The 72,089-nt window shown below is 38.8% G+C and overlaps 2 protein-coding genes and 1 pseudogene across 7 annotated transcripts; 1 reads left to right on the top strand and 2 right to left on the bottom strand.

The window, feature by feature from the left end:
* Nucleotides 1-486, bottom strand: part of LOC131235673 (monoterepene synthase TPS1, chloropastic-like) — a 10,525-nt pseudogene extending 10,039 nt beyond the window's left edge.
* An 11,682-nt stretch (nucleotides 487-12,168) lies between these two features.
* On the bottom strand, nucleotides 12,169-62,027 carry LOC131235053 (monoterepene synthase TPS1, chloropastic-like). Of its 5 annotated transcripts, none has more exons than XM_058232148.1 (7): nucleotides 20,142-20,364; nucleotides 19,614-19,875; nucleotides 18,646-19,015; nucleotides 16,030-16,248; nucleotides 15,709-15,847; nucleotides 13,396-13,644; nucleotides 12,169-12,599 (listed from the first exon to the last, which is right to left on the bottom strand). In XM_058232148.1, the coding sequence occupies exons 1-7, from the start codon at nucleotides 20,361-20,363 to the stop codon at nucleotides 12,306-12,308; spliced, it is 1,755 nt and encodes a 584-aa protein (XP_058088131.1). In that variant the 5' UTR covers nucleotide 20,364; the 3' UTR covers nucleotides 12,169-12,305. The 5 variants fall into 5 exon arrangements, with proteins under 5 accessions (XP_058088131.1, XP_058088133.1, XP_058088130.1 ...); XM_058232147.1 differs by lacking the exons at nucleotides 19,614-19,875; nucleotides 20,142-20,364 and adding exons at nucleotides 27,234-27,495; nucleotides 29,085-29,318 and having other exon boundaries at nucleotides 12,171-12,599; XM_058232146.1 differs by lacking the exons at nucleotides 19,614-19,875; nucleotides 20,142-20,364 and adding exons at nucleotides 27,234-27,495; nucleotides 61,761-62,027 and having other exon boundaries at nucleotides 12,176-12,599.
* Nucleotides 62,028-69,280: 7,253 nt separating this feature from the next.
* Nucleotides 69,281-70,716, top strand: LOC131235081 (uncharacterized). Of its 2 annotated transcripts, XM_058232191.1 has the most exons (3): nucleotides 69,281-70,021; nucleotides 70,351-70,428; nucleotides 70,527-70,716. In XM_058232191.1, the coding sequence occupies exons 1-3, from the start codon at nucleotides 69,293-69,295 to the stop codon at nucleotides 70,530-70,532; spliced, it is 813 nt and encodes a 270-aa protein (XP_058088174.1). In that variant the 5' UTR covers nucleotides 69,281-69,292; the 3' UTR covers nucleotides 70,533-70,716. The 2 variants fall into 2 exon arrangements, with proteins under 2 accessions (XP_058088174.1, XP_058088173.1); XM_058232190.1 differs by lacking the exon at nucleotides 70,527-70,716 and having other exon boundaries at nucleotides 70,351-70,517.
* The last annotated feature ends 1,373 nt before the right edge of the window (nucleotides 70,717-72,089 follow it).

The raw sequence follows: 72,089 nt of genomic DNA, 5'->3' as shown, positions 1-72,089 counted from the left end.
ACCATTCATACGTACATGTCTTTCTCAATTAGGCAATCCATGCATCTTAAATCTGGACCATTGATTTCGTTCCTCTAAGTGTCTATTTCTTTGTACATGTGTGGCCCACTTGATAAATGAATATATACAGAAACATTCAAGTGGGAAATAGGAATTTCATGGACAGGCTTGGATAATCAGATCTAGCCTGGGCCCAGAATGTTCAAAAGCTTGAAATTTCTGAGCCCAAGCCCAGGCCATTTGGCCCACCTATCAAGCGGCTTGGATTTCAAAGCACTTTTGCCATGTTGTAACAGGTGGGCCACGAGAGAGTTGCAGCTCCCACCAGCATGGCTCTACCGATTGTAATTTGATCACCTTGTAATCGCTCTTTAACAATTGTATGAAGTCGTTATTCCATATGCTCGGATGGAAATTCCCCGATCGTCTTGAAGTGACCGGCTCGCAAGTTTGAGTGATGGCTGGCCGTCTGATCTGCCTGACCATATTCCCATGGGCCAGTGCCTGCTGGGATAACAGGAGTAGTTGGTGAACGTGCAAGAGGGGAAATAGGCCACTGGGAGAGGAGATTAAGAGCCATCTTAATCAGCTATGATTGTCGAGAGTCTTAGGACTAACCACCTTATCTACCATCTATATATATATATATAAAATCAGAAGCCCCTGGCTGCAAGCGGATTGGCTGGTTACCACACACCACCATCTGGCTGGTGTGTTGACGTCACCAATTTCTGTGGGTCCCATCATGATGTAAGTGTTATATCCAAACCGTCCTTCCATTTGGCGATTTCGTCGCAAGGCTTGAGCTGAAACATAAGACATATCCAAAGATCAAGTGGACCACACTGAAAAAAGTAGTGGGGAATGAACATCTACCATTGAAACGTTTTTGGGGTCACGGAAGTTTGGGATCAATAGATATTTATTTTTGCTCTTCATCAAGGTCTGTGTGACCTTGTGAACAGATTGGATGGAAAATAAATGTTATCGTGGCCCTACGAATGTTTTAATGGTGAAAATCATTGTCCCACTGCTATTTGTGGTGTGGTCCACTCGAGCTTTGGATATGACTCATTTTTGGGATTATGCTCTAAAATAATCTCTTCAAATGGATGAATGGGGTGGATGTAATAAATACGTCATTGTGGGCCCATGTAACTTTGATCTCCTTTGAACCGTTCATACAACTCGGAACTCGAGGAGCGTCAGCGCTCATCTTCGCACGACACGTACCCACATCAGCCATGTCGGTGGTGTGTGGTACACCAGTCAATCCGCTTCCCTTTGTGTGAGCTCCATCTTTGACCATGAAATATGTCCTAATCAAATTCCGTCCGGTCAGAACACCACCGACCTACGTGGTGGCAGGGTCACCACGAAATCGATCCGCATCCGTTGTAGATGCGCCGCCGCATACCCTGATTCGGATCTTTATATCTTGCACAACCGCGCGGAATAGGTGACGCAGGAGAAACAGTTTAATGGGTGAGGCCCTGATCGTGGGGCCCACCTTGATGCATGTGTTGTATATCCATGCTATCCATCTGTTTTTACAATATTATTTCAGGGCATAGTTCCAAAATAAACATTACAGTGGGCCTTAGGAAGTTTTTAATTGTTGGCATTCAATTATCACTGTTTTCCTGTGGTGTGGTCCACCGGAAATTTGGATCTGCTTTATTTTTAGAACCATGCACTGAAATGATCTAGTAAAACGGATGGACGGCACAGATATATAAAAGATATATTGAGGTGGCCCCACAATCAAGGCCTCATCCACTGTGTTGTGAACCCTGCCTTGCCAATTCGCGCCCCCTTGCCCCACGGACGCCGATTGTGTCTTAACCCTGCCTGTATGACTCGGTCCTGCCAAGGGGCTCTGTGCGGCCCACTATGGTGTACGTATTTTATCCACGTCGTTTATCCATTTGAACAGATCATTTTAATTTATGAGTCCAAAAAGGAGTTAGATAGAAGGCTTAAGTGGGCACACCACAGGAAGCATGGTCGATAAATATAATGATGCCACCCTTGAAACCTTCCTATGGTCCACTGTTATGTTTGTTTGCCATTCAACTTGTTCATAAGGTTAGATGAAAGGAAAACATAAATATAAGCTTGATCAAAATCTTTTGTGGCCTCAAAAACTTTTCAACGATAGATGACGTTCAATACCTCTGTTTCCTGTGGTGTGGCCTATTTGATACTTGGATCTGCTCTTTCTTTTTTTTTCTTTTTTTTTTTGTCATGCTTTAAAATAATCTGTTAAAATAGATGGATGGCGTGGATAAAAATCAGGCATCGTGATAAGCCCACAGAGCCCCTGCCGGAATCGAGTCCTTTCATGGGGTAGGACGCAATCCGCGCAGGACATCCTTCTGGAGAGGATTCGGACAGGTACATCCACGCCGTCTATCTGCTTTGCTAGCTCATTTTAGGCCAAATTTCAAAATAAAGCAGATCCAAATCTTATATGGACCACGCCGCAGGAAACAGTGGTGATTGAAAGCCCACCATTAAAAACTTCCTCCAGCCAATGTAATTTTATTTGCATTCCAAACTTTTGATAAGGTCCCCCCAACCTGGACGAAGGGAAAACTCACATATCAGATTGATCTAAAACAATTGTGTCCCACAAAAAAATTTTAATGGTCAATCACCATTGTTTCCTGCCATGTGGTCCACCTAAGATTTTGATATGCTTCATTTTTAGATACATGACTTAAAATGAGATGGAAAAACGGATGAACGGCCTGGATATATAACTCATATATCAAGGTGGGCCCACTAACGGCCTAACTTAATCCCCTCCCATCAGGTCTAGTTACGTCAACCATCGTTTGAGAATCTTTCGATGCATCCATTTGAATTTGGACTCATTCACCTCCACATCATCTGTCTAGACCGTCCATTACACTTAGTTCACACATAACCCATCCAGACCGTCCATTAGTCCCAGTCCACTCTTTCAGGCTTGCTTGAAAAAATAATACTCATCAGATGATCCAAAACTGTAATTTCAGTGCCATGCAAAGATGGACGGACAAGATTGTTTTGAGAATATAGGTCCTGTCGCGGACACTTGCGACCGTCTGATGGATGAGAATTTTATATAGTAGACAAAGCGTGGACTGAAGGCGGCTAACAAAGGTACGAGGATGAGAATGAGTCAAATAATTAAGGAGGTGAGCCCACTTGATAATTTTTAAATAAGATTCATGATTTTTAAAGGGTTTTTAACAAAATAAACCTCTGATCTGAATTAATTATTTTAAAAAGATTTATTACAAAATAGACCTCTGATCTGAATTAATTATGTAATTAGCAGCCTTTGAATTAGTTATGTAAATAGCAGCCTTTGAAGAAATTTATTTTCGAGCGCTGGCAGCATCAGGCTAGTTTTTAGGACGAAGATGCGCCTACATTACTTTCGATGACTCTAGGAGTTATGGGGGGGTGTAGGTTTATGTGGGGATTCAGTTGATGAAAGTCAATTGTTGAAAGTCCACTGCATGGCTTATCCCAGCCAAGCTTGCATGTGTTACCGTCGGGAGCACAACAAGGTCATTTTTCATTGATAAAGGAACTTCTGTACCAGAAATAATGGTATGTCTAATTATAGCCCATTTGGAGGTGTAAAATATATCTTTTCTCACCATCCCTATAGGGTATGAGACAAATGTGAATGTCTAAGTATATGGAGATATTTATACTTTTTTACATCTAGAAATATGAAATTTAGACTTGTGTAACAAGGCACTCTGGTAGGATCCTCACTGACAGAAAATGATTGTAGTCAATTTGATAATGATCGAGTAACGTTGCTTCTACGATCTAGATATTCATTTTAATATATGGAGCATGGAATATGTGGAATATATTAAGAAATATTTGAACTATGATTCATATCTATTATGTAGACCTCGCGACCGGATTCCAACAAATTTTTGAACAAAGAGGTATTTCATAAATCAAAAGATTTTTCTTCCTTCAAAATTACGCTTATTTTGACCGAAGGACCAATGTTTCTATGGATTTTTAGTCATTTCATCCATTCATTGAATAAGTAAATGATCAATTGACGTGTAGATATATTACTCAAAAGAATCGACACAATACACCTAGTTGATTGGAATTGAGAAATTTTTTCCACATGATCAGGAAGGCCCATTGGCCCATAGATAATAATGTTGGTTTGGCAATCTCAAACCCATGACCTTACATTATAACGAGTGAACAGAGTGGATAGTCATCCAAGCCTATGGTTGGACCTACACATGATGTAAGACGTGGCATATATGCATTCTTACCATAACTAGACCAAAATAAGCCCAAAATTAAGCGGAAGTAGTTCGTTAAATTCATTTCAGTCCTATGTAGGGCATATAACGTGAATGGGTCCAAGCGCATCTAGATTGAAGAAATTCAATTCAAGTATACAAAAATTGACGTTTGAAGTGTGCACCATAAATTAATAGTAACTTCTGATTTGGGCATTATTATTATTGGGAAAATGGGTATAAACAGTCACAAAATGCATGACCTATCGATCTGGGTAACGATGCTTCCACGGTCAACTAGCCTATTTTGCTAGTCGAATTCATCTGTTTTTTCAGAAAATGCACTCTCCAGTCTAACACTATAATTTTTAGAAAAATTACTATTTTTTAGAAAATTTTATTTTCATTATTTTTGGAGTTTTAAAATTTTACATCTTTTTAGAAGTTGTTCATAATTAGGTTTAGAATATTCTACTAAAGTTTATCTAAACTTTTTATTTTTGACAAATTAAGCTTTAGATGAGTTTTGCTAGAATTAGTAAATTAGGCTTTGAAAGAATTTTGCTAAAATTGGGATATTATGCTTTAGAAGAATTTTGCTATTTTGGGTCATTTTGAATTAAGGTTTTACTTTTTTATTTACTAGTGGTGTAATTGAGAAATCATACACATTAAACGTTATTCAATAAAAATATTTGAGCTCTCTCTTTTAAATTTATGGTGGAAAATATGTTGCACCGTAAAATTAAAACTACATAAATTGATGATAGGAGTGAGTACACTAGTCATGCCTTTATGAATTTTCCATCTGCGCATGGCATTTCTCATCGCATATCTTGCCCTCACACATCTGAATAAAATGGATTGACAAAGCAAAAACATTGTCACATTGTTGACACAAGGCTAACTTTGTTAGCACACTCTAATTAAAATTCCCTCTTTTATTTTGGGATGATGCATTTGCCACCGTTGTCCTTTTTATTAATCGATTGCCTACTTACACACTTCACAATATTTCTCCTCCTGAGAAATTGTTTTATGCTACAACAGATTACAATTTATTATGTAGTTGTGGTTGTGTTTGTTATACTTATCTTTATCTATATTTGCATAATAAGTTAGCATTTTGCATCACTCCTTATGTTTTCCTTAGATATGGTTAAAATAACAAAAGGGTATAAATGCTTTGATCCTGTTACTAACAAATTTTATGTCTCGCTATGTAGTGTTTGATGATAATACTTTTCTATTTATGTATAATGATATAGCCTGATTCTCACTTCTTGGAAAGGATCTTGACATGACTTTGCCTCTCGATCAGGTACATTTGGGTCAATTCTTTACATATTCAACTTTAGTATCTAAATCTCTACCTATGGCCATAGTACTACTATCACCTCCTATAGTTTCTACCAGTCTCTCCCCTACCTCGTCCATGTCTCTACTCCTACCTCTCTCCCTATGCCACCGCCTCCTCCTCCTCCTCCCCCTCCCCCTCCCCCTCCATCCCCTTTTACCTCCACTTATTCTAGCATACTAAAGCTAAGGATGATATTTTTAAACTAAAGGTACTTGCTGCTACTAAAAAACCCTTACTTGTGGCCCTTCAAGTGTAACACCTTTAGCTTTTCAATACCTGAGTATTGAAAGTTCTCGGGTGTTACCATAAAATTTAACTTAATATGTGCATGTGTACAATATTGATTTATCCAATCCTAAACTTACATCTATTCTCTAACATGAATTTAACCGTTGAGAATGATCTTCATTCATACATCAAAGCATCTGATCGTTGATTTTAAGACAAGATCATCATATGTCCAAGTATTCCCACTTGTCCATCATAACCAACCGTTCAGTCAACTATCCACCGATAGGTAAAGATATTTAACTGTCCACTTTGAGTTTGAACCACCCGATCATAGTAAACTAACTACTTGATATCTGCATCCATTCATATACATATCAAATTGAGATTCTGATCTGTTCGTCTTATTCACTACTTTTGAATATGCTTAACCTACCATCAAAACTACAATCTGAGAAACTGATACATGTGAACAAGTCACTTGAATCTAACAATATACATGTTCTGCCTCTTAATCAGTCTAAAAACCCACTTGTGATAATCCATTTACAAAATTGACCATTCACCCACTCACATGCATGATCAGAGTACTAATCATCAATTTTTTCTATTTTTAACATGTCATCTGACCATCCATTATGTCGGTTGATATATGTACGTCCCCTTAGTTAATTTTGTGAATAATTCTTTATTTATAATGATTTAGACATAAGTTCTTTTATAAGAATTACTTAGAAACGTACATATAACCATGTAGAACCATTAGATTTTCCAAAACTCTCATATCACCAATAATTATGAAAATGCCATTAATCTAAACCCCTGAATTCTAGATCACATGGTTCTCATGATCCGTTTGATGTGAAATTTTATACCATATCTATGTATCATAAATTTACCATACATATTAAATTTCAGCTCTTAGATCATTATAAAAGTAACCCAATTGACAAATCAGCCCCTAAACGTTTCTTTTGGTGTCCATCGAGTGAAGAAACCTCATGGGTAGTCGTAGTAAGATATTTTCTTTCATATAAACAACTTAAATTTCTCATCATATGTACCAAGAGTGAAATGTGAAGACCTCACTTTAATAGGCTTTTTCTTAGGCGCCAAGTAATCATTTCGAGGCTTACTACTTCCTTATAAATCTGGATCTTCCGGTTTAACCACTTTCTGTTGTCTATCGTAAATCAAATTTAAACCAAACTTTGGTCTCATATGACTATGAGGTTATACAAAATTTAGACACCGATCTATGATCCTACACCGTTGAATGTTGAAGGCAATTCATTCTTTTTGGTGCAAAAGGTAAAATTTCAGATCTAGGCCTTTTCCACTATTGATCAAACACCAACTTGTGTCCAACTGTTTGCCTATCCTAACTACACATTTCTTTCAAAATTGGGCCCTGATCATTAAGTGTGGACCGTTAATTGAAATCAAGTTTGTTTTGACACCCGTTAGGAGAATTTTCAAGATAGGCCAATCTAAATTTCGGATCGTTAAGAAAACCATATCCCGGCTCTATTTGACGACCCTAACATAATGGATAAATTAGATTTAAAGAAAGATCGTCAGAAAAGGAAAATTTTGAGAAACCCAATCTAAGTGGGATGTGAAACACACCCCTCTCACACGCACACTCCTTTTAAAAAGGGGTGCGCGTCCCTTCTCCACCCACACGTCCAACATTCTCAACACCCAAGGAAGAGAGAGAGAGAGAGAGAGAGAGAGAGAGAGAGAGAGAGCCTGTACGCCTTCCTCCTTCTCTATATATATGGTGACTCCCTCTTGCTTAAGCAATGTCGTGATTCATATAGAAGCTTTTCATGTAAAAGCTTTCCTACATGAATATCTACCTATAGTTTAGATCTAAGACTTATGTGATAAATTTCTTTATGCTTACATTAATTTGAGTTGATATGATTTATCTTATTTTTACATGCTTCCATATTACTGTGAATCTTCCATGCAATTGATTGATTTTCTATTATCAATTATTTATCCTCTGGAAATTATGGTTAAGGTATGATTTTAATTATGCATGATCTTTATGAATTTATATAGGGTAATGGATACAAGCCTTACCCTTTACCAAATTTGAGAGCGACGCATGCTTCCACTCTATATTGAGTTGAACTTTTGATCATTTTCACTTATTTTATTGAGTCAGCTTATTTATTACTCTTCTCTTTTATTGAGCTAACTTAATTCTACTTTTCTCATTTATTAGGTCAGCCTTCTACTACCTCCCTTTATAGCTTGAGCATGTCTTGAAATTCTAAAACATTCATGATTTATTTTATTTTTCTTTTGATACAAGTGATGTATTAGAGCCCTCAGAACTAGTGATTCAAATATTTTATCGTGGACTTAATGTGTTCTGGATAAAGACCCTCTTGGTCAATGCGTAATTCCATGGGTTTAGATAGTGGTGCACAAATCGATGTAAGTAATTTGCAATACGTATTACATCACTTCTGGGATTGGATGTTGCAAATAGTCGCTCTATAAATAAATTGTGTCACATAATTCATCCGACTCATGTGTTGTGTCGCCATGAGGTGTTCACATAAATCCACGATAGCATTGGACACGCTGGCGAATTTCCATAGTTATAGGATGCGGAGAGAGTCAGGTTTGTTATGAATTATATTTCACATTGTGATGATCACTATATATGGTGAACCGCACACATTTTGCTAGGCATGCATTCATATATATATATATACCTATATATATATATATATATATATATATATATATATATATATATATACCTATATATATATATATTGGTTGCGCATATTGATACACATTTGTAGTGGTGAAGTACAAGACATCAGAACCCTTACATTATTTCTATAAATCTCTTGAATTATTGCTAATCTTAAATGATAACCATCACTATGAGTAAGGCATTGACCCTCTCCAACCGTACAGATGTTGTAGGTGATGTACAAATTGAAGACCTAGAGAACCATCTCCCTATGAAAGATTATACTGAATGAATAAGAAGATAGTTTTATAATTTAGTTTTATTTATATTTCCATTGCAAACTCGATAATGTAATAAGCTACCATTGAGAGAGCATTCGATAATTTGTTGAATTCTTTTACTCTAATAAAATAATAAATACGGTCAATTTTATTCTCATGAATGGTTACCTTCATGAATGTAACTGGATGTGATTTAAATGAAAAAAAACAAGGTACGATTTTAAAGTATCTATTTTTTTTTATTATTAACACTTGAAATTCTCGGGGCACGAATATCTACTCGAGCTATAGAAATTTCGGGATGTTACATCAAGTATGTCATGTCCTGAGTGAGCCTACCTGTTGTACACAAGCTATCAAATCTATTGAATGGCGAGTTGCCATGGCTCTTGAATTTGATGCTCTTCAACATTAAGGAATTTGGTCCTTGGTTACGCCCAAGCCCTGCCAGAATTTGGTTGGTTGTAAGTGGGTATACAAGGTAAAATAGCTTGCCGATGGCACTATTGAACACTACAAAGCATGCCTTGTGGCCAAAGGTTTCTATCAACGGCTTGGAATTGATTATGGTGAAACCTTCAGTTCAGAGGTTAGGCATGCTACAATTTGGATGGTTTTTTCTATTGTGCTTCATTATGGTTGGTCCATCAGACAACTTAATATACAAAATGCCATAAGAAGTATATATGGCCCAACCCCAAGGGTTTATTGATTTTTCTCGCTCAACTCATATTCATAAGCTTTATAAAGCTCCCTATGGGCTCAAGCAAGCTCCTCAAGCTAGCATAGTATCTTCATCTCACAATTTATCTCCAAGGACTTGGCTTTGTTACATATTATGCGGATTCTTCTCTTTTCATTCACCACTGGTGAGGGAAATTAACCATTATACTAATTTATGTTAATGGCATTGTCATCATAGGTAAGTACTGTGGCACTTTCACTTTGTTCTTCGATCTTCATTGGCCTTTTGCAATGAAGAATTTAGGTTCTCTCCATTATTTTCTTGGTATTGAGGCCCATTGAACATTTTCTGATCTATATCTTACCCCATCCAAGTATATCCTGAATCTTTTACATCATTCATAAATGGATAGAGCTAAGCCTTTACACTCTCCCGTGGTGCCTACGTCTAAGCTCTCAAGCTATGATGGTGATATTCTTTTGGATCCTCATGAATATAGGAGTATTGTGGGAGCCTTTCAATATGTAACAATCACTAGGATAGATATTGCCTTTACTATTAATTAGGTGTATCAGTTTATGCATGCTTCTAGAACAACCCACTAGTTAGCGGTTAAATGTATTCTTCATTTTCTCAAAGGCACAATAGTACATGGTCTTCATTTTCGAAAATGATATCTTATGATTTTTATTTTTATTTTCGGCCTATTCTGATGCTGATTGGATTGGTGATCTGGATGATCGCAAATTCACCTTAGGTTTTACTATTTTCCTTGGTGATAATCTCATTTCCCGAGAGGTTAAAAAGCATCCCACCATTTCAAGATCGAGCATAGAATTTGAATATTGCTCGCTTGCTCATACTGCTGTTGAACTATTCTGGCTCGGGATACTTTTACGTGACTTAACTCTATTTCTCAAGGGTCCACCTATCATTTTTTGTGACAATATAAGTGTCATCTCTCTTGCATCCAATCCCCTTTATCATGCATGTATGAAACATGTTGAAGTAAACTACCACTTTATTTGTGAAAAAGGTTACTCATGAAGATATTATGGTTCGATTTGTTGGCTCTCTTAACAAGATCGCAGATATTTTCATCAAAGGGCTGAGTCTTGCACGATTTATTACAATCCAAGCTTCACGTTATTGAATACCCATTTAGATTGTGGGGGCGTGTTAAAGTATCCAATCCTAATCATCTAAATGGATAAACATATTGTTTTAAATTTGAATTGTTTGAATTTAAAAGTAATCAAAGATTGTTGTAACGGTTTTGTTCCTATTGCTTTGTACAAATTTACATATAACAATGGAACCAAAAGATCTGATGAGGATCATTTTATACTATCTAAAAATCTTATAGTGGATTCAAGGCCTTTACTACTTGAGGAAGATAATGATCTTCCTCTTTACTTTTTCGCGCTCTTCAATGCATCACTTGAGGAGAAAAAAAATAAGAAAAATAAAAAACCTCCATTTTATAAGCATTAACCTTCTAATTTCTTCAGAAAACAAATTATCATGGATTCTTTTCCATACATTTTCTTTCCTTTAATGTGATGTTGGTGTTATCTTAAATAGGAACGTGGCAATTAAAATAATAAGCTACATCTACATCTCTAATAAACAATAACCCTAAAAGCCTTAATGGTGGTGTTATCTTAATCATTCATTCAAGTTGCACATCATTTATACATCTAACTGTTGTACCCTAATTTTTATCGTTCCTGGAAGAGCGAATTAAGAATATAAATGTATTATTGCACAAGAAGTTTGAAGCATGTCTAAGATCTTTGATGATATTTTGAGTGTCTGTTACAAAATTACAGTTGGCACTAATTGGAGTGTTATACGTTATCTATAAATGGAGCGTGGCCAAGAAACTCGAAAGCGGTGTTGAGGCAGTTACTAGGACATGTGTCTAAGAAGAATCCAGAAGATAAAATGGTGCCGAAACAATTGCTATAACCATCGGATGTGAGAAGAAGCATCTAGATAGTTATTCAAGAAGATCTATAAATGCCAGAGTTCAACAAATCAAAGTGTCTCATACCTAACCCAATCAAACAAATCAAACATATATATCGATTATCCTTTTTGTTCCTTAGCATAAACCATCTTTGACACATTCCTTAGTGTAACCATTGGCCTAATCTTACATTAGGAGTAATAGTAATCCAGTATCTATAATTTGAATCTATGCTCATACGCTAAATGATTTCTACTGAAATACAAACAATTGTTTAAGAAATGTTCTTTTTTACTTGCTATGGTCAACTCTAGTATTTGTAGTTTAGCTTCTACATCTAAAAGTCCTCTTGTACAGGAGGCAAGGTGCAACCCTTATTTATAGGAGAAATCTTACCTTCCAATAATCACCTGATCATTTTAAATAACACTTTGCGAGTGGCTGAATTGACAACTGGTCTTCTTAGTCATATATTGTCAATTCTAATATATTTACCTCTTTTAACACTATAGTCAAAGTTGTATGATTGGAATTGAGTTGCATAGTCGGTTCTAACACGCCTGCAAATATAATAAGTGACCGAATTTGAAGCCAAGAGGCAACCCTAACAATGGCTCCAAAGTAGTCCATTGAGTGAGAAAGCGGGCATTTAATCGGTGAGAATTTAGGAGTAAGTATTATCAAAAGGCGAACTACATATTAAACGGTCGGGATTACCAATATAGCAAATGCTAGCACGTAACATTAACATTAACCAAAGCATGCTAATTATATTTCCTAAAGCCGAATTGGTTCAACCACCAGTGACATGACAATGTCCTTGGTTTCCCGGTCAGGGACACCGAATCCATCTCCATAAAGGTACGCACAAGTAGACATCCGCGGTAAATCAAATGCAGCAGCAATGAAAGACTTAGGTAATGCAGAAAGAGTAGCCCGATGTTGGTTCATTTTCTTCCACAAGTCACTAATTACACCTTTGATGTGCTCCCTCGCTATTTCCTCTGAAACGCCAACTTCATGCATGTAACATTGGATGGATTTCGGAACATCACCTCTTGCTAATTCATCCTGCGTCCATCAAAATATGCAGAATGAACAGTCAGCAAGAGTCTGGGGTCCACATATGGGCCTAAGTTAGGAACATGCCTACGTGGATTTCCTACAAAAGGATGCTGGGTGGGGTCCACTGCCATATTTGTGGGAAATCTGCCCCGTCTGTCCGTTTTGAGAGCTCATTTTAGGGTATGAGACCAAAAATGAGGTGGATCCAAAACTCAATTGGGCCACACGAGAGGGAAAATTGGGAAAAGAAATGCCTACCGTTGGAACTTCCAGGGCTCCACCTTGATGTTCATGTGCCATCCAAACCATTTATAAGGTCATTAACATTGGGATGAAGTGAAAATACCAAAAAAAAAAAAAAAAAAGCCTGAAACAAAACTTTTATGGCCACAAGAATGTTTCAACGGTTCTCACTGAATCCCCAAATTTTCCTCTCATGTGGTTCACTTGAGTTTTGGATCCACCTCATTTTTGGTCTCATGTCCTAAAATGATCTTGAAAAACGGATGAACGGTATAAATATCCTACAAACATGGAGGTGGGCCCCACCCAGCATCCTTGTGCCGCGTCCTAGATTATTTAGCTATAATAGGCCTTGATTCAGCTTAAATCTACATTCGGTCCCAAGCTATTTCTTTGTTGAACCTTAGAATCAGGTATATAGGCCCAGCTGTGGGCCCAAAAGTAGACCTAACCTGTGGTGGACTATCCAAAGGCCAGATGGGGCAGATTGATTCATGAAGATGAAGATTCAAGGGTGTTTTTTTTTTTGTTGCAAATATAAGAAATAGAGGGTGTATACCGTTGAAGTTCCCAAATCATCGTTGAGTCGGAAAATAAGGGATGATGAACGGATGAGATTTTGATCATTCGTCAAGCAATCAATGGACTCCTTGGATGGTTTTTGTCCCAGTAAGAAAAATGTATGAATTAGTACGATGGGGCCTGATATCGAAATCCATGCATTGTTAAGGTACTCCTTGAGTGTGGGCGTGTAGCTGCTGTTGTACCATTTTGCCTCCACTAAGCCTGCTTTGCAATAATTTGCCCACTGCAATTAACATGAGCTAATATTCAGCTAATCAGTAGTGATGTAGGCCTTTTAGAGCCCCTTTGGATACCACCCAATAACTTAATCTCTTAACTTAATAAGTTACTTTTTCAACTTAAGTTACTTTGGTTACTAAAATTAATAAATTACTTATAATACAAAGTAACTTTTTTTTTATTATTATTATTTTTAAATCTTGATTTTCAATTTACAAAATTGCTAGTAGTAGGAGTCGACTGGAGCCTGATGGATGAATGTGCCATATTGAGAAATACATCCCATAATGCTTTTAAGAAATTCATGATGTTTTTTGGGAAATTCAGCCTGCTTTCAGCAATTATTTTATTGATATTAATTATTTTAGAGGATAGGCTTTAATATGAGTAGATTTAACATTCAAGTGGGTCACACAACTTGCAAAAATGGTATTTAACATATATTGTTGAAATCACACCCATTCTCATGTGGCCCACCATGGTGTTTCTAAGAAATCCGCTATATATCCATCAGTTTTTAATCCATTGTAAGCAAGATGCTTGAAAAAGTATTATTAAACCCCACCTTAGAAGGGGGGAGCTCAAAAAATTGAAGTGTTAAACCGTAATGGTTTTGAGAAATGTACCCAGTTGACCATTTTCATTGGCTCATTTTAAGCTGTGGGCCCAAATATAAGTTAGATCTACCACTCAAGCAGACCAAACTACTTGAAACAATGGTAATGAAGCTCCACTATTGAAGTAGTCCTAAGCCCACATTTATTTTATTTTTTTAAATATACACAGATCCATGTGTTTCTTCCTATGATCTTATGGGGTAAGAATGACCTTATGACTGGTTTGGATGGCATATAATCATTTATGTGATCCTCGTCAAGATTTCAATGGTGACTGTCTAATCTCCATTGTTTCCTTCAATGTGGCCTACTTAAGCTTTAGATCTGCCTCATTTTTTGCCCGCCTCCTAATATGATCTAGTAAAATGGATGGATGGACAGGCGGATTTCTAAAAAACATCACAGTGGATCCTAAGCACATGGAGTTGGGTTCACCAAGCAATTATGCGCTGACAACTCAATTTGATGTATGTGTTCTATATCCATGCCATCCTTCCGTTTTTCAGCTCATTTTAATACATGAGCCAAAAAATAGGCAGATCCAAATCTCAAGTGGACCCACCATAGGAAATAAGATGATTGAACGTCTGCCATCAAAAACGTCGTGGGGCAACAACAATTTTAAACCAAGCTGATACTTGTGCTTTCCCTTCATCCCCTGACTTTATCAATAGGTTGGATGGAAAATAAAACGTTCCTGTGGGCCATAGGAAGTTTTTGATGGTGGGTGTCCAATAACTACCATCTCCTATGGTGAAGTCTACCTGAGATTTGGATCTGGCAAAACGGATGGAGGGAGTAGATATAACACATATGTTAACGTGGGCCCCATTATCACGGCATAGGTAACTTACTTAGAGTGACTTATCATCCAAATGTGCCCCCAAGGGTCTGCCACGCCAACCGATTATTCATTAGCCCGGCCGGTCTTGTTTAGTTATTCAGCTTTTGGTTTCAGGCCCACACCTTTTATTAATACGGCTTCAAAAAGACCCATACCTAACAACATGCCTCAATTACAGGCCTTACGTTGATCGTTCTGGTGACAACTCATTAGATCAATGGTCCAGATTACCTTACCGGTACATCGGGCCTTTGATATTTTTGTCCCAAACAGAAAGGGTCAGCTACAACTGGTTGCATGCTAACTCATCATGCAACCCCCACGTTTCCCACCAGCGTGTCATTCCTGGAGGACACCTGAGCCAAGCAGATGGTGGGACCCATCAGTTCATGCAGCATAACCGCATCTACACATTGCGTGTATTGATTTTGATGGTGTGGCCCACCTGATCATAGCAACGGCCTGATTTTCCAGCGATCTGATCTTCATGGTGGGACCCATCTTTTTGCAATGGCTCAGGAATCCTACACTAGTTAGCTCGCAGGTAGGTGCAGGCCATCAGCTGCTTGTCTTGCCAAATTAAAAAGTGCATGTAGTAATATTGTACCGCTTTACTCAGATATGGGATGATATCCAAACCATGTTCCCTTAAAATCACGTAGGCCGCATCGTGGGTGCTGTTGTAAAGAGCTAGAAAACATATCCTCATGTATTCTGGGAGTCGTTCAATGGTATTAATGTCCCACCTGAAAAACACCATCGACAATCCAGACCGTTGAATAAGTGACTTAGAAAATGGTTGGTGGTTAATAGAATGAGTAGAAGTTTTTAATTCTGAGTAGTGTGTTTTGTGGATTATGCCCATCTACTGTGGGGCCTACCGGGTGTGTGTGTGGTCAGGATCTCATACAAGTGTCCCATGTTATACCTATCAACTGCATCTGTAAATAGTTCCAATTCATCCAACGAACCATAAACGTCGTACATATCATCCACGGTTGTGATGAATTGAAGAAGTCCTGTAAGCACTTCCCTGCAATGTCCGAACCGAGGCTCAAAGACTATTCCCATGGACCATAAGTAATCCTCCACCAGACGGTCTCTAGCAAAGCTCAACTTCTTTGCAAGTCCCAAGTTGTCCCACCATCTAAGCAGAATAGAGAAACAAATAACGCCACTAGTAGGCACGAAAGCTCACATAATACATACAAAATCCTATATATATATATATATATATATATATAAGGTCGACCTCATGGTTCCCCTTTAGGTTATCCCAAAAATTGGCTGTCTACAGAACTCAGGTGGGCCATACCATCTAAAACCATGTGAAAACATGCCTAGAACATATAAAAGCACTTGGTGGGGTCTACATGAATTTTTTATGTGACTGAAAGTGGTTTGACCCTTCATCCAAGTGGGACACACACAATGGATGGTATGGATTTTTTAACCATGTCTTGGTGGGCTCAATAAATGATTATGAATGTTTTAATGAGAGGGTAACCCCTCTCAACTCTTATATGTGGTGTGGCCCCCCCAAGTCATGGATTGACTTGAATTTTAAACCTGTCGCTCATCATGGAATGGTGCGTCTGACTGATGGGGTAGATGGTTGACAGACATCACGATGGGGCTCACACAGCATCCACCTGATATATAGTACCCCACACACACACACATATATATATGAGTCATGCTCCCCTGCGCACCTACGCACGTGCGCACCTTTGCACACGTGTCATGGGTGTCTAATCTGAACGGTCCATGTGATGCAGAATCCCATGAAACCCTCCATGATAAATTTTCAGCCTGATCTAAAATTCTGGTGGGCCATAGCAAAGAGAAATGTAAATCAAGGGAGGAAACTGTTTGCATTTTTCATGGCCCATCAAACTTTTAGATCAAAGTAAAACTTGGTCCTGGGGGGTTTCACGAGGTGCTTCTTCACATGAACGGTTCAGATTTTGGATCCACATCACGTATAATGGGTTCTCAAAAAAGTTTGTATGTAGTACGTACGAACCAGTTCGCAGGTGAGCGTTTTCCTATATATATATATATATATATATATATATATATATATATATATATATATATATATATATATATATATATTTGTCTCTATGAATACGTACATGCATTAGGCCCATATTTTCATGCATAGACGTGTTTTTGCATTTCTTAGTTTGTCTCTCCATATGGAGGAATGATCTGGACATTAATATCATCAATCTGGACCGTCCATCTGGCATCACTCGCTCTTTATAGGCTGCCTTGAAAAATAGAACCATTCTAGTCGGATGATCTGAACCATCCAATCAGTACCTTGCAAAAACATATGGAATCAGTACCTTGCAAAAACATATGGAGAATATTGTTTGTAGAGGACAGATCCAATTTAGGACCACCCAATGACTATGCTTTTTCCTTGGAAGAAGAGTGCACTGGACCTAATGGGTGGTGTTACAAATGGTCCGTGAATGGAGAGCCATGATGATGTTTTCATCATGGTTCTTGGATACTTCAATTCCAAAATCGGTTGATTCTACTCGACTAGATTTTGAACGGAGTCACTAAGAAAAGTTACTTATGCTTCAAGTTACTTATCCTAGTTTCTAAATGATTAGCAGAGAAGCATGTTTGGTAAATATGTTTTAAAATACCTCATCGAGAAAAGCAAGTTGGGTTGTTGAATCGTCTAGTCCGGTAATGTGGTGACAGTGGAGCCCACTTTAAATGTATTTGTTATATATCTACTCCGTTCATCCATTTTGCCAGCTCATTTTAGAGTATTGGACCAAAAATGAACCAGATCTAAATCTGAAGTGGACCACACCATAGGAAACAGTGGTCATTGAACACCCACCATTAAAAACAACTTAGGGCCCATTGTAATGTTTATTTGCCATCCAACCTATTGATAAGGTCACATATACTAGGATGAATGGAAAACACAAATATTTGCTTGATCCAAAACTTATGACTCCAAGAAGTTTTTTCCTATGGTGTGGTCCACTTGAGATTTGGATCTACTTCATTCTGCCATTGATTTTTTTAGGCCCACTGTGATTATTATATGCCATCCAAACCAGTCATAATGTCATGCCCACACCATAAGATTATATGAAGAAATTGGTGGACAGGTGATATATATATATATATATATATATATATATATATATATATATATATATATATATATATATATATATATATCTAAAAATGTGGGCATTACGACTATTTCAACAGTGGAGGTTCAATACCACTATTTCAAATAGTGTGGCACAATTGAGTATTAGATCTAACTCATAGTGTGGCACACTATAACTTACAGTGCCCAGAAGAAAACTGATCAAGCATCTCTCTCAAAACAATGGTTAAGATTGCTTGATCAGTACGATTTTAGAGATGGGACACAATTTTTGAATGGTCTGGATAGCTGTAAGTCAGTGCCACAAGTGAGGACTCGAGAATGAGCCACACCATCATTCAAAATGCTACTAAATTAACATGGTATGCACCATTCGTCCAATATCCGTACCTTGAGACCTTCCTAAGCTCTCTTTGGTAATTACTTTGAACCATGTTGAAATCCAGCTTAGCTAGTTGAAGTAAGATAGGATTCATTCCTTCCTTTTTCTCGTAGAAGTCTACGTACCATCTAGCCTCCAACCTTGTCATTCTCCAATGCACCGGAAGCTCCAATGCATGATCTACCTGCATTGCAATGTTTCCTTGTATGTGCTTGAGTTCTCTGAGATGTTTGCTTGTGAAGGCTTTAGCCTCATCCAAGATAGTTTCTCCATCCAGACCATGGTATGAAGCTTCATATAGGCTCAATAGACCGATCGGGTCGTCACAGAGGCCCGCTCGGAAACTACCCGTCTCATCCTTGAATCTTCTTAATATTTCTGTCCATTGAATATGAACTAAGTTAGATTGGAAGGTGATAAAGAGATTGGCATGCGAAAATGATCTGAGTTTGTTCATCAGATGGGGCCCACTGAAACATGGGTTGGTCCTGAAATTGAGGCTGGCCCGATCAATCATGAGGTGGATTAACATGTGCTATCTTGATATGGTCAGTTTTATTTTATAACCATACTCAGCTGTTGTGATGCGCAGTGGAGCCCACAGGCTTACTGAGCCTATTCTCTGGGCCATTTCTTTTTAATGTGTACATATCTTCTATCCTACAAATATCCATTGGGCGTTATATTCATATATGATCTTGGCCTTGATGGCCCATCAGACTTCAAAGCTAGCTTACGATAGGCCGGGCTCAGACGTCAGTTACAGGATGTAGGGTGGTAGTTAAGCCCAAATAAACAGTGCAGCCAGTTCAGACAAATTTTGAGAATGACACACCTAAGTCCTGGTCAGGCTCATTTTTCGTGATTGTGGGCCACACTTGGGGAGCCTGATAAATAAATGGACCATTGACAAATCCAAAAATAAAAATAAAAATGATAATAATAATAATAATCAAAATTAAGAGAACGTGGGTACCTGGTGAGATCTCAAACCCATGTTCTCTTAGAAGCCTAAAGTAGAGAGCTGTAGTATGGATATCACCCTCTGTTACAATTTCTTTCTCACCCATGTATATAGTCTTTAATTTATCATTGATCTCATTCTCAAAGAGGCGGCCCACCCCTAGACGCTGGATATCGTCGATCAACTCGAGTTGGGCCAAAGGCCCATCTGCTTCTTCAAGACAACGGCTCACTGCTTCCTTCGGCTCCTCAACTCGTCCTGTGTAAACATCACCCTGCATAACAGTCTCAGTACTCTCTGTAATCCACACATCAAACAACCATCTAAGTAAGAAACAAAAAAGCCTTTGCCTTAAAGTGGGGCCTGTTCAGGTCTGGCCCAAATCCACAACTCGATTTGGGTGGGCCCATAATTTTCAAAGGCTGGAATTTGCTGAGCCCAATCCCAGCCTATTTGGCCCTCTGACTGACGTTGTAAAAGGTGGGCCACGAGAGACTTGAGGGTCCCACCAGTGGGGCTCTTCCTATTGTCATTAATCACCTTGTAATCGCTCTTTAGTGATTGTATGAAGTCATTACTCCAGATGCTTGGTTGGTAATTCCCTGATCGTCTCGAAGTGGTTGGCTCGCAAGTGTGAGCGCTTGCTAGCAGTCTGATCTGTCTAGCTACATTTCCATGGCCCACTGGTGCTGAGATCACAGGAGTAAGTGGAAAACGTGTAAGAGAGCAAATAGGCAAATGGGAGAGGAGATTAAGAGCCATCTTAATTGTGTTATGGTTGGTGAGAGTCGGAGTTAGGACTAACCTCCTTTGGTACCATATATATAAATCACAGGGGACATGGGCTGTCACATGAAATACATGTTCACTGCCACGTGTACGGTTGTAAGGACGCGGATTCGAGTTTGGATCTCTCTATCTTTCACGTGATGATATTCAATGTCTTGTCACAACATGTGTCGATTTAATAATTAAGAGACATGATCTAGTGGAAAACGGATTGGCTACTCCCCCTGCGGCCCTGCCACCAGCCCCGTTGCTGATGGTCGGTGCTCTGTGGGCCCCACCATGATGTATTTGTTTCATCCATTCCGTTCATCCACTTTTAAATATCATTTTAGGGTTTTATTCCAAAACTGAGATGGATATAAATCTCAGGTACAACACACCAGAGGAAAACAACAGTGATTGGATATCCACCATTAAAATCCTCCTAAAGCCCACTGTACTGTTTATTTGACATCCAATCTGTTGATTAGGTCATAAAGGACCAGATGAAGAGGAAAAAAAAAAAAGATCATCTTGATCCTAAACTTTTATGGCCCCAAAAAGGTTTTTAATGGTTTACACTCATTCAACACTGTTTCCTGTAATGTCGTACACTTGCGATTGGGATATACCTAATTTTGTTCTCATACGATGAAATGATCTTTAAAAATAGTTGTACGGCATGGATGAAACACATAAATCATGGTGGTCCCACAGAGCACCGATCACCAACCATTGGCAGGTGGCGGGGGAGTAGCCAATCCGTTTACGATCTAGCGAGGCTGAGTGGGCCATGCGACAGGAAACAGTAGGGATGGAGACACCACCATGATTTTTAGATGCCATCCAATCCTTTCATTAGGTGATTCCCATATAGATGAAGGGAAAACATAAATATAACCCCGATCAAGAACCTCTGTGACCCCACTAGCTAAGACTTCACTGTGGCCGTTCAATCCTCATTCGTGTGGTCCACTTGAGTATTGGATCTCCGTCATGTTTGAGATCTTGTCCTAAAATGAACTGACGAACCGATGGACGGAGTGGATATATCATAACATCATGGTGGGCCCCACAGACCTTTGGGCAAGGGAGCGGATTCCGTGAGGCCGGGAAACACCGACTTCCCTGAGACCGTGACTGTGGGGCCTACCTTGATGAATGTTTTGTTTATCTACGCCATCCATCCATTTTGCAAGTACATTTTAGGACATGGGTCCAAACAAGAAACAAATCCAAATCTTAGGTGGACCCCTTCACAGGAAACATTGGTGATTGAACGCCCACCATTAAAAAATATTTATTTGCCATCCAATGATAAGGTGACAAAGACCTTGATGAAGGGAAGCCAGAAATATCAGCTTTATCCAAAACTTGTGGCCCACAAGAAGTTTACTAGTGTGCATTCAATCACCACTGTTTCTTGTGATATGGTCCACCTGAGATTTGGGTCAGCTTCATTTTTAAGCCAATGCACTAAAATGAGCTGACAAAACAGATGAACGGCATGGATATTCAACACATACATCAAGGTGGCCTCCATGATCACGGACTCACTGAATCCTTCCTAGGCCGTCGCTTTGAACTTTCAATGTACCAAAAAATCGGGTGGCCCACTCATCAATCAAGCCGGACATACATGTACGTTGAGTTTTTAGTGCTAGACTTTCCTTTCTCAATGTGGCCCCACACTCAATTAATGGTAGTTGTCCCGTCCCAAGTCTTTCTCAATGTGGGGCCTGCATGAATTCTGAAATGGCATGGTTTTCATGTTCTAAGGTGAACATGAGGCAAGCACACGATGAACGGTGTAGATGCCACGTTGGTAACAAGCATGCACCATGTTGCCTGCGTACCGGCCAGGGCAGTTATTTATTTGAAGCCACTGTCTTATTTCTAGCATTTTGGCCCACCTAACACGTATTATTTTTGGATTAAAAAATATACATGGTGGCCCCACGTGAAGCATGGCTTATAATTTATATAGAATCTAGACTCTTTGTTTGTGACCAACACAAATTTTTATTTGCCTGCATTGTGATTGGGCCATGTCGTTGTTATCAAGTTCTGTAGGCCCACCATGATGTATGTATTGAATCCATGTCGTTCATCTATTGGAAGAGATCATTTTAGGGTATGACTTAAAGAATGAGGCAGATCTAAAGCTCAAGTAGACCCATCACAGAAAATAGTGGGGATTGAATGCCTATTAGAAACTTCTTCCTGCAGCAGAAGTTTTCAATCAAGCTGATATTTGTGTTTTCCTTCATCCATGTTTATGTGAACTTCTGACCATGTTAGATTTCAAATAAGCATGTAATTAGCCTTACAAAGGTTTCAACGATTGGCATAAGTGTCGCACTGTTTCATGTAACGTGTTACTTGAGCTTTGGATCTACTTTATTTTTTAGCTCATATCTTAAAATGATCTCGTGAGATAAGACCGTGCATATACAACACATACATTATGGTAGGCCCCACAGAACTTGTGGACGTCAATTCAATACCAAGAGAGCTACTGAAGCTGTCAATAGCTAATTGGCAATCCATTGAGCTTTGCAGATCTCACCAATTGAATCAGATTAGGTTTTATGTTTGATGCCCTTTTGACTTATATTTTTCTCATTGGTACCCATCTTAGTAAATCTTTCTTTAACCATCATAGTATCATAAGCAAATTCTCCATATGTTTTTCTACAAGATTCTTCAATGAGTAATATAGACACAACTGACTCCATATTGAAATTTGGACAGCTACTAAGATTCATGATTAAATCATTGTACAATTTTGGCATTGAATAGAGCAGAAGTACAACATTTTCTTCATCATTAATTTTCAAATTGATTGCCACCAATCTACTAATTATGGTATTAAACTCATTTAAGTGTTATTACAAAAAAAAAAAACACATTTCCCTCATCTTTAAATTGTACAATTTCCTTTGTATTTTGGGTATCCACCCTTTAGCCATTTTCTTTGATTTTGACTTGGCCTTCATTAATTATGTGTGTGTATTTTTCGCAACACCTACTACTAATTCTAAACCACATGTAGAAGAATTCCCATCAGTTCAGCTCATGCAACAGGTGTGCCATCACATTTTCACCCCGGATCCAAAATTTAGCCCAATGTAAGCTTTCCACAGTGGTGACGTTTTCTATTGTTTTTCGAAGACATTTATTTGTGGAAATTGATTTTCATTTCCATATATAGCTTTTTCCCAGAACGACAATTTTTATTCCTTAAGAAGAAAAGTCAAGAAAAAGAATAAAATTGTCCTTTATTAGCACTAACCTTTCAACATGTTCATAAAAAATAAATTGTATTAAAACAAGTTGACAAGAGTTTTTTTTTTTTTTTTCATACATTTTCTTTCCTTTAATGTGATGTTGGGCTCTCAATATCCTTTCTTTTTCTGTTTCGACAGGTATAAAACAAATAAGAATGTGAGCAATTAAAATAATAAGCTACTTCTCTAATATAACAATAACCCCAAAATCTGTAACCATTCATTCAAGCTGCACATCTTCCATACATCTAACTAAAAGTAGTCCATTGATTTAGATATTGGGCGTTTAATCAATGAGAATTTTGAGGCAACTTTGATCAAATGGCAAACTATATATTGAACGGTGAGGATTACCAACATGACAAATGCTAATACATATATAGTCTAATATCAAGTTCATAGTAATAAAATTTCACACCTTACATATAACCACCAGACATACCATTAACATTAACTAAAGCATGCTTATCTTTCCTAAAGTGGAATTGGTTCAACCACCAACGACATGAAAGTGTCCTTGGTTTCACGATCAGGGACACCGAATCCATCTCCATAAAGATACGTACAAGTCGACATCCGTGGTAAATCAAATGCAGTATCAATGAACGACTTGGGTAATATTGCAGAAAGTGTGGCTCGATGTCGGTTCATTTTCTTCCAATTTTCACTTATTACACCTTTAATATGCTCCCTCGCTATTTCTTCTGAAACACCAGCTTCATGCATGTAACATTGGATGGCTTTTGGTACATCACCTCTTGCTACTTCATCCTGCACGTCCATGGAAAATATAAGGCATGAACTGTCAAATAACCAATTACTCTAAAAGCTTAAGCTTTCAAAGTGTGGTGTATCAATGTATATCAATGGACTTTATCACTTCAACACCCCACGCAGGGCTTGGACTTGATTTTCCTGACCCCCATGAAAGAATAATATATTAGCAAGGCATATTTGCTGCTCTCAAGATTCAAACATATGACCTTTATCACCATGTCAAACAAGAGTAAATGGTTGTTTGACATGGACAGTGAACAAGGACCTTGGGTCCATGAAGCTAAAGAATCAAGGGTGTTTATTGCAAAGATAAGAAATAGAGGGTGCATACCGTTGCAGTTCCTAAATCATCTGTGAGCCGGAAAACAATGGATGATGCACGGATGAGAGTTTGATCGTTCATTAACCATTCAATGGACTCTTTGGATGGTTTTTGCCCCACTAAGAAAAACGTATGGGTTAGCATGTGGGGCCCTGATATTGAAATCCATCCATTGTTCACGTACTCCTCCAGTGTTGGTGTGTAGCCGCTTTTATACCATTTTGCCTCTACTAAGCCTGTTTTGCAATAACCTAACCACTGCAATTCACATGAGCCAACGTTCAGCTAAGTAATAGCAATAGGTGTAGGTTATCAGCTCTCTTTCTAAAATAAAAGATCTATGTAGTATTGTACCGCTTTCTTCAGATATGGGACGATGTCCAAACCATGTTCCCTGAGAATGACGTAGGCTATATCGTGGGTGCGGTTGTAAAGAGCTAGAAACAATATCTTCATGTATTCTGGGAGCTGTTCGATGGTATTAATGTCCCATCTGAAAATCCAAACCGTTGAATAAGTGGATTGGATAATGGTAGAATCACCAACTCGTTTTAAATTCTGAGTAGTGTGTTCTGTGGATTATGCCTATCTAGTATGGGAAATAGTGGTAGGTGTGTGTGGTCAGGATCTCATATAAGTTCCCCATCTCACCTATCAACTGCATCTGTAAATAGTACCAATTCATCCAACGAACCATAAACGTCATATGTATCATCTACGACTGTGGTGAGTTGAATTAGTGCTGCAATCACTTCCCTGCAATGTCCCAACTGAGGCTCAAAGGATATTCCCATTGCCCATAAGAAAGACTCTATCAGACGGTCTCTAGCAAAGCTCAACTTCTTTACAAGTCCAATGTTGGCCCACCAGCTAAACAGAACAGAAAACAAATAAATAACTAGTAGGTATCAAACTCATAGAATACATTCATACATATGAATACGTACATGCACCACATTCATATATTCATGCATAAGCGTGTTTTTGCATTTCTTAGTTTGTCTCTCCATGTGGAGGAATGATCTGGACAATTAATATCATTAATCTATACCGTCCATTCGGCATCACCCACTCTTTATCAGCTGCCTTGAAAAAATCATTCTAATCAGAACCCAACGAGGTTTGGAGGAATGGTCTTCACCGTAGGTTTGCTCCCTACAGGTGAGGGTTTGATTCCCCTCCTTGGCTTTACCGATACACATGGTTGTGGGTGATTGTTTCCGCGAGGATTAGTCTCACTTCAAAAAGAGGTGGGGACACCCCCTGTCTTCAAAAAAAAAAAAAAAAAAAAATCATTCTAATCGGATGATCTGAACCATCCGATCAGTGCGTTGCAAATCCATATGGAGAATATTGTTTGTAGAGGACAGATCCAGTTTCGGACCACCCACTAACATGCATAGGAGTCTAGCCCAGAAAATGTATGCGCCATACATCCAATATCCTTGCCTTGAGACCTTCATAAGCTCTCTTTGGTAATTACTTTGAACCATGTTGAAATCCAGCTTAGCTAGTTGAAGTAAGATAGGATTCATGCCTTCCTTTTTCTCATAGAAGTCTATGTACCATCTAGCCTCCAACCTTGGCATTCTCCAATGCACTGGAAGCTCCAATGCATGATCTATCAGCATGCCAATGTATCCCTGTATGTGTTTTTCCTTGAATTCTTTGAGATGTTTGCTTGTGAAGGCTTTGGCCTCATCCAAGATGGTTTCTCTATCCATGCCATGGTATGAAGCTTCATATAGGCTCACTAGACCGATTGGATCATCGTCACATAGACCCGCTCGGAAACTACCCATCTCATCCTTGAATCTTCTGAATATTTCTGTCCATTGAATATGGACTAAGTTAGATTGGAGCATGAAAATGATATGAGTCTGTTCTGCAGGTTGAGCTAGCTGAGGACATGCCCTTGTACCGAAAATCAGGCTGGTCTGATCAATTATGAGGTGGATCACATGTAATTACTGGGCCTATTCTTTTGGGGCATATCTTATAGGTGGGGCCCAGTTGATGAACCACCAGATCTTTGTGGGAATTTCCTGGGCATATTTCAGTTACATTTATACTACCTAGTTAAGATCATATATGCATCGTTCATGTACACCATTGTATTTAATTCTTGCATGGTCCACCTGATCAATGGATGGGTTGGGCTCAACCAATTTTTCTGGCTAGGCCCTGTCAGGCTCAGGCAATAGGCCTTGTATTTATATGTTTGGCTGGGCTTGATGGCCCTCAGGCTTCAAAAATAGATTACAACAGGCCGGGCACGGACCCGAATTACAGGATTTTGGGTGGCAGTTATGACCAGTTTTGAGAATGGCAAACCTAAGTCCAGCTCAGGCCCTTTTTTGGCTACTGTGGGCCATACTTGGAGATGAGCCTGATAAATAAATGGGCCATTGAGAATCTGACAGGAAACGGAAAAATAAAATAAAATCCAAATCAAAATAAAGAGAGCGTGCATACCTGGTGATACCTCAAAAACATGTTCTCTTAGAAGCCTAAAGTAGAGAGCTGTAGAATGGATATCACCCTCTGTTACCATTTCTTTCTCACCCATGTATATGGCCTTTAGCTTACCGTCGATCTCCTTCTCGAAGAGACGGCCCACCCCTAGACGCTGGAGATCGTCGATCAACTCGAGTTGGGCTAGTGGCCCATCTGCTTCTTCAAGACAACGTCTCGCAGCTTCCTTCAGCTCCTCAATCCGTTCTGCGTAAACTTCACCCTGCGTAACAATCTCAGTTGTCTTTGTCATCCACACATCCAACCATGTATGGAAGAAACGAAAACGGGCACCTGTTGGAGTGTCATGCATTGTAGGACTCATGACCCACTACGTGCAAGATATTTGTGGGATCCAAGCCACTCACTTGGTGGGCCCCATCTGATAAGCCACACGTTTGCATCAGATGTGGACGGCCGGTCGATCTCTTTCGACCAGTCTGGTTTTAGGTAAAGCTGAAATGGGCTGATGCAAGCGTGTGGCTTATCAGATGGGGCCCACCAGGTGAGTAGCCCGATCGATCAGTTTTCCAGCTTGGCTTGGGCTTCGGTCATTTAAGCCTGGCCTTTCAGGCCCAGCCTGACTTCATATGTACATGTCTTATGTATCCTACAAATATGAAATTCATACGTAAATGTCTTCCTCAGTTCGGCAATCCATGCGCTTGAGTGTGAACCGCTGATTTCGTTCCTCTAGCTGTCTATTCTTTCTACATGTGTGGCCCACTTGATCAACGAATAAATTAGGAACATTCATATGCGAAATAGAGATTTTATCAATTATCAGGCTGGGCTGGGGTCGGATTGGATCTGGCCTGGCGCTGCTAAAAATTTTTGGGCTCATGCTTGGGCTTGGGCCTTGTCCATAATGTGTGCCTAATCTGGCCTGGCCCAAACCCGGCCCATTTCTACCCCTATTGTTTTCGGGTTGCATCATCTGGGGCTGAAAGTCGGGTGGGTTGGCTTGGGTTGGGTCGGGTTGGTGCTAAACCCTAGCCTAACCCAAGGTTCCTATACTCAACCCAACATCGGGTTGGGAATTCTCAACCCAAGGCTAACCCAAAGCGGACTTGGTTGGGTTGGTGGGATGGATACATGCTAATATTTTTATTATTATATTAGTTTATTATATTTAATTTCAATACATGTCTTTTTTTTTACCTATTATTTTATTAATTATACATATAATTATTTATCATAAACAATTTCAATTTTCTAAACAAACGAGTTAAAACATAGGACAATTACTTCTTTAAAAGTCATATCGTGTAACACGCAATCTATTTGGAAGAGAGAACTATGGTGTATCTTGTTAGCCCGAGTCATTAGAAATGACATGGACCAATGAAACCCGACAATATTAGAATTTCATGTTCCTTCAACACAGACAATTATCATTTATAAGTAACTTATATATCCATCCGGTTCGGATTGAGTCAGGCAACTCGAGACCTTAAATTAAGCCCAACTCAAGTTTTATCAAGTTGGTGTTTGTATAGCCCAAGCCCGATACTGAACCCAATACATCTTGCCCAAGCCCAACCCAACGTTGGGTCAGTCATGGGTCGGTCGGGTTGAACTCACCTGACTTTCAGCCCTAGCATCATCCACGCCAAGGATTGTGAAAAGGGCCGGGCTGGAATGTTCAAGCCCATATATTCAAAACATTGAAATTGCCGAGCCCAAGCCAGGCCCATTTGGCGAAACTGATAAGTGGCTTGGATTTCAAGCACTTGTGCCATGTTGTAACAGTTGGGCCACGACAGACTTGCGGGTCCCACCAGTGGGGCTCTACTGATTGTCGTTAATCACCTTGTAATGGCTCTTTAATGACTGTATGAAGTCATAACTCCAGATGGTTGGTTGGTAATTCCCCGATCGTCTCAAAGTGGGCGGCTCGGAAATTTGAGCACTTGCTGACCGTCTGATCTTCCTGGCCATATTCCCATGGCCCCGAGCTGCTGGGATCATAGGACTAAGTGGTGGTAAACGTGCAAGAGAGCAAGTGGGAAACTGGGAGAGGAGATTAAGAGCCATCTTAATTGTGCTATGATTGTTGAGAGTATTAGACTAACCTCCTTTGGTACCCTATATATAGAGCTAGTCACGAGGGGAAGCGGATTGGCTGTTGTGTTAACGTCACCAAGTTCTGTGGGTGCCATCATAAGGTATGAGTTATATCCAAACCGTCCGTCCACTTGGTAAGCTCGGCATAAACCTTAAGCCTTTTAAATTACTCATTTCTGGGATCAAGATCTAAAATGATTTAGCCAAATGGATGAACGGTGTATACGATAAATGCATCATCGTGGGGCCAAGATCTAAAATGATTTAGCCAAATGGACTCACGACGGCCCCGTTTCGGAAACGGATTGGCTACTCCCCGTGCCACCAGTCCGGTGGCTAGTGATCGGTGCTCTGTGGGACCCACCACGATGTATTTGTTTCATCCATTCCGTTCATCCATTTTTATGAATCATATTAGTTCTTTATACAAAAAATAAGAGGGATATAAATCTCAGGTGGACCACACTACAGGAAAACAATAGTGATTGGATATCCACAATTAAAATCCTCCTAAGGCCCACTGTACTGTTTACATAACATCCAATCTGTTGATTAGGTCATAAAGACCTAGATGAAGGGAAAAAACAAATATCTGCTTGATCCAAGACTTTTAGGCTTCAAAAATATTTTAACGATCGATGTTCATTCAACACTGTTTCCTGTAATGTGGTCCATTTGATATTTGAATATATCTAATTTTTGATGACATACTATAAAAATATATGGACGGCATGGATGAAACAAATACATCATGCGGGACCCACAGAGCACAGGGGGAATAGCCAATCCGATTCCGTTTCCCTCGTTTTCCCTTTTCGCTGCCACATGAAACGCATGTCACTGCCACGTGTGCGAGGTAGGTGCGCAGATCCGAAATCTCCATACCTTTTACGCCATCATTTTTCTTTTCGCCATTAGATTTAGTGTATCTTAACCTTTCTTTTCATGCCCCTATTTGCATTTGGACTCATTCACCTCCACATCACCTATCTGGACCGTCCATTAGACTCAGTCCACACGTCACCTATTTAAACCGTCCATTAGACCCAGTCCACTCTTCTGAGCTTCCTTGAAAAAATCATACTCATTGGATGATCCAAGACTGTAAATTCAGTGGCATGCAAAAAATGGATAGACAAGATTGCTTTCAGAAGATAGGTCCGGTGGCAGATGGTTAGGGCCATCTGATTGGTGCGGATTCTGTGGAGCGGATAAAGTGTGGGCTGAAACTAATGTACGGTCCAAACAGGTATGCCGATGATACCGAGCCAAATGCAACTAGGTGCATTGGAGGTTTCGGACGCGGGCCGCCACCAGCCAGGTGGCTAGTGGTCGGTGCTATGTGGACCCCACCATGATGTATGTGTTTTATCCACGCCGTCCATCCATTTTGAAATATAATTGTAGGGCTTCATCCCAAAAATAAGGTACATATAAATCTAAGGTCGACCACATTATGGGAAAACAGTATTGATTGAATGTCCACCATTAAAAACCTCCTGGGTCCCACTGTAATGATTATTTGATATCTAACGTGTTGATTATGTCATACAGACTTGGATGAAGGGAAAAAATATATATCAGCTTGATCCAAAACTTTTGTGCCCCCAAGAAGTTTTTAACGGTAAGCGTTCAATCAACACTGTGCGGTCCACTTGAGATTTGGATCAACCTCATTTTTCGGCTTTCCATAAAATGATCTGGAAGAATGAGTGAACGGCATGGATGAAACACATACATCATGGTGAGGCCCACAGAGCACGGCAGGGAAGTAGCCCATCCTTTTCCCGATGTTTCACATCTGACCCTACTAGATGAATTTTAAATAAGACTCGTGTTCCAATAAGCTGTCGATGGGATAGGGTGTGTATCTTGGCCATTCATCAGGTGATCTAACTCGCCAGTAACCCAAAGCTCCATGGAGCCACCACAATGTTTCTGTTATATCCACTTCATTGGTCGATTCTGTTAGCTTATTTTAGGGCATGATCAACTAAACATGAGAGATATCTAAAACTCAAGTGGGCCATTCCACAGGATCAGTGCAGATGGAGACACCCACCGTTGAAACCTTCATGGCCCACCGTGATGTTTGGATCCATCGAACCATCTGGATGAAAGGGAGTACATCAATTTAAACCCAATCCAAAAACTTTTATGGACCTGCCAATGTTTCACAATGAGCGTTCGATCACTACTGGTGTAGCCCACTTGGATCTCCTTAGGCTTGTGCTGTTGAAAACAATGCTACGAGAAATATTCAAATAAGATAAAATTATATACATATATATATATATATATATATATGGAAAAAGGTACTATATGCTCGACCTTACGGAAGCACTCAGTAAGGTCGAGTGCTGCCAGCTTGCTTGCCGTCGGATGGAGCCATTTTGAAACCAACGGCTATCCGTTTACCGTAGTAGAACCGGTCATACCGGTTTCATTTCGGGCGAGGATGTACACAGCCCTTCAAATAGAAAGTTTTACTCAACTGAAGCCATACCCGTGCAGCCCTCTCTCTCTCTCTCTCTCTCTCTCTCTCTCCCTGGATCCCCAAAGCAGCTACATCCCGTGCAGCATCTCTCTCCCTCAATCCCTAACACCAGCCACGTCCGCCTCCACCTGTCTCTCTCCCTCTCTCCCTCAATCCCTACTACCAGCCACGCCCGCCTCCACCTGTCTCTCTCCCTCTCTCCCTCTCTCCCTCAATCCCTACTACCAGCCACACTCGCCTCCACCTCTCTCTCCCTCATTCCCTACCACCACGTCGTGCAGACCTCAGATTGAGCGTTCAGGTAAGGCCTCTGTTTTTTTTTTTTTTTTAATATTTTCTTCTCTTTTTTTTTTGCCTCTGTTTTTTGGTATTTTCTGTGTTTTTTTCCTAACCAGCACCATTCATATGTGGGATGCACCGCATCTTCTTCATTCATTGGAAGATGTTTTTAACCATATTTAATTTTATGTCCTGCATCAAATCCACTCATCAGAAGGGCCAGACTTGTGTGAGGAAAATGATCAGTTGAAAAATCACCAATTGTCCCAGATTGTCCCATCAGAAGGGCCTGGCTGCTGGCACTGGGCAATGTTCACATTGAGTCCCACCTGGTAATGGCCCGGATCTCCTACACGTTTGCAACACAAGCTGTTGCTGCAGTTGCTTCTTCAGTCTAAATTCTCATGAGCGGAATCATATGATCCTACACCGACGCCCTGCACAATTTATTGGGCTTTTGAATCTCAACAGTTTGCGCGCATGGTTCTCTAATCCAAACCATTGGTGTTTTTCGTCCTACTGTTTATTGACATGCCACCAAAATGTCGCAGATTGGAATGTCGAAGTCACCGAACTTGGGCCTTTACTCAATTGAATGGAGTCAGTTGTTGTATCTCTCTTTTCAACCATCTATTTGCTGGCAGCAAATCGAAACTCCTCTTTGGACAAGAGCTATCAAAACATAAAACCAGACCAGGACTATTTCACAAATTTCCACATGAATTGGACAGATCGTTTAGGTAGGTTAGATGAGGTCAATATTCCTTGGAATGTTGTTCACATGGGATGAACAAGATCTATTCTCTTTGAAATCACTCGGAGTAGGTTTTGTTTTGCTCAACAGGGCCTAGGTATCGATTCCACCAATGTTGTTTGTTGGACAGCATTGCCATAGAGATTCTAATGTATGATCATCGTCTTGCAAGCATGCATTTCATTCATATGCAGTCAGTCGAAAGAATGATTACTTTTTAAGTGAAGAAGCCATCTAGAATTTAGGACCGTCTCTAAAATTGCTTGGTTTAAAGACACTTTAGAGACGGCCGTAAACCGTCTCTAAACTTTTAGACGGCCCTTGACCGTCCTTATTATTGTCTTGAAAATTTAAACGTCCACAAATCATTTGAGACGGTCGAAAACCGTCGTTAACTGCAGATAAAAGACGGCCATTGACCGTCTGGAATAAGAGACGGTCCATGACCGTCTTATATGCTGGAATTTGAGACGGTAAAAAACCGTCCCTATTAGAGAAGGTCATTGGCCGTCTCTTACTGGTAATTTGAGACTGTCAAGGACCGTCTCAATTAGAGACGGTCGTTGACCGTCTTTTCCTGTAATTTAGGACTGTTAAAAAGAGTCTGGATTAGGGACGGTTCTTAGCTGTCTCTGTTTGAGATTATCAAGGACCGTCTCTATTAGAGACGGTTATTGACCGTCTTGTATTGGTAATCTGAGACTGTCATGGACCGTCTCAATTATAAACGGTCAACGGCCGTCTTTTACTGCTTTTGCAAGGTAGGGAAAAAGAACCTGCATTAGGGACGGGCCTTAACAGTCCCTATTTGAGACTGTCAATGACCGTCTCTATTAGAGACGGTCCTTAGCCGTCTTTTTGTGGTTATTTGAAACTGTCAACGATCGTCTACATTAGACTAATGCTCAACTCAAACATTAAAAACAAAAAAAAAAATTATGAATTTCGAAAAAAAAAAACGTTAAAAAGCTTATAAAAATAACTAACAATGTTTAAGAAAAAAATTTAGATTTTGAAATAAAAATTAAGAACTTTTAATAAAGTTGATAATTTTGAAAAAAAAAATTCGATAAGAAAATGATATTTTGAAAAAGAAAATTTTAAAAAATAAACAAAATTGTAAAAAAATTGTCAAATTGTAAAAAAATATATTTTTAAAAAAAGAAAACTAGATTTTGTATTTTGAAAAGAAAATTTAAAAAGTTGTATAACAAAAGTGATATTTAAAAAATGATATTCTGAAAAAGAAAATTTTAAAAATTAAACAAAATTGTGAACAAATTGACAAATTGTAAAAAAAATATATTTTTAAAAAGAAAACTAGATTTTGTATTTTGAAAAGAAAAATTATAAAGTTATATAACAAAAATGATATTTAAAAAATGATATTTTGAAAAAGAAAATTTAAAAAATTAAACAAAATTGTGAAAAATTGACAAATTGTAAAAATATATATTTTAAAAAAGAAAACTAGATTTTGTATTTTGACAAGAAAAATTAAAAAGTTATATAACAAAAGTGATATTGAAAAAATTATATTTTGAAAAAGAAAATTTAAAAAATTAAACAAAATTGTGAAAAAATTGACAAATTGTAAATTTTATATATATATATATATATATATATATATATATATATATATATATATATATATATATATATATATATATATATATATATATATTAAAAAAGAAAACTAGATTTTGTATTTTGAAAAGAAAAATTAAAAAGTTATATAACAAGATTTCGATAAAAATGATATTTTGAAAAAGAAAATTTAAAAAATTAAATGAAATTGTGAAAAAATTAACAAATTGTAAAAAAATTTTTTTTTTTTTTTTAAAAAGAAAACTAGATTTTGTATTTTGACAACAAAAATTAAAAAGTTATATAACAAAATAAGATTAAAAAAATGATATTTTGAAAAAAAAATAAGAAATTAAACAAAATTGTGAAAAAATTGAAAAAATGTAAAAAAATATATATTTTAAAAAAGAAAACTAGATTTTGTATTTTGACGAGAAAAATTGAATAAAAAAGGATTTATACCAAATTAAATGGATGTGGCCTACAATACACAAGGTGGGATTAAAAACATGTAAACGTGAAAAGAAAAAGAAAAAGAAGAAGAAGAAGAGTGTTAACTCGAGGTTAAAAAAATATACACGTTTTAGTTTGTGGAGTGCAAATCAAAGTTCCTTAATACCTTGGTAAAAAAAAAATGGTCTAAATTCAACGGTAATATCAGATGGTTGAGATTATCCAGTCATTGTGATATTAAAATAAGTGTTCTACCCAACATAATAGATGTGCCCTTCAACATAAGTGCAGACCAAAGGAGATTGAAGCATATAGATGTTTAAAAAGAACAGTACAAGTCAATGTTCTTCAGGATAGTCAAAAAGAAAATGGTCCAAATTAATCCAACGGCAATTTCAGACAGTTAATATCATCCAATCATTGTGACCTTTGGAGAGGTAAATTTATTTCATTTGTTGCCAATATTATGAATTGGTTCCAAATGCATACATTTGTATAGGCCATTCTCATGTTATCATTTTTCGGCTATTAACTCGTCTCCAAAGCAATGAGATGTAAACTTGCACAGCTTAGATATGTTTAAGCTGCTTGTTAATTAAAAAGGAATTTGAATATAGTTTAAGCCAAATGGAATCTAAAAATAAAAAGAAAAAAAACAGACGACCGGCATCCATCAAATCATACCAAGTCCACCAATCAGATTTTGTATTTTGACAAGAAAAATTAAAAAGTTATAACAAAAGTGAGATTTAAAAAATGATATTTTGAAAAATAAATTTTAAAAATTAAACAAATTTGTGAAAAAATTGACAAATTGTAAAAAAAAATATTTTTAAAAAAGAAAACTAAATTTTGTAAAAAAAAATGTTAAATTTATTTATAATAAAAATGATATTTAGTTAAAAGAGAAAAATATATATTTTTTGAAAAAAAAATGTTAAATTCATTTGTGAAAAATAAAATTACTAAATTATTAGGCACATCCACTAATTGAACCTTTAATCGCTTTTGGACAATCTAATCAGTTCAAATTGAAGAGTAAATAACTTCGGATGTTTAAATCAAATTTCACCGAAATTGTTGGTCAATCTTGTATGCCCAATATCTTTCTCATATATATGTAGCTTGATTGAGGCGAGTAACTAGTCAAATTGAGAATTAATTAGTAAAATAGAGTGAATGAACTAGACATGTGAAATGGGCCAAATATTCGGTTAAAATTGTGACCCAACTTATAATTGACCTTGTGAGAACCTAAGAATTGATGTTAGTAAGTTTTGTGGGCCTCGTCATGATGTGTGTCGAACATCAACATCGTGGATTTGATGTGTCCCATTTATAGTTATGAGATATCTCAAAAATCATCGGTAAACGAAACTCGAGTGGGCCATACCATTTAAAACTATGTGAAGACATCCTAAAAATATAAAAGCACTTGGTGGGGCCCACATGAGTTTTGGATGCGGTTGAAACTTGGTCCGACCCCTCATCCAAGTGGGACACACATAATGAGTGGGTTGGATATGTGAATCACATTTAGGCAGCCCAATATATGATTATGAATGTTTTAAGGAAACCTTTGTCCACTACACTTAAGTGAATTACTCGTTACCTTTATCAAAGTAAACTCGTGGGGTTCACCGTTATTTATTTATTTTATCCACTCCATTCATCCATGTTAACAGATAATTTGAGGTTTAAAGAACAAACAGGAAGCATATCCAAAGCTCAAGTGGACCACACCACAAGAAATAGTGTGATTGAACCTCTACCATTTAAAATTTCTTGGTGGCTATAGAAGTTTTGGATCAAGCTGATGTTTGTATTTTCTATTCATTTATATATTTTTGATATTATGAACAACCTTCAACTGTTTTTGGACAATCTTATTAGTCCAGATTGAAAAGTAAATAACTTCGGATGTTTAAATCAAAATTCACTTAAATTGTTGATCAATCTTGTTTGCCCAATATCTTTCTCATACGAAGTATGATCGAGGCGAGTAACCATTTTTGGATGTTGGTCGGTGCTCTATGGGTCCCACCATGATGTATGTGTTTCATCCATGCTGTCCATCCATTTTTACAAATCATATTAGGGTCAAATACTAAAAGTGAGAGGGATATAAATCTCAGGTGGACCACACCACATGAAAACAATAGTGATTGGATATCTATCATTAAAACCCTCCTAAGGCCCACTGTACCTTTTATTTGACATCCTATCTGTTGATTAGGTCATACAGGCCCAGATGAAGGGGAAAAAAATATCGGATTGATCCATAACTTCATATGGCCCCCAAAAGGTTTTTAATGGTCGACGCTCATTCAACACTGTTTCTTATAATGTGGTCCAGTTGAGATTGGGATATACCTCATTTTTTGTCTCATACCATAAAATAAAATGAAAAATAGATGGATGGCAAGGATGAAACATGCACATACATCATGGTGAGGCCCACAGAGCACAGACCATGTGATCCATGACCGCTCGTAAGAGAGACTCACTCTCTGTCCTCTCACACAGTCTCTCTCTCTCTCTCTCTCTCTCTCTCTCTCTCTTGATGCATATCCAAAGCTCAAGTGGACCATACCACAGGAAACAGTGGGAATAATGATTTCCATGGTTGAAATCTTCCTATGACCTATAGTGATTTTTATTTGTCATCCAACCTGCTCAATAGATCACAAATACATGGATGAAGGGAAAACTAAAATATCAACTTGATTCAAAACTTCAGTGGCCTTACAAATTATTTTAATGGTAGACGTTCAATTTATACTATTTCCTATGATGTGGTCCACTTCAGATTTTTATAGGCTTCATTTTTGAACTTATGTAATAAAATTATATGTTAAAATGAATAGATGGAGTGGATAAAATAAATAAATTATGGTGGCCCCCATAGGATTTACTCTGTACGCTTGAGAACGATTGACTACTCCCCTGACACTAACCTATGACTAGTGTTCAGTGCTCTATGGCTCCCACCACGATGTATGTGTTTCATCCATGCTGTCCATATATTTTTACAGATAATTTTACATTATGAGACCAAAAATGAGATATATGCAAATCTCAAGTGGACCACATTACAGGAAACGTGTTGAATGAGCGTCGACCATTAAAAATATGATCAATAGGCATAAAAGTTTTGGATCAAGCTTATTTTTGTTTTTTCCCTTCATCTGGTCCTGGATGACCAAATCAACAGATTTGATGTCAAATAAACAGTACAGTGGGCCTTAGGAGGATTTTAATGGTGGATATCCAATTACTATTGTTCTCATGTGGTGTGGACCACCTGAGATTTATTTCCCTTTAATTTTCGGCATAGGGCCTAATATGATTTGTAAAATTGGATGGACGGCATGGATGAAAATCATACATCATGGTGGGGCCCACAGAGCACCGTCCAATCTCGCCCAAATTTGGGCGCGCGCTCAAAAGAGCCGCGCGCCCACATTCCCTCATCTCTCTCTCTCTGTCTCTCTCTCTCTCTCACCCCTGCCCTCCCTCGGCGAGGGCTCTCTCTCTCTCTCCCTCGCCGTCCTCCCTTCCTCGCCGCCCTCTCTCACTCACGCGCATCCTCTCTCTCTCTCTCGGTCCGCTCTCCACCGCGCCCTCTCTCTCTCTCGGTCCGCTCTCCACCGCGCCCTCTCTCGGTGCTCTCTCTCTCTCGGTGCTCTCTCTCTCGTACATCCACATGAGGTATCTCTCTCTCTCTCTCTCTCTCTCTCTCTCAATCTCAAGACCGATTGAAACTATTTGGTGATTTAGGGATTTGGGGATTTAGGGATTTGGGGATTGGGGATTTAGGGCCCGTTTGGCCGGGTGGATTAGAAGGGATTGAATGGTATTAGGGTGGATGGCATGGTGATGATGGTGTTGTCAGTGGATTGTCTTGAGATCCATGGGATTGCTATATCACTGGATTGCTATATCCAGTCTGTTTGGCACGCCCGGCCAATCCCGGGATTAAACCTTCCCATCCCTTCCAATCCTTGGAGCCAAACACGTCCCTGGCAAATTTGAACGGATTAGGGTGGATTGGATGGGATTTAAAGGTAATAATGATTTTGTCAGTGGATTGTCTTAAGACCCATGGGATTGGGATTAGATCATGACTCTGTTTGGCACGCCAGGCCAATCCCGGGATTTAACTTCTAATCCTTTCCAATACCATCCAATCCCTTCCAATCCGACCGGCCAAACGGGCCCTTAGGGATTTTGGGATATGGGGATTTTGGGATTTTGGGATTAAGGTGGGCCCTACTGAGTTTACTCAGTACAATAAGAGCGTACTGAGTAACTCAGTATGCAATCCGATTTCGTCTGCAGCACCACCATGATCTATGGCCCCACCATGATGTATATATTGTATCCATGCCATTCATCCATTTTTACAGATCATTTTAGGGCTTTATCCCAAAAATTAGAGCCGGTGCTTTTGATCGTTTGAAGCAGAATGCAACTAAAGCTAAGATTCCTTTTTATGGAACGTACAATGTCTGGATCTTATCTGAGCCATTTGGGGGAGGAAAGTCACCTGTTTGGGGTGAGAGGATTTTAATACACCAAAAAAAAAAAAAAAGTTGCCAGCAATTTTATGTGCATAGATGGTTCTCCTACACAATAGGAAAAAGACTGGAGGATTTTTTGAATGTAAATTCTAAGGACCTGTTTGGGTTCCACTTTAAAATGAATTCATATCTTTTTAGTCGATCTCTAATTCATATCTTATAATTACATGAACTTGGATTACACTCTAAAATTCAGTTTATGTAATTCACATTTCGGATCTGACATTAATAGAGATGCAGAACTTGTACAAGCACTTCTGCAGAAATTTGTCTGATATGTGCTCATGCATAGTATCTTTAAGCTGACTGTTCCAAGATTGTATTCCTCCTGCCTGTTCTTGGCAATGCTGGGAGCAATACATTGAAATCATACATGACGAACAGGGTATACTATTTGCTGGAAATTCATTGAAGCAGAAGTGGCAGTGAGTTTCGCGACATTGTTTCAATGCAATTGCAAAACACTGTAACAAGAAGCATACACAGATTTAGTGTACTAGGTCTTAACCAATCAGACATTTTGAGAACTGTACAATGTTTGTTTTGTTATTCATCCCTTAAGAACGAAATAAAAATACATATAAAATCTTATTGGGTGCAAAGGAAATGAGGATTTGCAAATGATATTGATTTTTTGCTGTTGTATACTCATTCCTTGCTCATTCTATTGCCTTGGTTAAGGAAATGAGTACAGATTTTGCTGATTGGTTTCACTTGTGTTAATATCTTGATTGATTTTGGTTAAAAAATGAACTGTGCTTCTCTTAATACGCTGTTTTTCTTGTTGGTTATTCATGTTTTCCCTGAAATGATTGGATTTTGTTGCAAGCAAGGAGATTTGAGCTGTTTTTTGTCCCCATGAAGAACTGCTGAATCAAACTGTAGAATCTTGAGTTAGCTCTTCTTCTTCTTCTCTTTTTTCTAATCGACAATGAAAATTTCATTTCTCAAAAAGAAAAAGAAAAAGGAGGTACCTATCCATTGAGGCAACTGATAGGACAGCAGAAATGGATCGAACATGACCAGTCATAGCATTGTTTACAATACAACCTTCCACCACAATACTGAAAAGAATGGGAAAGAGGATCTCATTTCCTCAGACCCCTGGAATTATCGAATGTTCAGTCAAATGTCTAAATGGACCTGAGATCTCTTTGCTTTTCAGAGGCATTGGGTAGATTTTGGTATAAAACAGTCACCAAACTCATCAGTGTACATGTTCATTTATGTGGACTGGGCAATTTTTGACACCATCAATTGCTTTATCACTCTACCTGATGATTTGACCCACTTGATCACCAAACATCAGGCACCCCTAATGGTTTTCTCAGATGACCTAGACATGTGACTGTGCGTTGCCTTCGCAAAGCTCTGTAAATATAAGAAAAATTGCATGGCTATCTGCATTCTTACAAAGTGCTCTGTAAATACAAGAAAAAAAATTGCATGGTTGTCCTGTTCAAGATGCTATTTTCTGGATACATACAAATGTGATGTAATCAGCAGTTGCAGGATTTTTCTTGACATCACAGTGTGACTTTTTCTTCCTTCATCAAACTGATCTGAATCCGATTGGTTCATGGAGATCCTGGTTAAGTGTCTTTATTTTCAAGTTCTTTAGCTTTGCTGTACATTCTGTCTGGAACACTGTTAGGACCTGAACAAAAAAGGCCCTTGTTTGCTTTAAATGAAATGTTTAACCCGGCCTGGATCCCAAGAAAAATAGCTGGAAAGTTATGGGGATCTTTGAGAGCTACTGTGCTTGCATGTTGTACATGTGAAGCTACAATTCTCTTGATCCTTTGATGTTTGATTTTTTAGGGATCCAAGTGTTGCGGTTGTGCATAGAGGTCTGTTTTTTTTTCATTATATAGCTTTGTATTGAGGGGTTAGTTAGGGCCATCCCCTATCTAGGTGTATCTATTTTGTTTCATGAAATATACACAGCAGTGGCAGTGTGGTATTATTATTTATTATCATGACTCCCTTATAAAAATTGAATGTGATTTTATTTTTTTTTCGGTGCTGATGCCTCAAAAATTTTGAATCATAGGTATGAGTTCAAAAGCAACCATGGAGAATGGGTCATCACAGTGAAACCCGATTTAGGTCCTGGAATATTTGAACGAGTTCCAAATATGTACATTAGTTCCAAATTTGTTAATGCTGCCAGTGCTGCTCGTCTTTTGGTCAGATAAAATATGTTTATGTCTACATAACACTGCTTGTTTCATTTTGTGCTTTCCCTAACATTTTCACATAAAAAATCATTTGTGCTGTATCCACAGCTACATGGAGTCAGACCCTGTAAAAATTGCAGCAGAAGGTGTAGAACGGTTTAAGAAGGAAAATTGTGATCTGATAATTGTAGACACAAGTGGACACCACAAACAGGAAGCGGCTCTGTTTGAAGAAATGCACCAAGTGTTTGAAGCAACGGTATTCATTTTCTTATTCTAAAGGTTTATCACTCTTATTCATTTATGTTGGTTGCCAACATGCTATCTATATCACATTTAAGTTCCTTGATGTTGTAGAAACCAGATCTTGTTATATTCGTTATGGATAGCAGTATGATATGTTCGTGTGATGTCTGGACATTCTCTATAGGTATTTCACACCCTTTTATCATACTTATCTGCAAAATGCACTTATCCACAATGCCTTCAAATTGATTTTGATATATTCTTTGGTGACATCAAGATCTTATATATATGGCTTTTATCATTTATGCAAAACACGCTTATATATAGTGTTTCCAAATTGATTTTGAAACCCAGCATTGTTTTAAGAAGAACCTTCATTTTGTTTCATGAATAGAGGATGGACAAGTGATGAGTTTTTTTGTTGTATTAGAAAGAAAATTTGTTAGGAGATGTCTGAGTGAGGCACATGGCATAATTGTGAGTCCATCTCTCCATATGTCACATTGGTTATATATGAAAAGATCATCAACTATCTATCCTGTTTCAATCTAGAAAAAAAAGAAGCAGTATTTGGTCTAGCTGGATGTATCTGACTAATAAATTGAACCTTATTGATAAATTGGAAAATTTTTATTTAGTAAATGTTTTCTTGATTTTTTCTTATTCCTTATATTGTTTTCCAGTTATATTTGTGTTGGTTTCAGAGTACAAGTAGCAATAGAAAGTGTTGGTCGATTGTGGCTTATAGACAAAGGGATGAGTAACCAACAATACGAATATGGGAGGCCTTCTCCAGGTATCCAGATGCTTTTAGATATAATTATGTTGTTTTTAAATGTATTAGCTCGAAATTGATGGAGTAGACCCGGATGTGCGTGAGCTATCCGGATGTTTAGTGGGGGTCCCTAGAAGGTGGGAACCGTTATGACCATGATGAAGTTGTCCATTTCCTATGGACAAAGATTGGAGTGGCTTGGCCATTTGGACAGTGCCATGTTTATGTATTTAATACAAATTGATCGAGCAGACCTGTGTGGCGGAGCTATCCGGATGTTGAGCGGGGGTCCCCGGAAGGTGGGAACCGTTATGACCATGATGAAGCGTCCATTTCCTATGGACATTGGAGTAGCCTCTGGCCATTTGGACAGGCCATGTTTATGTATTAACTCGAAATTGATGGAGCAAACCTGGATGTGCGTCGGAGCTATCCGGAAGAGCGGGGTTCCCTGGAAAGAGGAAACCGCTATTATGACCATGATGAAGCTGTCCATTTTTTATGGACAACATTGGAAGGGCCTGGCAATTTGTGTCGGATGGCCGTGTTTATATCTGTATTTGCAGGGACGATACCCTTAACCTAAACCAAAACCTATGACCTAAAACCTTAACCTATAACCTAAACCTCAACCTTAACCTAAACCTAAACCTAAACCTAAACCTTAACCTAGACCTATAACCTATAGCCTTAACCTAAACCTATAACCTATAGCCTTAACCTAAACCTAAAACCTAAATGTATTCTCAAATCCCTAAACCTAAACCTACACCTAATCCTAATCTCAACTCCCTCACCTAAACATAAACCTAAACTTGAAAACCAAAACCTAAACCCGAACCCGATTTCCTAAACCTAAACCTTAACCTATTCTCAATTCCCTAAACCAATTGCTTATAACCTAAACCGAAAGCTAAACTTATACCTTAACCTAAACCTATAACCTATAACCTAAATCAAAACCACGTTTCCCTAAACCTAAACCTAAACCTATAACCTATAACTTAAATCAAAACCAAAACCAAACCTAAACCTAAACCTAAACGTATAACCTATAACCTAAACTTAAACCTAAAACCTAATGTATTCCCAAATCCCCAAACCTAAACCTACACGTAATCCTAATCTAAACTCCCTAACATAAACCTAAACTTAAACTTGATAACCCAAACCTAAACCCGATCCTGAACCCAAACTCGATTTCCTAAACCTAAATCTTAACCTATTCTCAATTCCCTAAACCTATTGCTTATAACCTAAACCGAAACCAAAACCTATACCTAAACCTAAACCTAAACCTAAACCTATAACCTATAGCCTAAACATAAACCTAAAACCTAAATGTATTCTCAAATCATTAAACCTAAATCTGAACCTGAACCTAAACCTTAACCTAGACCTATAACCTATAGCCTTAACCTAAACTTGTAACCTATAGCCTTAACCTAAACCTAAAACCTAAAAGTATTCTCAAATCCCTAAACCTAAACCTACACCTAATCCTAATATCAACTCCCTTACCTAAACCTAAACCTAAACTTGAAAACCAAAACCTAAACCCGATCCCGAACCCGAACCCGATTTCCTAAACCTAAACCTTAGCCTATTCTCAATTTCCTAAACCAATTGCTTATAACCTAAACCGAAAGCTAAACTTATACCTTAACCTAAACATATAACCTATAACCTAAATCAAAACCACCTTTCCCTAAACCTAAACCTAAACCCAAAACCTATAACTTAAATCAAAACCAAAACCAAACCTAAACCTAAACCTATAACCTATAACCTAAACCTAAACCTAAAACCTAATGTATTCCCAAATCCCCAAACCTAAACCTACACCTAATCCTAATCTAAACTCCCTAACCTAAACCTAAACCTAAACTTGATAACCCAAACCTAAACCCGATCCTGAACTCAAACCCGATTTCCTAAACCTAAACCTTAACCTATTCTCAATTCCCTAAACCGAAACCAAAACTTATACCTTAACCTAAACCTAAACCTAAACCTATAACCTATAACCTAAACATAAACCTAAAACCTAGATGTATTCTCAAATCCCTAAAACTAAACCTACACCTAATCCTAATCTCAACTCCCTAACCTAAACCCGATCCCGAACCCGAACCCGATTTCCTAAACCTAAACCTTAACCTATTCTTAATTCCCTAAACCAATTGCTTATAACCTAAACCGAAAGCTAAACTTATACCTTAACCTAAACCTATAACTTATAACCTAAACATAACCTAAAACCTAAATGTATTCTCAAATCCCTAAACCTAAACCTACACCTAATCCTAATATCGACTCCCTAACCTAAACCTAAACCTAAACTTGAAAACTCAAACCTAAACCCGATCCCGAACCCGAACCCGATTTCCTAAACCTAAACCTTAACCTATTTTCAATTCTCTAAACCTATAGCTTAAACCTAAACCTAAAACTTAACCTAAACCTTAACCTAAAGCTATAACCTATAACATAAACCTAAACCTAAACCTAAACCTTAACCTATAACCTAAACCTAAACCTAAAACCTAAATGTATTCTCAAATCCTTAAACCTAAACCCAAACCTTAACCTAAACCTATAACCTATAGCCTTAACCTAAACATGTAACCTATAACCTAAACCTAAACCTAAAACCTAAATGTATTCTCAAATCCCTAAACCTAAACCTAAACCTAAACTTGAAAACTCAAACCTAAAACCGATCCCGAACCCGAACCCGATTTCCTAAACCTAAACCTTAACCTATTCTCAATTCTCTAAACCTATAGCTGATAACCTAAACTTAAACCTAAACCTAAAACTTAACCCAAACCTTAACCTAAACCTATAACCTATAGCATAAACCTAAACCTAAACCTAAACCTCTAACCCGTAACCTATAACTTAAACCTAAACCTAAAACCTAAATGTATTCTCAAATCTTTAAACCTAAACCCAGACCTTAACCTAAAACTTAACCTAAACCTATAACCTATAGCCTTAACCTAAACATGTAACCTATAACCTAAACCTAAACCTAAAACCTAAATGTATTCTCAAATCCCTAAACCTAAACCTATACCTAATCCTAATCTCAACTCCCTAACCTAAACCTAAACCTAAACTTGAAAACTCAAACCTAAACCCGATCCCGAACTCGAAACCGAACCCGATTTCCTAAACCTAAACCTTAACCTATTCTCAATTCCCTAAACCTATAGCTTATAACCTTAACTTAAACCTAAACCTAAACCTTAACTTAAACCTTAACCTAAACCTATAACCTATAACCTAAATATAAACCTAAACCTAAGCCTAAAACCTAAATGTATTCTCAAATCCTTAAACCTAAATCTAAACCTTAACCTAAACCTAAACCTAAACCTATAACCTATAGCCTTGACCTTAACCTATAACCTATAACCTAAACATAAACCTAAAACCTAAATGTATTCTCAAATCCTCAAACCTAAACCTACACCTAATCCTAATCTCAACTCCCTAACCTAAACCTAAACCTAAACTTGAAAACTCAAATCTAAACCCGATTTCCTAAACCTAAACTTTAACTTATTCTCAGTTCCCTAAACCTATAGCTTATAACCTAAACTTAAACCTAAACCTTAACCTAAACCTATAACCTATAGCATAAACATACACCTAAACCTAAACCTGTAACCTATAACCTAAACCTAAACCCAAAACCTAAATGTATTCTCAAATCCTTAAACCTAAATCTAAACTTTAACCTAAACCTTAACCTAAACCTATAACCTATAGCCTTAACCTAAACCTGTAACCTATAACCTAAATAAAAACCTAAAACCTAAATGTATTCTTAAATCCCTAAACCTAAACCTACACCTAATCCTAATCTCAACTCCCTAACCTAAACCTAAACCTAAACTTGAAAACTCAAACCTAAACCCGATCCCGAACCCCAACCCGATTTCCTAAACCTAAACCTTAACCTATTCTCAATTCCCTAAACCTATAGCTTAAAACCTAAACTTAAACCTAAACCTTAACCTAAACCTTAACCTAAACCTATAACCTATAGTATAAACCTAAACCTGTAACCTATAACCTAAACCAAAACCCAAAACCTAAATGTATTCTCAAATCCTTAGACCTAAATCTAAACCTTAACCTAAACCTATAACCTATAGCCTTAACCTAAACCTGTAACCTATAACCTAAATATAAATCTAAAATCTAAATGTATTCTCAAATCCCTAAACCTAAACCTACACCTAGTCCTAATCTCAACTCCCTAACCTAAACCTAAACCTAAACTTGAAAACTAAAACCTCAACCCGATCCCGAACCTAAACCTTAACATAATATCAATTTCATAAACCTATAGCTTATAACCTAAACTTAAACCTAAACATAAACCTTAACCTAAACCTATAACCTATAGCCTTAACCTAAACCTGTAACCTATAACCTAAATATAAACCTAAAACCTAAATGTATTCTCAAATCCCTAAACTTAAACCTACACCTAATCCTAATCTCAACTCCCTAAACCTAAACTTGAAAACTAAAACCTAAACCCGATCCCAAACCCGAACCCGATTTCCTAAACCTAAACCTTAACCTAAACCTATAACCTATAGCATAAACCTAAACCTAGACCTAAACCTGTAATCTATAACCTAAACCTAAACCTAAAACCTAAATGTATTCTCAAATCCTTAAACCTAAACCTAAACCTTAACCTAAACCTATAACCTATAGCCTTAACCTAAACATGTAACCTATAACCTAAACCTAAACCTAAAACCTAAATGTATTCTCAAATCCCTAGACCTAAACCTATACCTAATCCTAATCTCAACTTCCTAACCTAAACCTAATCCTAAACTTGAAAATTCAAACCTAAACCTGATCCCGAACCCGAACCCGATTTCCTAAACCTAAACCTTAACCTATTCTCAATTCCCTAAACCCATTGCTTATAACCTAAACCGAAACCTAAACCTATACCTAAACCTAAATCTATAACCTATAACCCAAACATAAACCTAAAACCTAAATGTATTCTCAAATCTCTAAACCTAAACCTAAACTTAAAAACTCAAACCTAAACCTGATCCCGAACCCCAACCCGATTTCCTAAACCTAAACCTTAATGTATTCTCAAATCCCTAAACTTAAACCTACACCTAATCCTAATCTCAACTCCCTAACCTAAACCTAAACCTAAACTTGAAAACCAAAACCTAAACCCGATCCCGAACCCGAACCCGATTTCCTAAACCTAAACCTTAACCTATTCTCAATTTCCTAAACCTAAACCTAAACCTAAACATAAAACCTAAATGTATTCTCGAATCCTTAAACCTAAACCTACACCTAATCCTAATCTCAACTCCCTAACCTAAACCTAAACCTAAACTTGAAAACCCAAACCTAAACCCGATCTCGAACCCGAACCCGATTTCCTAAACCTAAAACTTAACCTATTCTCAATAATTCCCTAAACCTTTTATCTTGTAACCTAAACCTAAGCCTAAAGCTATACCTAAACCTATAACCTATAACTTAAACCTAAACCTAAAACCTATTGCTTATAAGCTAAACCTAAACCTAAACCTAAACCTTAACTTAAACCTAAATGTATTCTCAAATCCCTAAACCTAAACCTACATCTAATCCTAATCTCAACTCCCTAATCCAAACCTCAACCCGATCCCGAACCCGAACCCAATTTCCTAAACCTAAACCTTAACCTATAACCTAACATAAATCTAAACCTATTAACTGCACTTATAACCTAAACCTATAACCTAAACATAAGCCTAAAACCTAAACCTAAACCTAAAATCAAAATGTATTTTTAAATCCTTGAACCTAAACCTACACCTAATCCTAATCTCAACTCCCTAACCTAAACTTAAACCTAAACTTGATAACCCAAACCTAAACCCGATCCCGAACTCTGACCCGATTTCCTAAACCTAAACCTTAACCTTAACCTATTCTCAATTCCCTAAAGCTATAACCTATATACTAAAACCTATAACTAAAACCTAAACCTTAACCTAAACCTATAATCTAAGCCTAAACCTTAACCTAAACCTAAACCAAAACCTATAACCTAAACCTTAACCTATAACCTATAACCTAAATTTATAACCTATGACCTAAAACCTAATCCTAAACCTAAACCTAAACCTAAACCTAAAACCTAACACCTAAAACCTAAAACCTAAACCTAAACCTATTTTAATGATCAGTTTTATTTTTAATAAGTGCTCATTTTTTTGGAAGGAGTTTATGCAATTCTTCATGATTCTGAATTATAATGTTTTGTTGGTTAAATTTTTTTTTTTCAGGTGAAAGACAAAGAAAATTGTTGCTGATTTTTTCTTTTTTAATTTATGATGTTAAACTTATATGTATTTATGTGTGGATGAATGTAATGTAGATAAGATTGCTTGTGTTTGGATGGATGTAGTTTATGTTTGGATGAATGTAGTTTATGTTGGATTTACGTAGTTTGGGTTTAGATGGATGTAGTTTATGTTTGGATGAATGTAGTTTATGCTGGATTTACGTAGTTTAGGTTTAGATGGATGTGAATGTGAATATGATGAAATATATTATATAACAGTGTATATATCAAGAAAAATATGATGATGTAACAGTGTATATCAGAGGATTATGATGATGTAACAGTGTATATTGACCCTCTTATGAAGGACGGTTCATGACAATCCTTTTTAAGGATGGTCTGTGGCCGCCCTTTGAAGGCCCATAAGAGACGGACCATGATCCTTTTTAAGGACGGTCCATAATCGTCTTTTAAAGGACGGTCAGGCCGTCCTTTGAAGGCCCATAAGAGACGGACCATGACAGCCTTTTAAGGACGGTCCATGACCGTCCTTTTAAAGGACGGTCTGTCTGGCCGCCCTTTAAAGGCTCATAAGAGACTGCCCGGATCGTTCTTTTTAAGGACGGTTCACGGCCTGACCGTCCTTTTTTCGTCAATAAAAATGACGGTTTTCAACCGTCCTTTAAGTAATACGACACGTCAAAATTTGACAGCCCTTGCGACGGTCCAGGACCGTCCTTTTTAGTCATTTGAGACGATTTTGGACCGTCCTTTTTTCGCAGTTTTGGCGTAGTGTAACTGAAAGTATTCCTTTTAATTTAAACAAAAATCAACATCAGTCAGTCTAAACAGTAGGCACAAGCATAGTCTCTCCCATCAGACTACAAGCTTCACCTCTTAGCCCTAGCTAAGAGGTTTAGCCACACATGAATGGGCTGAACCCTTTAAACAAAGCAAATAAAAAGAAAAAGAAAAAGAAAAGAACAAGAAGAAAAAAACTAGATATCACTTCTCTCTTCCTGCTCATGTCCAGCCACCGAATCTCCTTCCTTCCCTTTTTCTCTCTCTCTCTCTCTTTTCCTTTTATAACAGCAGCAGGAGTCGGCTGGTGTAGAACTCCAGCCGTGGAGAGCTTACGATGTCCCTGCGTAAGTCAGTTTACGCAGCAGCAGATTCACGTCCGCACTCTCCCCTGTTTTGACGCTGTGTAACGATCTGAACGGACGATCTGCTTCGTTCAGTCTTCATAGCTCTGATTGGCGACACCGCGGGAGTAATTTGAACCGTTCATATGGACAGACCGATCTTCGCCATGATTGCAAAAACGGCCCGGAACTTTGGTCGTGCACACAATAGGGCCTGCGTAAATCAACTTACGCTGATGTGCTGGTGGGGCCCACTTAAGATGACTTTTGGGAAATCCACTCCGTCCACCAGATTCCCCTTGGAATTTCGGTTGAGAATGGTCAGTTTTGAATGTCTATAGATGCGGCCCACTGAAGTGATCTTACTCCAATGGCTGCGAATGAATTTCTTGTGATTGCTGTGGCCGGCACGTGCGCGTGTATGGCTGAAAATAGTAAGCATGGTGCTGACCACAACTAGCGCCTCTACATGATGGACGGTTCAGATCTTTTTCATGGGCCACGATGGAGGCCCACTAATGATCCAACGGCACCCCTGTTAAACGCCAACGAAAACGGAAACTTCCATTTCTGAATATGGTCGATCAAACTGACTTGGACCGAACGGGCTAGTCCGGTGCACTGCTAGTGCACATGTTCACTTTACACATGTCATTCAAGGTGGGGTTCAGTGTGATGCTTGTGGAAGATCCGATCTGTCCATTCCTTTCCTCATCTCATTTAAGCTGTCTAAGTCCAGTTTGAAGAATATCCAGATCTCAGGTATGACCAAAATCAATAGTTTATGGGCTGATCTGTCCGTTGAGCCACTTTCACAAGGATCTAATGGATGAAAATCGACGTGTACGGTTAATTCATGATCATCAGGCCTCATATAAAGTTTGGAGCCAATTAGATGGTAGGAACCATGTGATCTTGCATTATGGACGTCTTCGAGGCCTGTTTGAAGTGAGTGGCTGGGATTTCTCTGATATCTGGTGTGTAAATCCTCAATCTTGGTCCCATGGAGTCCCGTCCAATGCCTTGGTGATGCTAGAGCGTCAAATCTATACCTTTAGTATCCTTTTCAATCTATGCTCATCAATTCTCCTTGTATCACAAACACGATTAAAATAGCCCATTAAAACAGTATCATGTTCGTAATTCAGGTAATAACTAGGGTCTAATATGTAATATTTGACCCTCAACAACAACTTATCGGAAGGGTTGGATGTCATATGCATATAATATAATAGAAGTTATTTGCTAGGTCAACTATAAATTGTCGTCCAACGAATTGGGAGACCTTATATAGGTTTTATACGGTCCAGCTCATGGGAACTTCCCATGTGGTCGAGCTATGTGGGCCCCACCGTTATGCATGTCGAACATCTACCCCATCAGTCAGATAGAACATTCCATGGTGGGCCTCGTGCTTTAAAATCAAGTCAATCCATGACTTTTGTGGGCCACACCACATACAAAAGTTGAAAGGGGTTATCCTCCCATTAAAACATTCATAATCATTTGTCGGGCCCATCAAGGTGTACTTAACAAATCCAGGCCATCCATTATGTGTATTCCACTTGTACGAGGGGTCAGACTAAGTTTCAGACGCATCCAAATTTTAAGAGGGCCCCGCCAAGTGCTTTTATATGCTATAGGCATGTCTTTACATTATTTTAGATGGTATGGCCCACCTGACTTCCTTATACGGCTGATTTTTGAGATATCCCATCATTTAAAGGGGACCCATCAAATGCATGGTGTTGATGTTCGACACGCATAACGGTGGGGCCCACACAGCTCGACCTCATGGGAAGTTCCCATGAGCTCGACCGCATAGAACCTTTTCATATATATATATATATATATATATATATATATATATATATATATATATATATATATATACTATGCTCACCTGTTAACCTTCTTAAGTGAGCATCGACGCATGTCATGGGCACAAAATCTAAACGGTCCATGTGATGTAGTACCCCGTGAAACCCTTGGCACAACTCTCAGTATGATGCAAAACTCTAGTGGGCCATAGTAATGGGAGAGGCAAATCTAGTGAGGTAATTGTTTCCTTTTGCCATGGCCCACAAGAGTTTTGGATCATGCTAAAAGTTGGAGCTTAAGGGTTTCATGGGGTGCCACATTACGTGGACCATTCAGATTTTGGGTTGACATCCCGTATCAAAAAGTGCTAATAAGTTCTCATGAGGTCGAGCTCCGTCGACTCCACTATGATGTGTGCCGAACATCCACCCATCTATTGTGTGTGTCCCACTTCGATGAGGGGTCACACTAAGTTTCTACCGTATCAAAAACTTAAGTGGGCCCCTCCAAGTGGTTTTGAATGTTTTCGGCACAATTTCACATGTTCTCGGATAATATGGCCCACTTGAGTTAGGATATTGCTAATTTTTGGGATATCCCTAACCTAAATGACCTACCAAATGCACAATGTAGATGTCCAATATTGCAGATCATTGTGAGGTCCACAGAGCTCAACCTCACGGTACCATTTCCCGGTGTGTGTGTGCATGTGTGTGCACGTGTGTAGGGAAAGGGTATAATGAGGTCGAACTCATTGGAGCTTCCCATGAGGTCGAGCTTTATTGGGCCCATCGTGATGTGTGTTGGACATCCACCCCATCAATCAAATGCACCATTCCATGATAGGTTACATGCCTTGGGCCCATCGTGATGTGTGTTGGACATCCACCCCATCAATCAAATGCACCATTCCATGATAGGTTACATGCCTAAAGTTCATATCAATCCATGACTTAGGTGGGCCACACTACAGACAATAGTAGATAGTGGTTATCTATCCATTAAAACCTTCATGATCATTTATAGGGGCCACCCATATGTGTTTCACACATCCAACCCATCCATTGTGTGTCCCAGTTTGATGAGGAGTCACACCATATTTCAACCATATCCGAAACTCAGGTGGGCTCCACCAATTGCTTTTAGATATTTTAGGAATATTTTCACATGGACATAGATGGTATGGCCCACTTAAGTTCCATAGAAGGCTGATTTTTGGCACATCCCATAACCTAGAGGGGACCCACCAAATGCATGGGGTATATGTCTGACACACATCAGGGTGGAGCCCAGCCGCAGAGCTTGACAATCCTGAGAAGATCTCATAAGCTCGGCCTCACAGTACCATATATATATATATATATATATATATATATATATATATATATATACACACACACTGTGTGTGTGTGTTCATGCGCACTCACCGCAACAAGTTGTATGTCCAACTAGTTGGCATGTAGAGCCTACCATGATGTTTGTATAACATCTTTGGCCTATGAGATTATCCCAATATAAAAAATGAGATGCTAGAAAATCAAGTTGATCTAACTATTGGGTTGGGTACATTATAAAAAATAAAAATTTACAAAAAAAAAAAAAATCACCTAAAAACTTATATATATTCATGTGAAGCATCCTATTTTCTCATGATTGCATCATCCTGACTTTTGAGGCATTCTATTTTTATGGTGGGACAAGCTTGTTGGACAGACGAGATGTCATAAAAACATCATGGTGGGTCCCACACGCCAACTAGCTGGACATACAACTAGTTATACGAAAACCATGGTCACTACCATGTTTGTGATCTTCATCATACGCATTATCGTTGTTGATGAAAAAATCTAATTCACCCTTACCGAGCTCCGAACGCTCGCTCTGAGCTCTGTTAGCCTACACAAGAGAAGGAGAGCAGGGGACCCTCCGATGCCAAAGTCAGGCTAGGAATCTGGGTCTAAGTAGTGTAGCTAGGTGTAGGGTGTGAGATCTTGTGTATCTGTTCCTGTGCATTCGATGGCTATTTATACCTTGCGACCGGAGTGGACGTGCCTGTATTTCTTGGCACAATCTTAGCCACTAGCCACGACTAATGAATGTGCAGATATTGGTGGTTGTGCAATTATTCCCAAATCGTATGTTACTAGGACATTACACTAGTCACGTCTCCATTCAGACTGACTTAGTGATTCTCGTGCCCATACTCTTTCCGATAAACTCGATGGACAACACCGATGCTGTGCCTCTGAACTAAGCCTGCTTTGCAATAATCCACCCACTGCAATTAACATAAACTAATATTCAGCTAACCAACATCATAAGCGGGCGTGAGCTATATTTAATCGGGCTTTAAATACGACCCTAATTTGAGTCTCATTGACAGGCCCAAGCCCATTGTTCTGTGCAATGGCCCATCCAGGTGGATCAATGGTCCAGATTGCCTTACTGGAACATGGGGCCTTTGATATTTTTGTCCCAAATAGGAAAGGTCAGCTAAAACCGGCTGCATGCAAACCTACATTTCCCACCAGTATGTCATTTGTGGAGGACACCTGAGCCAAGCAGATGGTGGGACCCATCAGTTCATTCATCATAACTGCATCTACACATTGCGTGCATTGATTTTGATGGTGTGGCCCACCTGATCATAGCAACGGCCTGATTTTCCAGAGAGCTTATCTTCACGGTGGGGCCCACCTTTTGCAATGGCTTAGGAATCCTACACTAGTTAGCTTGCAGGTAGGTGCAGGTCATCAGCTGTCTTACCAAATTCAAAAGTGCATGTAAGTAATATTGTACCGGTTTACTCAGACATGGGATGATATCCAAACCATGTTCCGTTAAAATCACGTAGGCTGCATCGTGGGTGATGTTGTAGAGAGCTAGAAAACATATCCTCATGTATTCTGGGAGCCGTTCAATGGTATTAATGTCCCACCTGAAAATCCCCATCGACAATCCAGACCGTTGAGCAAGTGACTTAGAAAATGGACAGTGGTTAATAGAATGAGTAGATATTTTTAATTCTGAGTAGAGTGTTGTGTGGATTATGCCCATCTACTGTGGGGTCCACTGACTGGGTGAGTGTGGTCAGGATCTCATAGAAGTGTCCCATGTTACCTATCAACTACATCTGTAAATAGTTCCAATTCATCCAATGAACCATAAACGTCGAAGATATCATCCACGGTTGAGATGAACTGAACGAGTCCTGTAAGCACTTCCCTGCAATATCCAAACTGAGGCTCAAAGGCTATTCCCATGGCCCATAAGAAATCCTCCATCAGACGGTCTCTAGCAAAGCTCAAGTTCTTTGCAAGTCCCAAGTTGGCCCACCATCTAAACAGAATACACAAACAAACAACGCCATTAGTTGGCATCAAAAGCTCATAGAATACATACAAAAAACCCATACATATATACATACATAAGTGCCTGCATATAAATAGGGCATGATTGTATGGCAATCCAGACCGTCTAAAGTGTCCATTCAACTGTGGAAGGGTCATAAGTGAAAATTTACAATTACAAGGTAATATTAACTATCTGATTTTTATTTTTATTTTATTTTTATTTTATTTTTTTGAATTCGAATTTGAACCACTCGACTATTGTACTTTTGACCATTCATTTGATGAGATCACTTCAATTTCAAAACTCTATACTTTACAGAGTAGTATAAGGTACAGTGCTCCTAGTTGCATTTGGTATACTGAGGCAATCCAATTGGCTTATCTAAACTGTTCTTAGGTTCAGCACACATTTCAAGGATTACCATGCCAAACATCTCATCAAATTTTGACAAATATGAACCTTTTGATCAATGGTATTTAATACGGATGGCTATGATTGTTGTATATAAAGAGGCCTTTGGCACTCCCATACTCTTATACAAGTAAAAAATGAGTGAGAAAAAGAATGACTTTAAAAGAAAATGACTAAAGAATCTAATTTTTATTGAATATTTTTTACTTAATACATCACTGAACAGTATAAGCAAGAATATTTCTTGTAAAGAAGAAGAGGGCCCTTAGGTGTGTGTAGGTATTTGGAGATCATTTTACACACCGTTCTTCTCATTTAGGAGGCTTTTGGATTCTAAGTTAATTTACATAAGCTACCTATGCCTCAAGTAGCTCATATTAGTTTCTAATTATTAAGTAGATAAGTGTATTTGGTAAACAATATATTTATCAACCAAAAAGTAAAAAAAGCATATTTAGTTTCTAACAACGCGTAAGTATTTATCCCTCGAAATTTGTTCAAGCCACCTTTAATATCCATCATCCATTATACAGACCGCTCATTTTGTTAGGCCCACCTTAGCCCTATCATCAATGTCAATTGTCCATGATGTGGACCTTCAATGTGGACCATCCACCTTGTGAGGCCCACCTTTGATGTGGATGATCCATCATGCAGGCCCCATTTTGAATGTGGGCCATCCATCATGTGGGCCCACCTTTAATGTGGAACGTCCATCATGCAAGGCCTAAGTTTAAAGTAAGTCATCCATCAAGTAAGGCCTGCCTTTGATGTGGATAATCCATCATGCATGTCGTACCTTGAATGTGGGTCATCCATCATGTGGGCCCACTTTTAATGTGGAACGTTCATCATGCATGCCATACCTTGAATGTGGGTCATCCATCATGCGGGCCCACCTTTAATGTGGAACGCTCATCATGCAAGGCCTAAGTTTGAAGTGGGTCATCCATCAAACAGGGCCGCCTTTGACGTGGGTCATTCATCATTAGGCAACGACCTTCAATGTGAATTGTCCTCATGTGGGGCCCTCCTTGATATGGGTCATCTATCATGTGAGGCCCACCATCAATATTATTGTCCATCTATGAGGCCCATCTTTAATATCCACCACCCATCATGTGGAGCCCACCTTCAATATGGACCATCCATCGTGTGGGCCCCACCTTCTACGTGGGGCGTATGTGGATGCTAGAGGGTGGATTCCCTAAGGGTACGGGAGATCTACTCTCTTATTTCCACTGGTTGCCTCGGTCGAGGGCTTTTGTGATGGAGGGAAAAAGTGTTATATTTAACCAAAGTGGCCACTAACCAATTATTATGATTCTACAGTTGGTTAGAACCCATAGAAACGCTTAGAATGAAAAACTCGAAGATTCTTAACCCTAAGATGACTTGTAATTTTACATTCTAAAGACTCTAAGAGATCGTGGTTACAGAGAGGGAATATGTTAGGCATTAAGTCTACCAGTAAGAATGTACGATCTTTACTTCATAAGATCTAACTAATTTTTGAAGAATGAAGGTAGTTCTCACGTGCAGAAAATGTAATGTGATGCAATTATACTAGTGCTTGATTGATTTGAATTTCTGATGGGCAGAATCCGACTATATTAGCAAGCCATAAAGCATACATTCGAAATAATCAAGTGCAGGGTATATGTATAGGATGCTTATAATGTTGTATGGATGCTTATGTTAAAACAGTGGCCAACCGGCTAAGGTTTTTGGTGGACAAGCTGCAATTATATCGGCAGGTCTAAAAGCGTACGCTCCGCCAGTCAAATACGAGAAATCGATGAAATGCAGTGTGTATACTAAAATGATGACTAACTGTCTAAAGTTTCTGATGGAAAAGATCCAATTATATTGGCAAACCTCATAGCATACGCCCACCAGTTAGATGTGTGAAAATGATGAAAATGTGATATGATGTTGATGTATATGAGAAGCATAGGGGTTAAGAAGGGAATGAATGTTGAACGATGCTAATGCGTTGATCCAATGAAACTGATAGAGGCTTGGATGGTAGGATGAACAGTAATGTCGCAAAGCTAGGTTGAGTGGCTCATATTTGAACTTAAGAGGCTTAGGCTCTGGCTAGGCTAGACTAGACCAGGGTTGGGCTCTCTCTCTCTCTCATGAGAAGGGGTGGTCCCTGAAGCTTGGTGTCTTATGAGAAGAGGATGAGGTTATTTATAGTCTCTCAACCCAGTTTTCTAGTAATTCCTAGTGATTATAGGGACAAAAAGTGGTTGAAGGGTTGGGATTGGAGATTTCTATATGAGATCATCTCATGGGTTGGATGAGGCGATAAAGGGGTAATTTTGGATAAGGAGATTGGTATCGGAGTAAACGTACTTCGACCGCACACTTGAAATTCGAAAAAGGTGAGTTCCACATGCTTGAGGGATGCTGCCTCAAAGAGGGGGGAGTGCCACGTGGCCAACGGTAACCTGGCTACCGCCAGTCCCCACTTGGACTCCCTGCTTTGGCAGATAGCATCCTCCAAGCGTATGGAGGCTTTATTGTGAGGGTTGCTATTTTGATATTTTTGCCATTTCTCTAATTGGGCTTGCTCTTGTGCTTGGGTTCAAGCTTGGTTTTGAGCTAGGAGAGTTGACTGGGTTGTGGGGTTGGGTAGGCTGACTAATTGAGTTGACTCAGTGAGTTGACCCGCCGCGTTGACTTAAGGCTCTAGGATTTTGGGTTCCTAGGGTTTAGGGTTAGGCTGACCAAGTTAGCTCGATTAACTGGGTTTAATGGGCTAAGTTAAGGGTTTAGGACTGGTGCTCTAAGGGTTTAGGCTTCTAAAGTTAGGGTTTAGGATTAGGCTTCGGTTGTCTATCCATCCGTTCAAACTCAATCAGGTTATCAGCCTGGGGTGGGGTGTCTACAGCGTCCATCATGTGGGGTCTACCTTGGATGTGGTTCATTCATCATCAGCACCTTCGATGTGGACATACCATTCGTTATGTGGAGCCCACCTTGATATAGGTCATCTTTCTTGTGGGGTCCACCTTCAATGTTATCATCCATCATTTGGGATTATCTTCATTATCCGCTACTCTTCATGTGGAGCCCACCTTTGATATGGACCATCCATTGTATGGTCCCCACCTTCAATGTGGGTCATCCATCATGCGGGGCTCACTTTGGATGTAAGCCATTCATCATTAGGATCCTACTTGTGATGTGGAAATTGATTGGGTAGGCTCACCTTAATGTCGGCCACCCATAATGTGGAGCCCACCTTTGATAAGACTTCCCATCATGTGTCATTTGATATATATGGACCATTCATCACATGGAGAGAGAGAGAGAGAGAGAGAGAGAGAGAGAGAGAGAGATATATATATATATATATATGAGTAACTTTCATGTTAAAATGGTGCTTATTAAATTTAAGTTTTTTTTTTTTTTTTAAGTAACTTATTAGCTTAAGTTATAAAAATTTTAAAAAAAAAAAGTTTTTAAGTGGTATTCAAACGGGTCATTAATGACTTACTATCTATTGCAAATATTCATAAATATTTTGATACAAATTTACTTTATGAATCTTTTAGTATATTTTATTAAAACTTTTAACTTTTGTCATTTTTAAATATTTTCTCACTAATTAATTCTCTTATTAGTCTTGCACACTAGTATAACTATAAAATTATATTTATTTCTCAACAATAATCACTTCAAAAATAAATAAATAAATAAGTCCAATAAACAATTTGATCCACTATTTGTTAGGGCCATTATGAATTACTTACGATTCTAAAGAATCACTTTTGTTAAGCAATTGTAACCATCGCATGCATCCCAGTCTTTGAAAATGGATGGCCTTAGAAAATAAGGCCAAAACAAAGATGGAATGGATCATCCACGCAGTACAATTATCTCCTAGCAGCCTATAAATTGAACTGTCGCATTCAACTGATGCAACTATGATCACTATAACTCATAGTGCAAACAAAACTGAAGCATTTCTCTCAAAAGCTCAGATTCCTTAATCAGTGAGATTTTAGAGATATATCCTTCATCCACAATGGAACACAATGTATATGGTCTGGATAACTATCAGTCAACGCCACAAGTGAGAACTGGAGAATGATCCACCACCATTTTCAAAATTCAAAATGCTCCTAAACTAACATAGGAGTCTAGCCCAGAAACAGTATGCACCATACATCCAATATCCATACCTTGTGACCTTCCTAAGCTCTCTTTGGTAAGTACTTTGAACCATGTTGAAATCCAGCTTAGCTAGTTGAAGTAAGATAGGATTCATTCCTTCCTTTTTCTCATAGAAGTCTATGTACCATCTAGCCTCCAACCTTGGCATTCTCCAATGCACTGGAAGCTCCAATGCATGATCTATCAGCATGCCAATGTATCCCTGTATGTGTTTTTCCTTGAATTCTTTGAGATATTTGCTTGCGAAGGCTTTGGCCTCATCCAAGATGGTTTCTCCATCCATGCCATGGTATGAAGCTTCATATAGGCTCACTAGACCGATCGGATCATCGTCACATAGACCCGCTCGGAAACTACCCATCTCATCCTTGAATCTTCTGAATAGTTCTGTCCATTGAATATGGACTAAGTTAGATTGGAAGATGTGAAGAGATTGGTGCACAAAAATGACATGAGTGTGTTCATCAGGATGGGCCCACTAAGAACATACCTTGGTCCCAAAATTCAGGGTGGTCCAATCAATCATGAGGTGGATCACATGCGTTCTCTTGATATGGCCAGTTTTATTTTGTAACCATATATCCTCGGCTGTTATGATTCTCAGTGGCGCCCACATGCTGACTGGGCCCATTTCTTATTGGTGGGCGGCCCACCCAGATCTTTGTGAAAATGACCTAGTGTCAAGCTCTGGTTCAAGTTATGCACTAATCTGAGTCGAGTCGAGCTCAGGCCAGCATAGACTCAGGCTCAAAATTTTTTCGAACTCAAAAATTCAGCTTGACTCAGCCGAGCCCAGTTTCGAGCCAAGTCGAGTCACGAGCTTTATCTGAATCAATTCGAGTGAGTTAACCAAGCCAACTTGGTTTGTTACAGCTCTAGTTTTGACAATAGCACACCCAAGTCCAGGTCGGGCCCTTTTCTGGCCACTGTGGGTCACACTTAGGGATGGACCCAAAAAATAAATGGGCCATTAACAACCCCACATTAAAAAGAGGAAAAAAAAAAATCAAAATCAAAATCAACAGAGCGTGGAGACCTGGTGAGACATCAAACCCATGTTCTCTTAGGAGCCTAAAGTAGAGAGCCGTAGAATGGATATCACCCTCTGTTACAATTTCTTTGTGACCCATGTATATGGTCTTTAGTTTATCATTGATCTCCTTCTCAAAGAGACGGCCCACCCCTAGACGGTGGAGATCGTCGATCAACTCGAGTTGGGACAGTGGCCCATCTGCTTCTTCAAGACAACGTCTCGCAGCTTCCTTCAGCTCCTCAAACCGTCCTACGTAAACATCACCCTGCATAACAGTCTCAGTACTCCTTGTGATCCATACATCCAACTGTGCAAGGAAGAAATTAAAACAGCACCTGTTGGAGTGTCATGCATCGTGGGACTCATGGCCCAATGTGCAAGATATTTGTGAGATCCAAACCACTCATCAGGTGGGCCCCATCTGATAAGCCACACGCTTCATCAGATGTGGACAGTTGGTCTATCTCTTTCAACCAGTCTGGTTTTTTGTAAGAGTACAATGAATCGGCCGGGCGGTCCAAATAGGCCCATTGATAACCCTTTTTCGGGCTGCATCATCCACACCTAGCTTTGTGAAAAGGGCCGGGCCCAGAATGTGTTGCGTCCAAATGTTCAAAAGTTTGAATTCTCTGAGCCCAAGCCCGGCCCATTTGGCCCACCTGATAAGTAGGGCTCTCTCGAGTATCATTAATCTTGTGCCATGTTGTAACAGGTGGGCCACGAAAGACTTGTAGGTCCCACCAGCAGGACTCTACCGATTGTCATTAATCACCTTGTAATCACTCTTCAACGATTGTATGAAGTCGTTGCTCCAGATGCTCGGTTGGTAATTCCCCGATCGCCTCAAAGTGCAGTCAGGCTCGTGAGTTTGAGTGCTTGCTGACCGTCTGATCTTCCTGGCCACATTTCCATGGCCCACAACTGCTGAGATCACAGGACTAGGTGGTAAACGTACAAGAGAACAAATAGGCAACTGGGAAAGGAGATTAAAAGCCATTTTAATTGTGCTATGATTGTTGAGTCTTAGGACTTACCTTCTTTGGAACCATATATATAGCTAATGACAGGGGCCCTTGGCTGTCACATGAAATGCATGGTCACTGCCACATGTATGGTTGTAGGGGAGCAGATACGAGTTGGGATCTCTCTATCTTGCACGGCATCATTTTTCATGTATTGTTACAACATCCGTTCTTCTAATAAGAAAGAGACATGATTCAATGAGGCTAAGTGGGCCATACCACATGAAACAGTGGGGATCTTTATATGCCATCCAACCCTTTCATTAGGTGATTCCCATCTCAATATGAAGGGAAGAAATAAATATGTGTGGTCCAAAACTTCATTGACCCCATTATTATAAGATCTCTCTTATGTTTTATTTCATCCATATCCTAAAATGAGCTGACGAAACTGGGTTAACCAAAACATCATAGTGGGCCCCACATACCTTTGGGCACATGTAATCCTAGAATATAGGCAAGTTGCATCTTCCTTGAGGTTTCCTTGCTAACTTTCAATATACCAGCAACCCTAACAGAATAATGGCCGCTCATTATAAGTTACAATCCACCCAATGGATAACTTTGATCAACATATCGTATGGGTTCGATATCCAAAGCTTAAAATAGGTTGTCCCACCCTGAGTACCTCCGGCAAAGATCAGCCCCATCTATTCATCAGGTGCCCCCACAATATGGAAAATAATGTATATATAGCCGCTTAAGTGTGGTCTGCTTGATAAGTGGATGTTTACACCCGACCTCACATCATAAGATCTAACGGCTAAAAAGTTGAAACATGAAAACCCCACCATGCGAAAGATCAAAACTAGATTCTTACAGCCAATACGATTAGTAGAAGGAAATCATGGGGGTCATTTCACCTAGGGACATGTACCGTACAGTGAAGAAGACTAATAGCATGCAACTAGAGTGGTGAAATGCAAAATGTCTTAGTTTATGTAAGGTTTAAGAGAACTTGTGCAGTTGAATAGTTAGTTGGTGGTGATATACTCCAGGACACATGGCATAACGTGATTGGCTGTACTTAGCTAATTAACTTAGAAAAGATTGTGGAGCTTGATTCCAAATATGAAAATCATAGGGAGCCATCGTTAAAATAAAAGCACAAACAACCACATCTGTAGATTAGCCAATTAACTTAGAAAAGATTATTGCGATTGATTCCAAATACAATTCTCCAACAACTACCCTACATGCTTATAATAAAACAAAGAACAAAGAGCATTAGGCCTACACCAATTCAACACAACTCTCCAATAAAGTACAATGTTGTCTATCAATCATCTTTATGGATGCATATTCTAGTTTAGTTTAGTCTCAATGTAACTCCTCCACCGCGTGTACTGATTAAGTAGCTCATATCTCTGCCCTATGTCCGCCAATCACATTACTAGATCATTAGGGAGATGCCTAAATAATTTTGAAGTACATATGTATCATCCATCACACCTTGCCAGAGAATCAATGGTTTTTCCTATAAATTAAGAAGGGCACGCTCCAAACACGCCCATCCACCACCAACTAAATACGACGGGCAGGAATCTAGAGCGTTCTTGGGCTTTCGAAATCTCAGCTTGAAATATATTTTAAATTCCATTTGTATATCTTACGGGTGGCAAAAAAGACCAGAATGTCCCAATATTTGGCAGGCCACAGTCCATAGGTGCATCAAGGTCAGGCCGTTCAACTCAAACGAGTAGGCCTCACATGGGAAATAGTGTAAAATCATGCCAAAAACCAGTGTTTTTTGGAAAGTTTCTTCGTCCTGGTTATCAGCATTAAATGAATGGATTGGATGGTCCACATAGACCAAAATGGCCCCCACACTCGTTTAATAGTAGGTGTCCCATTCCAACTCTTACTAATTATGAGTCCTGTGTGAGTTCTGGAACAGCACAATTTTTGCATTCTGATGGACAGCGTGGATGTCATGCACATTGTCCCTCATGCACCCACGGTGATGATACACAGTTAAGCTACAGTAGTTCTTTTGCGTTGGCCCATCCTCATATCTCTAACATTTTGGCCCACCTAACGGAGGGCCTACTCTATTTCTTGACCAGAACATATAGATGGTGGGCCTCATGTGAAGCACGGACAGGGACCCCATGTTATAATTGCATGAAATGCATGGGTCCTCATAATTGCATGAAATTCATGGTTATGAGCTTTGAAGAACTTACCAACGGCCCGTTTTCTTTTTGAATTCGCCTTTTAACGTCATCGCAAGCCAATTGGTCCATGTCATAGTTGCACGAAATGCATGGGATCAACAAGCTTAGTGGAGCTTACCAACAGCGGTGTCTCTTTTAGAGCCAGTTAGCATAATCACAACCTTACGTGACCATTCACAAACACAATAACAGCCGTTCCTTGCGTGTTAGTACTCTGGGCATGCATTTCGAGGTCAGTCTTATTGTTCTAGCGTAAAGCATAATGTATCACTTTGTCAACACCGTCCATCCATTTGGAAAGATCATTTTAGGGCATGATCCGAAAAATGAGTCAGATGCAAAGCTCAAGTGAATCACACCCTATCATTAAAAATAATAATAATAATAATAATAATTTTAGGGGCTAAAGAAGTTTTTAATCAAGCTGATATTTGTGTTCTCCCTTCATACATTTAAGTGTGATGATCTTAAGAACAAGTTGGATCTCAAATAAACATCATGGTGGGCCCTATAAAAGTTTCAATGGTTGGTGTCAATGTTCCTACTGTTTTCTGTGATGGGTTTCACTTGAGCTTTAGATCTTCTTCATTTTTGGGGTTATGCTATAAAATAATCTCGCCAAATGTCGGATACAACACATACATCATGGTGGGACCCACCTCACTTTAGTAGCTGAGACAGCTACTGAATACGTACCATGGTAAATATATACGTATCCATGGAAAACACTTCAAATAGTGTCGTACTATCAGACGTATAATTACCTTCTGCACTTTAAAAATATAAAGTAACACTTTTCATTCTGCTTTTTTTCTATATGTAGAGTTTTTATTCCTTTTTTGGAAATACTCCAACTGGACCACCTTATACATGTGTGAAGGATTAGCAATCTCTTAATAGTGGAAAACATGGTCCATAATACATTAATATCATCAATCACAATTGATTTGCTGAGATTTTCTTTTATCTTGTTAGATAATCCTGACTTTTAAACTGATGCCAAATTTTGTGATGCACTGATCAAACGATCAAGATTGTTCAATCCTACGATAATTTGAATTTCTTATATCCTTTCTACATAATTTTAAGGTGCCTGTGTATCATCCATAACACCTTGCCAGAGTATCATAGGTTTCTCTTAAATGAAAGACTTGGATTCTGGGCACAGTGCTTGCATGACAAAGTTGGAGAAAACTCATCCACTGCCATCTAAATATCATAGGTTTCTCTTAAATGAAAGACTTGGATTATGGACGTGTTTAGTCCTTGGAATTGAATGGCATTGAATTGTATTAGATGGGATTAATATCATTATTGCACAATGATTGCATGTCTGGAATTACCATGGTGTTGTAGCCATCAAAACCCACGTTTGGGATAAAATTTTTGCTATGGAAAACACCATATTAAGCAAAATCATGTTTGGTGGACCATGTAATTGTAATCAAAATACCATATTCACTTTCACTTGTACACAGATATAACCAAAATGTCACGTGTAAATGGTGTATATGTACGAAAGGCATGGATAAGCGCATACATCAATGTAGGGCCCATATGTAGTGGATTTCAAAATCCATGGAATTGCAGCAATTCTATGGGACTAAATGCAATTCCAACCTACTTAATCCCAACCTTTCTCATCCTCTCCAAATGCTGGATGGAATTGCACGGCCCAAATGCAATTATATCCCACCTAATCCCATCTAACACCAAATGCCAAGCATTTAGATTTTTTCATGCTGACCAGCTCACCTTCTTACATGAGCACCCATGCACAACTTTGCACACGTATCATGGGAATAGAATCTGAACGGTCCACGTGATGCGGCACCCCGTAAAACCTCACAACCCTAATTTTCAGCTTGATCCAAAACTTTAGTGGGCCATGATAAAAGGAAATAGTTTCGTACATTGATTTACATTTCTCTTTTTCTATGGCCCACTAGAGTTTTGAATGGGATGAAAATTGGGTCTAAAAAGTTTCAGGGGGTGATGCATCACGTGGACCGTTGATATTCAGTGCCCATGACACGTGTACAAAAGTGTCCAAGGTGCTCACGTAAGAAGGTGCGCAGGTGAGCATTAATCCTCTTATTTGTATATCCTATACAGTTACGGCAAAAAAGGAAAGGGAAGTGACCTAAATACGCCTGTATGACGTGCTAGATCCAAAGCGTGCATCAAGTCAGCCCCATATTTGATGCAAAAATCAGACCGTTCATCTTGTCAGGTGCACCTAGTTATAACCAAAATGCAGGGTTGAAAACTTCCATAAAGAAATTATTTAAGCTGTGAATTGCAATTTTTTTTCTATCCCTTTTTAGCATTAATTACTTACCAAAGGGATTTAAACTGGAAAGGAGGTAGTAAGACATTGACAGCAATGCCTTTTCAGTTTGAAAATCCAGACAGATTATGTAGGTCCCACTATGATGTATATGTTTTATCCACACCATCCTTTCATTCTTTTCTAGATTATTTTAGGCCATGATCTCAAAAATGAAGCAGATCCAAAGCTCAAGTAGACCACACCATGGGAAGAACATTTAAATGGTTATCTTTCAATTCCCATTTTTTTTCTGCAGTGTGGTTCAGTTGAACTTGGATCTGCATCATTTTGACGCCCATATGTTAAAATGATCTGAACTATTGAATGGACGGCATGGATATAACACATATATCATGATAAGGCCCATAGAGTTTTGGCTTGGAATCACCAGCTATTTCATGAAAATTAATCCTCCTTCCTTTCAAACACCCGTGGTATATTATTCATCTTTAGTTGAGTTGAGAGAAATTACTTGAAAATACATCTAAATGCATCCAAACCAAACAAGCCCTTAAGAAAAACGATGGCATGACTACAGGTACGCATTAAAGGGCCCTAACCATGTGTGCAAGGTCGACATCAGGCGCGCCACCTAATGTTTACCCTTGAATCCTAACCGAGCACCCGTCTAAAATTCATGTGGGCATTAAGTAGGAAAGTGTAAAATCATGCTAAAAACCTTGTGTGGCCAATCAGGTACCAGAACAGTGTGATTTTTTAGAAGTCCTTTCATCCTTGCTATTGGCATCAAATGAATGGATTGGATGATCTATATAGACCATGATTGCTCCCACACTCAATTACTAGTAGGCGTCTCGTCACAACTCTTTCCCACTTTCCTACTGTGTGGCCTGGAATGGCATGATTTTTGCAATCCAAGTTGGAAATGAGGCAAAGCACCTTGTCCCGTGTATAGTTAAGTTAGTAGCAAGTATACTCTAAAATATGGAGGGCACAAAAGCAACTTAATAATCGAATCACACAACAACAGATAAATGCAAACAAAGCAACTACAGAGGACATACGAATTTATGTGCAAAAATATTTCTGAAAAAAAAAATACGACAAAAAGTGACAAGCAATCCACTATAGAAATAAATTACAAGAGAGGAGATTAACTTACAAATTAGAAGAAAAAAAAAAAAACTTCTTAGAGCCTCATATCTCCTTTAGAACAAGTTTCCAGTACCTTAATCTCACACTACACCTATTTATATAATTTTGTATCTAGAATTAGAAACAAAATAGTATACTTACATAGAAATTGTGCGCCCCATCGATCCGACCATTGATCGATCGAGCATCCTTCAATCGATTGATAATCAACCGAACATGCTCAAAAAAATTATCTGCATTCGCTGACCATTGATCAGGTGAGGGGCATTATCTACATTCTCTGACCCATGCCCCACTTTAAAAAAATCACTTATGACCTACTTGATGAATGGCATGGATCAACACAGATGTATGCATATGCGACTATCTGACTATCAGAATCAAATGGACGTTCACACCCACTCCGTTTGACAGTCACACACTTTCCCTTCCCAAGTATCCTATTTATCTTGACATCCAAGTGCAATACGACATGCGCGTTTGAAAAATAATAAGGTACGTCACATATTTGACGGTTAACGGCTTTGGTTTGTCCACGAGATGGACATTGATCAGATGGATGGATAGGATTGCCTGGTAGAAGTGATTTGCTGGACCCAGCATATGGGCAAACTGCAGTTGCACGAGAGCAGATTGCGTACCAAGTAACTCAATATGACATAGGGTGCGTAGTAAACTCTGTAGGGCCCAGGGGTGATGTATGTTTCTTATCCAAGCCATCCATCCATTTTACAAGTTCATTTTCAGTGACGTGTCCACTAGGTATAAGTGGGGCATATAGGTGATCTAGACCGTTTATCCAGTGCTACTTTTCCATTTGAAGCTTCCAGCAAACCATTGTGTTACATATTTCCATTCGTCACTGGATAGACGGTTATGATCACTCAATAAGGAGGATTTTGTGCAGCCATGCATCTAATGATAGGGCGTAGTTTATCAACGGTCTAGATCACTGAACCATGATCTCCCTTGTATGGAATGGGGGTATCAGGTGAACTGTCAGACGATTCGCGACCCGCTTGGTAACTCTTGACGCCCCAACGCCAACGGTAAATTTTAGGTGCAGCACTGACTGTGGGGCCTACCTTGATGGATGCATTGTATATCCACACCGTTCATCTGTTTTTACAGCTCATTTTTAGTAGTATCCCAAACATTAAGAAGATATAAATCTCAGGCGAACCATCCCACATAAAAAAGTCGTGACTGACCATTAAAAAATAAAAGTGGGCCACAAAAGTTATTTCGTCAAGATGATATTTATGTCTTCCCTTCATCCAGGTCAATTTGACCTTACCAACAGGTTGGATGGAAAATAAACATAACATAGATATTAAGGTGGACTCCATTAAGCTTTTAATGGTGGCCATTCAATCACCACTGTTTCCAATGGTATGCTCCATCTGAGATTTGGATATACTTAATTTTTACAATAATGACCTAAAATGATATGGAAAAACGGATGGATGGCGTGGATAGATAATATATTCATCAAAGTGGGCCACACGATCAGGGACCGAACACCAAATGTTTAGAAATAGAAACTCTCCTTTAGTAAGGATTCTTGTTTAATGAGAAAATACTCTCCGATCCTCTCTAAGGGTATTACCTCATTTTCCCTCTTGTTTTCAAATTCCTTTCTTCCCTTTCTCTATCAATGGTAGTTTCTGTAATTTCTGAAGCTTCGAGGCCTCAAATGTCAATGGCTGTCATCCCTGAGAGGACCCGCTCTCTCCACAACTTCTCTTTTCCCAAATGGGTAATCCAAAAACACATCAGGTTCATCAAAACTAATCCAAATGGAGACACCTCACCTCCCTTTCGATCATCTATCCCAGAATCCAACGGTCCAAATCGCTCCAGAACCTACCTCCAACCCCTCCATCAATCCCCTCCTTCCTCTTCTACCCGTCCCTCAAGCCCTAAATTACAAAACGTGCCATCGATCCGGAAAAAGGAAGGCGAGTTGAAGCTCATAATCTCTTGCTGCAAGTCAAGGACAGAGAAGGAAGGAGAGTCGAAGCAGCTTCCGTCCGTCGATGGGCGGACCGAAATCTGCGCTTCTGTGGAAGTGGAGAAAGAGGCGGAATTGCCGGGGAAGAAGCCGAGGAATCTGAGACAGAAGATATCCTGTCCTGATCCACCAAATGGAATTGGGAATTCTTCTACTCTAATTCCGCCGACAGCAAGGAATGAGCTGAAATCTAAGCGGTTGAAGGCGTTGGCCACCAAGGCTTGCAGCAGAGAGAATGACAAGAAGGAGAAGTTGGAGTTCTCGATCTCTCTGTCGAGGAAAGAGATAGAAGATGATTTCTTGGCAATTACAGGATTGAAGCCTCCTCGACGGCCAAAGAAGAGACCGAAGAATATACAAAAGATATTGGACGTAAGTAATTTCCCTGTTTAGGATATTCATTTTCTTTTTAATTCTTAGGTTTAAGTTATCCAATCCATTCATCTGGTGGGACCCACGAGGCGTTTTATTTTTGGACCATCCATTTGTGTGTTCATGTTTGGATGGCTAGGATTGTACATAGGGGTAGCTTTTATGGTACTGTGAAACAAGGTGAATGAGTCCACAAGCTGGATGGTTTGGATTGCTTGAACAGGGACCTCGAATGGTGGTTCAAACTTGAAATTTCGATAATTTCAGGTTAAGGCATTCTAATGAAATCTGATGCATTGTATTTCTTTATTTTTGGATGATTTTTGCAGGCGAATTTCCCCTGTTTATTGTTATCTGAGATAACTCCTGATTCATGGAGAATTCCTGATGTTCATGAATTGACAAAGGTAAAAAATTATCTTTAATTTTGGAATTCATTCGAATTTTCTACATTGATTTTCTGATCGTTGGATCTCTAAAAATCTCAATTTTGTGATTTTTGCAGAGGTAGATTGCTATAATCTTAATAGGAGTTCTAATTTCTACTAAATTTTTAGCCGGCGAACCGCTGCTGCATTGAGACCCCTTTCAATCAGAGGTATATCATACCAGGAATCTGTATAGATGAGAAACAAAAAGGAAGCACGCAAAAGAAATGACAAAATGTTCAGTTTTTGGCTTTTGTTTGATGTGATCCCAGGATTAGTTACTGTAAATGTTTCACTAATATTATCAATTCCAATGATTCTTGTTTTCCTGTTTTGGACTTTTAGTCATTGAATTGCTTTGTTTTATTTTGTTTAGAATTGAAGTCTTTTTGGTATGTGAAACCTATTGAAATTTGAAATGGTTTCTATATGCAGAGATTTGTGAATCTTTTAATATCTAAAATATGTTCTCAAAGGCCGATGTAAGTGAACCCACTCTATATCACACCATAACGATGTACACCCGAGCCAACATTAAACATAGATCAAACCCTATATGTTAGAAATTCGGATCTAACACCGCCGCCAATCCGTGCGCTTTGCGGAAGCATGATAAATAAAGATAGAACAATATAATAACGCAGGATAACCAATCCAAAAGAAAATAATTCACAAACACGCGATATTTTACGTGGAAAACTCTTACGAAAAAAACCACATTACAAAGCGACAGAAATCCACTATAATCAAAACCTTAGAGTTGTACAAACTCACCTTCTTCAATTACAGAATTGTCCAATCTCCCCTTGTGATGCACACCTCTAGGAAATCCCTAGATCCCTTGAGAAATCATTTCCAATGCCTTTACAAGTGTAATAAAGCCTCTTCCTTAGTAAACCCTACCCTCTTGAAAGAAAACACTCGTATGGAATAAACGCTAATGAAATTTGGACTTAAATAACTTGTTTCAAGCAAAACCGTGAAACCCAACAGTCGCACAACGGTCGACTATGAACACCACTGCGAGTCACGGTCAACCATGCAATTCCACGATCAACCATGAACATCACAATGAGTCACGATCGACCATGGTCGATCGTTCCTTGCAGAATGCAAGGCATCTGCACAACATTCTCCACATTGACTTGCATTCTGCCAAGTCACCCTGAAGACCTTCCATACAACCTTTAGCTTGAGCGTAGACCGCTCCTTGCATCCCTCCACCTCGAACACAGTTCCATCCACACCCTTGTACAAGGATGCCCAATTTCATCAATGGCTAGTGAGATTGATCAAGCCCAAGTAGTGCTTAAACTTCTCTATAATCACTGGCTTTGGGTATGTGAAATCTGTTAAGAATTTAGGTGTTTTGGATATGTGAAATCTGTTAAAATTTGAAATGGGATTTGTTAGAGGCAAAAATTTTCATGCAATTGCTAAGTGGCCATTTAGATGCACTTCCTCAAAAGGGGTTTCAAGCTGGTTTTTGGTCGACTACGCAATAACCAATTAGAGTTTTTTTAATCCAAGTCAGCATTTTAGTGACTATTTTGTCAAGTGGGAGATGAGATGTGGGTTTTGCAAAGTGCATCCAAATGCACAACATTAACTGATGTTTTAATCAAAACAACATTTAGGCC

Source organism: Magnolia sinica, chromosome 19, assembly GCF_029962835.1.
Source record: "Magnolia sinica isolate HGM2019 chromosome 19, MsV1, whole genome shotgun sequence".
Taxonomy (NCBI): Eukaryota; Viridiplantae; Streptophyta; class Magnoliopsida; order Magnoliales; family Magnoliaceae; genus Magnolia; species Magnolia sinica.
This window is presented reverse-complemented; position numbering and strand designations above follow the sequence as displayed.

Excerpts from the sequence above, each read along its gene's own strand:
- LOC131235053 (XM_058232146.1), bottom strand. The coding sequence starts at position 61,985 with ATGGCTTTTAATCTCCTTTCCCAGTTGCCTATTTGTTCTCTTGTACGT. Across the intron at positions 15,848-16,029 it reads TTTACAGATGCAGTTGATAG|GTGGGACATTAATACCATTG; the intron begins GTATAACATGGG and ends GGTGTTTTTCAG. Across the intron at positions 12,600-13,395 it reads ATGATTTGGGAACTTCAACG|GATGAATTAGCAAGAGGTGA; the intron begins GTATACACCCTC and ends TGATGGACGCAG.
- LOC131235081 (XM_058232190.1), top strand. The coding sequence starts at position 69,293 with ATGGTAGTTTCTGTAATTTCTGAAGCTTCGAGGCCTCAAATGTCAATG. Across the intron at positions 70,022-70,350 it reads ATATACAAAAGATATTGGAC|GCGAATTTCCCCTGTTTATT; the intron begins GTAAGTAATTTC and ends TGATTTTTGCAG.